Source organism: Amphibalanus amphitrite, unplaced genomic scaffold (genome assembly GCF_019059575.1).
Source record: "Amphibalanus amphitrite isolate SeventyFive unplaced genomic scaffold, NRLGWU_Aamphi_draft 000366F_arrow, whole genome shotgun sequence".
Classification (NCBI taxonomy): Eukaryota; Metazoa; Arthropoda; class Thecostraca; order Balanomorpha; family Balanidae; genus Amphibalanus; species Amphibalanus amphitrite.
Window position 1 is genome coordinate 38999 of NW_024881860.1, and position 70874 is coordinate 109872.

General features: G+C 49.5%; 3 protein-coding genes across 3 annotated transcripts; all 3 read left to right on the forward strand.

The window, feature by feature from the left end:
• Window positions 1-16585: 16585 nt before the first annotated feature.
• On the forward strand, window positions 16586-23570 carry LOC122389632 (carboxypeptidase B-like). The gene is made up of 7 exons (XM_043381834.1): window positions 16586-17168; window positions 19177-19313; window positions 20644-20890; window positions 21130-21291; window positions 21556-21653; window positions 22084-22217; window positions 22507-23570. Exons 1-7 carry the CDS (start codon window positions 16931-16933, stop codon window positions 22853-22855), a joined length of 1365 nt encoding a protein of 454 aa, XP_043237769.1. The 5' UTR covers window positions 16586-16930; the 3' UTR covers window positions 22856-23570.
• Window positions 23571-24317: 747 nt separating this feature from the next.
• LOC122389633 (carboxypeptidase B-like) lies at window positions 24318-34345 on the forward strand. Its single transcript, XM_043381835.1, has 7 exons — window positions 24318-25430; window positions 26977-27113; window positions 27700-27943; window positions 28522-28677; window positions 28919-29022; window positions 29230-29363; window positions 33900-34345. The coding sequence occupies exons 1-7, from the start codon at window positions 25235-25237 to the stop codon at window positions 34228-34230; spliced, it is 1302 nt and encodes a 433-aa protein (XP_043237770.1). The 5' UTR covers window positions 24318-25234; the 3' UTR covers window positions 34231-34345.
• Window positions 34346-38162: 3817 nt separating this feature from the next.
• LOC122389631 (carboxypeptidase B-like) lies at window positions 38163-58731 on the forward strand. The gene is made up of 7 exons (XM_043381833.1): window positions 38163-38522; window positions 48545-48681; window positions 54707-54959; window positions 55243-55398; window positions 55811-55905; window positions 56974-57107; window positions 57617-58731. The coding sequence occupies exons 1-7, from the start codon at window positions 38297-38299 to the stop codon at window positions 58032-58034; spliced, it is 1419 nt and encodes a 472-aa protein (XP_043237768.1). The 5' UTR covers window positions 38163-38296; the 3' UTR covers window positions 58035-58731.
• Window positions 58732-70874: the final 12143 nt, after the last annotated feature.

A 70874-nucleotide genomic window follows, 5' to 3' on the forward strand; every position in this document is an offset into this window, starting at 1 on the left:
ACCCAGTAGAGCTAGAGCGCTAAAAATGGCACCAATCGACTCGCCAGCATCTAATCTTACTTTCCCAACACTCATTTGACCTCTCAAGGTCATGCGATGACCTAAGGTCATTTGTGGGCTATGTCGAAAATACACTTGCACAGCAGTTTTCGAGTAGATGGATTGACCGAATTCCAAATCAAAGCACATCATCGGGTAGCCCATAGGCCGTAGTAACTTTCCTTAAAAACCGCTTTTCGATATGTGACCCCGTTTGACCTTGGCAGGTCAAAATGTGCAAATAAACGACACTCAATACGTCGCAGCCCGGATTCAGCCCAGATTCGGGACACCTCCGATCAAGCTGAAACTCGCACACAATGTAGGCCATGACATGCCCAATTCACAGTCTAAGTCATTCGGTGGCACTCCCAGCCGTTTGACCTACAGAGGTCAGCAAAGGTCACGTGGCCCAAATTTGCACAGCAGATTGTGGCCCACCCAGTAGAGCTAGAGCGCTAAAAATGGCACAAATCGACTCGCCAGCATCTAATCTTACTTTCCCAACACTCATTTGACCTCTCAAGGTCATGCAATGACCTAAGGTCATTTGTGGGCTATGTCGAAAATACACTTGCACAGCAGTTTTCGAGTAGATGGATTGACCGAATTCCAAATCAAAGCACATCATCGGGTAGCCCATAGGCCGTAGTAACTTTCCTTAAAAACCGCTTTTCGATATGTGACCCCGTTTGACCTTGGCAGGTCAAAATGTGCAAATAAACGACAGTCAATACGTCGCAGCCCGGATTCAGCCCAGATTCGGGACACCTCAGATCAGGCTGAAACTCGCACACAATGTAGGCCATGACATGCCCAATTCACAGTCCAAGTCATTCGGTGGCACTCCCAGCCGTTTGACCTACAGAGGTCAGCAAAGGTCACGTGGCCCAAATTTGCACAGCAGATTGTGGCCCACCCAGTAGAGCTAGAGCGCTAAAAATGGCACCAATCGACTCGCCAGCATCTAATCTTACTTTCCCAATACTCATTTGACCTCTCAAGGTCATGCGATGACCTAAGGTCATTTGTGGGCTATGTCGAAAATACACTTGCACAGCAGTTTTCGAGTAGATGGATTGACCGAATTCCAAATCAAAGCACATCATCGGGTATCCCATAGGCCGTAGTAACTTTCCTTAAAAACCGCTTTTCGATATGTGACCCCGTTTGACCTTGGCAGGTCAAAATGTGCAAATAAACGACACTCAATACGTCGCAGCCCGGATTCAGCCCAGATTCGGGACACCTCCGATCAAGCTGAAACTCGCACACAATGTAGGCCATGACATGCCTAATTCACAGTCTAAGTCATTTGGTGGCACTCCCAGCCGTTTGACCTACAGAGGTCAGCAAAGGTCACGTGGCCCAAATTTGCACAGCAGATTGTGGCCCACCAAGTAGAGCTACAGCGCTAAAAATGGCACCAATCGACTCGCCAGCATCTAATCTTACTTTCCCAACACTCATTTGACCTCTCAAGGTCATGCGATGGCCTAAGGTCATTTGTAGGCTATGTCGAAAATACACTTGCACAGCAGTTTTCGAGTAGATGGATTGACCGAATTACAAATCAAAGCACATCATCGGGTAGCCCATAGGCCGTAGTAACTTTCCTTAAAAACCGCTTTTCGATATGTGACCCCGTTTGACCTTGGCAGGTCAAAATGGGCAAATAAACGACACTCAATGCGTCGCAGCCCGGATTCAGCCCAGATTCGGGACACCTCCGATCAAGCTGAAACTCGCACACAATGTAGGCCATGACATGCCCAATTCACAGTCCAAGTCATTCGGTGGCACTCCCAGCCGTTTGACCTACAGAGGTCAGCAAAGGTCACGTGGCCCAAATTTGCACAGCAGATTGTGGCCCACCCAGTAGAGCTAGAGCGCTAAAAATGGCACCAATCGACTCGCCAGCATCTAATCTTACTTTCCCAACACGCATTTGACCTCTCAAGGTCATGCGATGACCTAAGGTCATTTGTGGGCTATGTCGAAAATACACTTGCACAGCAGTTTTCGAGTAGATGGATTGACCGAATTCCAAATCAAAGCACATCATCGGGTAGCCCATAGGCCGTAGTAACTTTCCTTAAGAACCGCTTTTCGATATGTGACCCCGTTTGACCTTGGCAGGTCAAAATGTGCAAATAAACGACAGTCAATACGTCGCAGCCCGGATTCAGCCCAGATTCGGGACACCTCAGATCAGGCTGAAACTCGCACACAATGTAGGCCATGACATGCCTAATTCACAGTCTAAGTCATTCGGTGGCACTCCCAGCCGTTTGACCTACAGAGGTCAGCAAAGGTCACGTGGCCCAAATTTGCACAGCAGATTGTGGCCCACCCAGTAGAGCTAGAGCGCTAAAAATGGCACCAATCGACTCGCCAGCATCTAATCTTACTTTCCCAACACTCATTTGACCTCTCAAGGTCATGCGATGACCTAAGGTCATTTGTGGGCTATGTCGAAAATACACTTGCACAGCAGTTTTCGAGTAGATGGATTGACCGAATTCCAAATCAAAGCACATCATCGGGTAGCCCATAGGCCGTAGTAACTTTCCTTAAGAACCGCTTTTCGATATGTGACCCCGTTTGACCTTGGCAGGTCAAAATGTGCAAATAAACGACACTCAATACGTCGCAGCCCGGATTCAGCCCAGATTCGGGACACCTCCGATCAAGCTGAAACTCGCACACAATGTAGGCCATGACATGCCTACATGCCTAGGCTGAATTAATAAAGTGTTGTCAAAAAAATTTACGAAAAGCAAAGCGACCCTCACGATAATGACGTCAATGGATCTACAGCACAGGGTGATCCGAACTCAAACAAATTCCAAGCGTGGAAAAACACTGAATTCATAAAAGTAAGTACAGGGAAAATAAAATGCTAAAAAAACACGATTTAACCCAAATAGAAACCCCAATAAGATATAAAGGCAACGAAAATCAAGGCTTATTTGGGCCACGTGAACTTTGCTGACCTCTGTAGGTCAAACGGCTGGGAGTGCGACCGAATGACTAGGACTGTGAATTGGGCATGTCATGGCCTACATTGTGTGCGAGTTTCAGCTTGATCGGAGGTGTCCCGAATCTGGGCTGAATCCGGGCTGCGACGTATTGAGTGTCGTTTATTTGCACATTTTGACCTGCCAAGGTCAAACGGGGTCACATATCGAAAAGCGGTTTTACGGAAAGTTACTACGGCCTATGGGCTACCCGATGATGTGCTTTGATTTGGAATTCGGTCAATCCATCTACTCGAAAACTGCTGTGCAAGTGTACTTTCGACATAGCCCACAAATGACCTTAGGTCATCGCATGACCTTGAGAGGTCAAATGAGTCTTGGGAAAGTAAGATTAGATGCTGGTGAGTCGATTGGTGCCATTTTTAGCGCTCTAGCTTTACTGGGTGGGCCACAATCTGCTGTGCAAATTTGGGCAACGTGACCTTTGCTGACCTCTGTAGGTCAAACGGCTGGGAGTGCCACCGAATGACTTGGACTGTGAATTGGGCATGTCATGGCCTACATTGTGTGCGAGTTTCAGCTTGATCGGAGGTGTCCCGAATCTGGGCTGAATCCGGGCTGCGACGTATTGAGTGTCGTTTATTTGCACATTTTGACCTGCGAAGGTCAAACGGGGTCACATATCGAAAAGCGGTTTTTAAGGAAAGTTACTACGGCCTATGGGCTACCCGACGATGTGCTTTGATTTGGAATTCGGTCAATCCATCTACTCGAAAACTGCTGTGCAAGTGTATTTTCGACATAGCTCACAAATGACCTTAGGCCATCGCATGACCTTGAGAGGTCAAATGAGTGCTGGGAAAGTAAGATTAGATGCTGGCGAGTCGATTGGTGCCATTTTTAGCGCTCTAGCTCTACTGGGTGGGCCACAATCTGCTGTGCAAATTTGGGCCACGTGACCTTTGCTGACCTCTGTAGGTCAAACGGCTGGGAGTGCCACCGAATGACTTGGACTGTGAATTGGGCATGTCATGGCCTACATTGTGTGCGAGTTTCAGCTTGATCGGAGGTGTCCCGAATCTGGGCTGAATCCGGGCTGCGAGTTGCGACGTATTGAGTGTCGTTTATTTGCACATTTTGACCTGCCAAGGTCAAACGGGGTCACATATCGAAAAGCAGTTCTTAAGGAAAGTTACTTCGGCCTATGGGCTACCCGATGATGTGCTTTGATTTGGAATTCGGTCAATCCATCTACTCGAAAACTGCTGTGCAAGTGTATTTTCGACATAGCCCACAAATGACCTTAGGTCATCGCATGACCTTGAGAGGTCAAATGAGTGTTGGGAAAGTAAGATTAGATGCTGGCGAGTCGATTGGTGCCATTTTTAGCGCTCTAGCTCTACTGGGTGGGCCACAATCTGCTGTGCAAATTTGGGCCACGTGACCTTTGCTGACCTCTGTAGGTCAAACGGCTGGGAGTGCCACCGAATGACTTGGACTGTGGATTGGGCATGCCATGGCCTACATTGTGTGCGAAATTCAGCTTGAACGGAGGTGTCCCGAATCTGGGCTGAATCCGGGCTGCGATGTATTGAGTGTCGTTTATTTGCACATTTTGACCTGCCAAGGTCAAACGGGGTCACATATCGAAAAGCTGTTTTTAAGGAAAGTTACTTCGGCCTATGGGCTACCCGATGTTGTGCATACCCGATGATGTGCTTTGATTTGGAATTCGGTCAATCCATCTACTCGAAAACTGCTGTGCAAGTGTATTTTCGACATAGCCCACAAATGACCTTAGGTCATCGCATGACCTTGAGAGGTCAAATGCGTGTTGGGAAAGTAAGATTAGATGCCGGCGAGTCGATTGGTGCCATTTTTAGCGCTCTAGCTCTACTGGGTGGGCCACAATCTGCTGTGCAAATTTGGGCCACGTGACCTTTGCTGACCTCTGTAGGTCAAACGGCTGGGAGTGCCACCGAATGACTTGGACTGTGAATTGGGCATGTCATGGCCTACATTGTGTGCGAGTTTCAGCTTGATCGGAGGTGTCCCGAATCTGGGCTGAATCCGGGCTGCGACGTATTGAGTGTCGTTTATTTGCACATTTTGACCTGCCAAGGTCAAACGGGGTCACATATCGAAAAGCGGTTCTTAAGGAAAGTTACTACGGCCTATGGGCTACCCGATGATGTGCTTTGATTTGGAATTCGGTCAATCCATTTACTCGAAAACTGCTGTGCAAGTGTATTTTCGACATAGCCCACAAATGACCTTAGGTCATCGCATGACCTTGAGAGGTCAAATGCGTGTCGGGAAAGTAAGATTAGATGCTGGCGAGTCGATTGGTGCCATTTTTAGCGCTCTAGCTCTACTGGGTGGGCCACAATCTGCTGTGCAAATTTGGGCCACGTGACCTTTGCTGACCTCTGTAGGTCAAACCGCTGGGAGTGCCACCGAATGACTTGGACTGTGAATTGGGCATGTTATGGCCTACATTGTGTGCGAGTTTCAGCTTGATCGGAGGTGTCCCGAATCTGGGCTGAACCGGGCTGCGACGTATTGAGTGTCGTTTATTTGCACATTTTGACCTGCCAAGGTCAAATGGGGTCACATATCGAAAAGCGGTTCTTAAGGAAAGTTACTACGGCCTATGGGCTACCCGATGATGTGCTTTGATTTGGAATTCGGTCAATCCATCTACTCGAAAACTGCTGTGCAAGTGTATTTTCGACATAGCCCACAAATGACCTTAGGTCATCGCATGACCTTGAGAGGTCAAATGCGTGTTGGGAAAGTAAGATTAGATGCTGGCGAGTCGATTGGTGCCATTTTTAGCGCTCTAGCTCTACTGGGTGGGCCACAATCTGCTGTGCAAATTTGGGCCACGTGACCTTTGCTGACCTCTGTAGGTCAAACGGCTGAGAGTGCCACCGAATGACTTGGACTGTGAATTGGGCATGTCATGGCCTACATTGTGTGCGAGTTTCAGCTTGATCGGAGCTGTCCCGAATCTGGGCTGAATCCGGGCTGGGACGTATTGAGTGTCGTTTATTTGCACATTTTGACCTGCCAAGGTCAAACGGGGTCACATATCGAAAAGCGGTTTTTAAGGAAAGTTACTACGGCCTATGGGCTACCCGATGATGTGCTTTGATTTGGAATTCGGTCAATCCATCTACTCGAAAACTGCTGTGCAAGTGTATTTTCGACATAGCCCACAAATGACCTTAGGTCATGGCATGACCTTGAGAGGTCAAATGCGTATGGGAAAGTAAGATTAGATGCCGGCGAGTCGATTGGTGCCATTTTTAGCGCTCTAGCTCTACTGGGTGGGCCACAATCTGCTGTGCAAATTTGGGCCACGTGACCTTTGCTGACCTCTGTAGGTCAAACGGCTGGGAGTGCCACCGAATGACTTGGACTGTGAATTGGGCATGTCATGGCCTACATTGTGTGCGAGTTTCAGCTTGATCGGAGGTGTCCCGAATCTGGGCTGAATCCGGGCTGCGACGTATTGAGTGTCGTTTATTTGCACATTTTGACCTGCCAAGGTCAAACGGGGTCACATATCGAAAAGCGGTTCTTAAGGAAAGTTACTACGGCCTATGGGCTACCCGATGATGTGCTTTGATTTGGAATTCGGTCAATCCATTTACTCGAAAACTGCTGTGAAAGTGTATTTTCGACATAGCCCACAAATGACCTTAGGTCATCGCATGACCTTGAGAGGTCAAATGCGTGTCGGGAAAGTAAGATTAGATGCTGGCGAGTCGATTGGTGCCATTTTTAGCGCTCTAGCTCTACTGGGTGGGCCACAATCTGCTGTGCAAATTTGGGCCACGTGACCTTTGCTGACCTCTGTAGGTCAAACCGCTGGGAGTGCCACCGAATGACTTGGACTGTGAATTGGGCATGTCATGGCCTACATTGTGTGCGAGTTTCAGCTTGATCGGAGGTGTCCCGAATCTGGGCTGAATCCGGGCTGCGACGTATTGAGTGTCGTTTATTTGCACATTTTGACCTGCCAAGGTCAAACGGGGTCACATATCGAAAAGCGGTTCTTAAGGAAAGTTACTACGGCCTATGGGCTACCCGATGATGTGCTTTGATTTGGAATTCGGTCAATCCATCTACTCGAAAACTGCTGTGCAAGTGTATTTTCGACATAGCCCACAAATGACCTTAGGTCATCGCATGACCTTGAGAGGTCAAATGCGTGTTGGGAAAGTAAGATTAGATGCTGGCGAGTCGATTGGTGCCATTTTTAGCGCTCTAGCTCTACTGGGTGGGCCACAATCTGCTGTGCAAATTTGGGCCACGTGACCTTTGCTGACCTCTGTAGGTCAAACGGCTGGGAGTGCCACCGAATGACTTGGACTGTGAATTGGGCATGTCATGGCCTACATTGTGTGCGAGTTTCAGCTTGATCGGAGCTGTCCCGAATCTGGGCTGAATCCGGGCTGGGACGTATTGAGTGTCGTTTATTTGCACATTTTGACCTGCCAAGGTCAAACGGGGTCACATATCGAAAAGCGGTTTTTAAGGAAAGTTACTACGGCCTATGGGCTACCCGATGATGTGCTTTGATTTGGAATTCGGTCAATCCATCTACTCGAAAACTGCTGTGCAAGTGTATTTTCGACATAGCCCACAAATGACCTTAGGTCATCGCATGACCTTGAGAGGTCAAATGCGTGTTGGGAAAGTAAGATTAGATGCTGGCGAGTCGATTGGTGCCATTTTTAGCGCTCTAGCTCTACTGGGTGGGCCACAATCTGCTGTGCAAATTTGGGCCACGTGACCTTTGCTGACCTCTGTAGGTCAAACGGCTGGGAGTGCCACCGAATGACTTGGACTGTGAATTGGGCATGTCATGGCCTACATTGTGTGCGAGTTTCAGCTTGATCGGAGGTGTCCCGAATCTGGGCTGAATCCGGGCTGCGACGCATTGAGTGTCGTTTATTTGCCCATTTTGACCTGCCAAGGTCAAACGGGGTCACATATCGAAAAGCGGTTTTTAAGGAAAGTTACTACGGCCTATGGGCTACCCGATGATGTGCTTTGATTTGTAATTCAGTCAATCCATCTACTCGAAAACTGCTGTGCAAGTGTATTTTCGACATAGCCTACAAATGACCTTAGGCCATCGCATGACCTTGAGAGGTCAAATGAGTGTTGGGAAAGTAAGATTAGATGCTGGCGAGTCGATTGGTGCCATTTTTAGCGCTGTAGCTCTACTGGGTGGGCCACAATCTGCTGTGCAAATTTGGGCCACGTGACCTTTGCTGACCTCTGTAGGTCAAACGGCTGGGAGTGCCACCAAATGACTTAGACTGTGAATTAGGCATGTCATGGCCTACATTGTGTGCGAGTTTCAGCTTGATCGGAGGTGTCCCGAATCTGGGCTGAATCCGGGCTGCGACGTATTGAGTGTCGTTTATTTGCACATTTTGACCTGCCAAGGTCAAACGGGGTCACATATCGAAAAGCGGTTTTTAAGGAAAGTTACTACGGCCTATGGGCTACCCGATGATGTGCTTTGATTTGAAATTCGGTCAATCCATCTACTCGAAAACTGCTGTGCAAGTGTATTTTCGACATAGCCCACAAATGACCTTAGGTCATCGCATGACCTTGAGAGGTCAAATGAGTGTTGGGAAAGTAAGATTAGATGCTGGCGAGTCGATTGGTGCCATTTTTAGCGCTCTAGCTCTACTGGGTGGGCCACAATCTGCTGTGCAAATTTGGGCCACGTGACCTTTGCTGACCTCTGTAGGTCAAACGGCTGGGAGTGCCACCGAATGACTTGGACTGTGAATTGGGCATGTCATGGCCTACATTGTGTGCGTGTTTCAGCTTGATCGGAGGTGTCCCGAGTCTGGGCTGAATCCGGGCTGCGACGTATTGAGTGTCGTTTATTTGCACATTTTGACCTGCCAAGGTCAAACGGGGTCACATATCGAAAAGCGGTTTTTAAGTAAAGTTACTACGGCCTATGGGCTACCCGATGATGTGCTTTGATTTGGAATTCGGTCAATCCATCTACTCGAAAACTGCTGTGCAAGTGTATTTTCGACATAGCCCACAAATGACCTTAGGTCATTGCATGACCTTGAGAGGTCAAATGAGTGTTGGGAAAGTAAGATTAGATGCTGGCGAGTCGATTTGTGCCATTTTTAGCGCTCTAGCTCTACTGGGTGGGCCACAATCTGCTGTGCAAATTTGGGCCACGTGACCTTTGCTGACCTCTGTAGGTCAAACGGCTGGGAGTGCCACCGAATGACTTAGACTGTGAATTGGGCATGTCATGGCCTACATTGTGTGCGAGTTTCAGCTTGATCGGAGGTGTCCCGAATCTGGGCTGAATCCGGGCTGAATCTGGGCTGAATATGGGCTGTCTTGACGGACATTACTCCATTCCCAACTGTCCGACGGTCTCTGTGTATGTATGTTTAGTGTGTTGGCTTCTGTGACCTATGGTCCGCTGTGATGTGTGACCTCTTTGACCTCTGACAGCTGAGTGTTGTCGGCCCCTCAGCCACCACCCGCAGCCGGTCCACCTCCCCTCCCCCTCCCCCCTCCAGAGAGCCGGCCGGCCGGCCGGACAGGGTGCGTTTCCAGTTTCCCCGCCCCTGGCCGCCGCGCCAGGAAGCTGAGCCCCCTGAGGTCAGAATGCGGATGGTGGTGCGTTGACCTATAGCCGATCAGCGGGCGGCCGGACGGGTGGCGTCGGTCGGACCGTGTTGTCCGAGAGAGCTGCTGACAACATCTGGGGGCTGATCACGTGACCGGTTCTACGCTGAGAGGCGGCGGATCAGCGTGACTTTCTGTGGTCAGTACTCAGTACCTACTATTGGTGCCAATCGGAATTTCTTTTCTTGGAATTCCAATTTTTGTCCAATTCCAATTTGGAATTTGGACGGAATTCTTAACATTTTTTGGAAATTAATCGGAACACAAGGCCTTTAAAATTTAAAATTTTAAAACGGAGGCCTTTAAAACGCTTTTAAACACTTTTAAAATTTACGCAAAAAATGCAAAAATCGTTAAAAATTGGAATAGCCCCCGCTTTGGACAAAATTGGAAATTTACTTGGCAATTTCTTGGAATTGGATCGGAATTGGAATTGAAATTTCATGAAATTGGCACCACTAGTACCTACCCGTTTCAAATACGCGCTGGTATAAAAGTAGCAGTCACAGTGGTAACGAGAGCACCGAATTATACCTACGTGCAGTGCTAAGGGTATCAGCGTTTCTCTTAGGTAGCATTGCCAACATCTGCCAACAGAACAGAACCGACAGCATGAACAGTTGTGCAGGAGTACCTACTGTCAGTAACAACAGTCCGACATGGTATCAATAGCGCCGACAGTACCTACCGACAGTACTGTCAGAACTTATTCTAACAGTACCTATACGCATTTCAGCGGTATAAGAACAGCACCAATACTCAGCAATAACAGCAAAGCTGTATCTCAAACTACCTACTGACTGACGCAAGGTTAGAGTCAAGAGATCACAGTATTGCTGATCGGATTACTTTGCTATATTCGGTGGCAGACGAGCAAAGCACACGGGGGCTGAACTGGCTTAGGTGCAAAATGTGTTGCTGCTCTTTTAGGGATGCATTTAAATGTTTTATGATCTGTTGCCTGTAGCAAAAGCTAATTATAAAAACTGGTTGGGCTATTATAGTCGGTGATCAGTCCTGTTATCGTGATTGATAAACAGCCTTTCAGCGACGTCATGACCCTTACTTTGACCCTTACCGCATTAGCGTCGCCACGGGGGGGCAAGCGGGGCAGCTTGCCCCCCCCCCCAACCTCGGACCGGGCACCCCCTGAGATCGATGCAGATCCGATGAGATTTTCGAGTCGGGAAAAAATGGGGGTACCTTTCGGAGAATGTCTGTGAGGTCAGACTCGGTTGGAGCGTGCAGTTCAAACAAGAGTCAGAGTCGCAGTCGCCAAAAATCTTCAAGACTCCGACTCCAGACTCAGAAATGCCAATGCTGTGATTCATTCCATGTTCCTAGTTGGTTCTTAATTACATTTTATAGCTGGTTTTCATAAGTTTTGGAGCCTACTGACACATAATTTTCGTTCAAAGCGTGACACGAAATCTTCGCGGCCTTTCTCAACTCTCGCCAAATGTCTGTGACAGGCTCAACTACCGTTCAAGTGCCGCAGGGCTCATGAGCTTGCTTTTCACACAGACTCCTATAAGGAGCTTCACTGAGCCCTGAAGAAGCTTTCAGAGGGCCCAAACCGGCCTCTGAAAGTCCCACTGGTGTCCATGCTCTCTGAGGGCCCATAACAGGGATATTTGAGGGATCGTTACAGGGATCTTTGAGGACCTTATACATTATGTAGACCTCTGAAGGGACTAGAGATGTCAATCGGATACCAACTTTTTGGTATACCGATACCAAACCGATACCAACTTGGTATTTGGTATTTCAATCCTAATGTACTTGGTATTTTGTTGGTATTATGAGCCCTCACTAATGTATAAGAAAGCTGAGGAATTGGTAAAAAGTCGGTATTTCCCTCATGTTATGAAGTTGGTTCGGTATCGGTATTTCCTTACGGTTTATGTTGGGATTTGGTTTGGTATCGGTATTCAGATGTTCTGTAATTGACATCACTAGAAGGGACACACGAATCTTTGAGGATGCCTTCGAAAACTTCTGAGAACCTTAATTGGCCTTGGATAGTTCAGTCGAACTTTTCAGCGACAGACTTTGGTAACCCCAAGCCGGCATCTGAGGGATCACAACTAACGTGCACCTCTGAGGGCCTCAACACATGTTTCTTATGTCCCTACGTAGGGTCTTAACCCGGCACCGCCTGGGCTATTTCCGTACCCACGACAGCCTAGGGGGGGGGGGTCGGATCCGACCCCCCCCTGTTATCTCGAGAACCAATGGTCGTATCGAGCCCCGCGAGGCGGCGTTCGAAAGGTCTCTACGAGACCTTCCCAAAGCACTCTTAAATTTTAAGATTGAGGTCAACTTTCGGGTCAAGGTTAGGTCAAAGGTCAAATTCTGGGGTTTTGCATGATTAGGCTTACGGACAGCGGAATCGACAGCTGCTGCTCGAAACTCACCAAAAATGACATCAAAGACCTAGTGAAGGTACCATGTGCGTATAGGGGTCATACTAAGTACGGGTCAAGGTCAGGTCAGGTCACGAAAGGTCACGATTTTCACTTTCTGCTACATGGGCGTAAGACACATGTTTTATGGCTTATTTTTCACGCCGAATCCGATGGTAATGGTTATATGTGACCCCAAGTCACTGTGCTTGGTGATAAGCGTGCATTGAAAGCATAAAAAATCGTTTATACCATACATAACTAAGAGAGGGCTAAGAAAAAAGGTCAATTTTTCAACTTTTTATTTTTGACATAAAAATGCACTATTCTAGACGAGCTTTGTCCCAGGAATCTAGTGGTGCCATTTGTTTTCACATGCGATGTTCAGAAGTGCCTCTAATTCACGAAAATGCTTATGACGTTACCATGCCCTATGCATGTTGGAGCTATTTTTTACAATTTGGGGGTCAAAAATCAAGATAGAAAGTTGAAATTTGGGACATCTAATGTTCTAATAGAGCTCTATAACATATATTCCTGTTTTTTGGAAATTCTCAAAATTTTGGATTTTATGAGCTGTTTTCCAAAAAATATAGTTTTTTGAATTTTTAGGGGTGAAAAACGCATTTTATGGAAAATCCGAGATAGACATTTTAAAGAACTCGTAGAGGTGCATCTATTCATGTCCTTAGTTTGCAATTTGCTTTAAACCCTGATTTTTTGCGATTTTTTAAACATTTACCACTTTTTGACTGAAAACGCCATGTAGTTACATCACTAAAATCGATATATCTAAAAAAATTTGGAAATTTTTTCTCAAAAATTGCACAGGAGACGTCAAATTGATGGGGGAGAAGGTATGCCAAGTTTCAAGTCGATAGCGTAAGCGGTTCATAAGTTATTCAAGAAAAACGGAGGGGGGGTCGGATCCGACCCCCCAGGCGGTCGCGGGTTAAGGGATTCGACACAGACCCCGACGGTTCACACTGTTATCCGAGGGCTCCAGGCTTACCCTGGGCCCAGTCTCTTAGCGCCCGCCGACTACACTGGCTTCTGTGAGTCCCACCTTGGGCTCGGAAAGCCCCAAAGCACCACATACACGTAAATATTTGGGATGACCCACGCCGATCTCAGGTGTCCTAAGCAGGCTTCTGAGAGTCCACACTGATCATGAGTGGCCTGAAATGGCTTGGAAGTCCCAAGCCTATCTCTAAGGGATCCCTTGCCGCTATGCCGTGCGTAACGTTTGGTTCCGTTAAACATTTTTTGTTCACGTTTGACTCGAGTGAACAAAACACTTCCTCTCACTGGAGCAAAGATGAATTATTTCCGATTCACACTTCCGAGATTCACTCTCAGTCTCCGGCGAATGCCCAACTTCGCTACAATCGGCGGCTTGGATAAGCCCTATGCATTTCACGTAAAACCTCTGCATGCATGCGTGAATGGAGGTTTTAGCAGGGTGATCGGATTAAATGGAGCGTTTGTCACCTTTTTCTGGGTAATGATCATGAGCGACGAGAGTCTGCACAAGGTCCCTCTGCAGTGCGTCGGCAACGCAGCCACTGTAATTCTACCGGTCGTTTTTGTCCAGAAATTTGAAAATTTCGAATTTCTCTGTAAAAAAGTTGCATGTCATAGCTAGAAGGAAAACTTTGTCACCATGGAATTATTCGCACCATTGCGCGTCGAACGATATGTAAAACGAGTGAGTAACGACTGGGGAAAGGCAAGATTTAACACAAAAGTTGATTTTGCCCCCCCCAACCGAAAATCTCTGGCGACGCCTATGCCTTACCGAACCCATCGGTGTTCTACATACATAGTTACGCCTGATTTGTGGAGCTCGATCTTCGCCGTTTCGCCCCTAATTGAACTAGAGATGGACAAAAAAAATGAGTGGTTGCGCAACTTCGAAACGCTGCGACTAGACCCAATTGCATAGGCCTTGAACCGTTGAACTTTGAGGCCAATTCACTGAAAACTTTTTTACCATTTCCTGGGGAGTAAACCCGCCATAGCATGGTAGCTTGACACACAGACGTTTTTTACCACCTTCCAGATGGTAAATTTTACTCTTTCATGGAGAGTAAACTCGTCAGGGAGGGGTAACGTGACACCCAGACGTTTTTTACCATCTTCTGTATGGTAAACTCTTTTGATTTACTCTCGTCTAGAGGGTAACATTTTCGGAGGTTACGCTCTGTGGAAGGGTATCTCTTTAACTTGACCCTCCTCTAAAGAGTAGCATGCCATCTACTCTGTGATTTACCCTCTTACAGAGAGTATACCCTTCTGGCTTACCCTCAGTCAAATGGTAATGCTTACTCTTCCCCAAAGAGTTTACCCTCCACAGGATGGTAGCTTGACACACAGACGTTTTTTACCACCTTCCAGATGGTAAATTTTACTCTCTCATGGAGAGTAAACTCTCCAGGGAGGGGTAACTTGACACACAGACGTTTTTTACCATCTTCTGTATGGTAAACTCTTGATTTACTCTCGTCTAGAGGGTAACATTTTTCGAAGTTACACGCTGTGGAAGGGCAACTCTTTAACGTGACCCTCCTCTAAAGAGTAGCATGCCATCTACTCTGTGCTTTACCCTCTTACATAGAGTATATCCTTCTGGCTTACCCTTAGACACATGGTAATGTTTACTCTTTCCTTTAGTGTAAATCCCCCAGAGGATGGTAACGGACCCACAGACGCTTTCTTCAGAAGCTTCGCGAAGCTTCTGTTAACCGGAGTTCATCTTTGAGTTCATCTTTGCTCTTTGCTGGCGAATATCTTCAATTGAACCACGTACCGTTACCATGCACATAATGGTAGCAGCGAGGTACCCTTTCAATATACTCTTATCTTGCGGGTTTGGTGAAAATGAATCCTCCAGGAAGTGGTAAAAAAGTTTTGAGTGTTCGAATAGGTATCTCAAGATAGGTGTCCGGTTTAACCCTCGCCGGCGAAGGGGGGAGGGCAGGTGCCCCCCCCCCCGCGATAGATCCAAACGCGCTGGCGATAGAGAGCTGAAACTTAGCATACCCGACCTTTGATTCAAACCGGATCTTTGGACACCAACCGCATTTTCGGGTCAGGTCAGGTCACTGACCTATGACGTCATAAGTGAATCTCTGCACGGTCTTCAGATGTTGCAACTTCGCAACGCCCTCATTGCCAGAGGAGCTTTCACAGGGAAATGAAATTGCAGGAACTAGTATCCAGACATGGGCACGGATCCCAGACAACCAATAACGGAAATCGAGATGACCATTTGATTGACGGTCTTCAAGCATGATATTATGGTGGAAAACATGGCTAATAGAAGCCTCTCAATGAACAAACTATTTTGCTTTCCTTCAGAGTTAACAGTTCTGAGTAAATCCCTCAAGATCCATCTCGGATCCATGATTAGTGAACATGAATCCGAGATGGATCTTGAGGGATATTCTCAAAACTGTTAACTCTGAGGGAATGCAAAATAGTTGGTTCGTTGAGAGGCATCTATTAGCCATGTTTTCCACAACAATTCCACGCGCAAAGACCACTAATCTAGGGGTCATCTTGATTTTCGTGTTTGGTCGTCTGGGATCCGTGCCCATGTCTGCTAGTATCCATTAGGAGTCTCGTAACTTGTATATCTCGGATTTTTCCTAAAGGTCATATGCGGTCAGGTCATTTTCATGCAGACCTCACCATGATAAGTCAATGGGGAAAAATGAAAACTGCTATCCTGGCTACGGGAACGATCTCAAACTATCTCAAGCACACAGAATCGTGATTTCATGCACACCTTGCAAGGCTCGATGCGTCACTTTTGCAATGTTGACCTTCCGTGACGTCATTTATGCCGTCATTAGGATCATATTAGTTTTTCGTCACTAGCTCTCGAAGAAATTGAGCTAGCGAGTCGCGACAGCTACCAATGGACTCAGGAAGACCTGCCGAATCAAATGATATGCAACATGACCTCCTTCAACCAGTTTGGTGACCTGGGGGCGCTGACCTGACCGTGACCCGAGGTCAACACTGTAAGTTGACCTCGACCAAACAAAAAGTATACCATTCGCTGTGCCTGAGCGAGGCAAACACAATGCTGCCCAAAGCACGGCTCTGTGGCCGTTTTTTTGCGAAGTTATTCACCAAAAATGGACGCGTACCTAGGGGTACTTGACCCGTGACCTCAGAGGTCACCGGTTGACCTAGGACCTTAAACTCGGGTATCAATCTCTGCGTTGCAAAACGGCGCACACGCTCGTTTTTTCCTGCGACGCGCTACCCACCATGGGGTGAAACGGCGAGAGGGGGGGTCGTACCCGCCCCCGGCTTCGGCCGGCGCGTACCTATGTAGAAAACCAATAGGTCCGGCGAAGGATAAGGGGAACAGCATTGTTAAAAATGATTTCAGAGCCATACATTTGGAATATTCGTGTTCGTCATGTCCAGGCGCGTCGATTTTCAGGAAGGTCGTGCTGCCTACAGATGAAGGTCAGGTCAAAGCCCTGCTAGTGCTCACGATGTTTGTTGAAGGAGGTCATGTTGCACATCGTTCGACTCTGCAGATATTTTTGAAGTCAGTTGGAAGCTTTCCTGACTCAATCTCGGTTCGATCGGAGCGGCTGTCGGTGCCGCTGTCGATCTCACCCGACCGCCGCTGGAGAGGGTGACACTCCTGGGTCAGCAGCCCGGGCCGGTGAAACGCCGCCGTGCCGGACTGAGCCGTGCGTCCGGCCGACCGGTCGACCCACTGGGGGCGGCAGGTCGGGCGGCCGGGGCGGCTCGCACTGCCGGCCGCTCCGCCGTCCCGACAGCATGGCCCGCTCCCGGCCGCCCCGTTCGCCGCCGCTGGTCCCGGCGCTGGCGCTGGTGCTGGCGCTGACAGCCAGCCCCATCGCGGCGCGTGTGCACGTGCAGAGTCTGCCTGCCGACGCTGGCCGGCCGGCCGGGCAGGGTGTCGGCGGTGAGGACTACCAGGGTCACCAGGTGCTGAAGGTGTTCGTGGCCGACAACGGCACACTGGACCTGCTGCGCAGCTTTGAGGGCAACCCAGGTGAGTGGCGGACGGACACGATGACGGAGTTTGAAAGGAATACGGTGGAAGGATTCGTAGTTTTGGTATGGGACTACATACAATGACCATATTACACGATGATCATGCTCTATCGTAGTTATCGTAGTCCCATGTCAAACTGCGTGCGCACCACACAGTTCGTGGCACTGGCAGGGTTATGAGCGGTCATCATTATACGATAACAGTCTGATTAAATAATGGTACGTTTGCGACGTTAGGTATATGCTACGTACGTGCCATCATTTAACCCGCGCGGGGCTGGGGTCTCCAGCCGAACGCGCGGGGCTGGGGGGGGGGGGTAAATTTTACCCCCCCCTGTTATCTCCCGAACTAATGGTCCGATTTGGAAAATTCAAACGCCAATCGAAAGCTCTCATCACGAACTACTAAAAACATGTACTTAATTTAAAGTTTGAGGTCAAGGTCAAGGTAAGGTCAAGGGTACAAATTACAAGTTTCTACAGTATCGGCCATGCACCGTAGTTGCCGAAGAATGGAGTCATGGACTGAGACTGATCGCCCAAAACGTGTTCTTAGGCTACCAAGACAATATTCGTTGCATACAATATCATTCAGAGGTCAAGGTCAAGGTCAGGTCAGGTCAGGTCAGGTCACCAAAAAACAAAATATAGAAAAGGGCATGTGCGACACATGTTTTATGGGTCATTTTACTCATAGAATTCAATAGGCACACTCAATAAGTGATATGGACCACCTCTGGATGAATTTCAGGTCGAGGTCAGGTCAAGGTCAGGTCAAGTGAGGTCAAATTTTGAAGTTGGTTGTTAAGGCCTAAAAAGGTGTCTATCTGATGCAGTTTGTCACGGCGAATCGAATGGTGCTATTTTTGTTTCCGTACGAGGTCTAGAACTTCTAAAAAAGTCATTTTTCAAAAAAATTGTGTGTCGTGACGTCATAAAATTTTGAATAACTCCCACATTTTTGAACCGATTCTTCTAAAATTTAGTATGTAGGTGCACATAGACCACTTCTCTGATATATATTCCGGTTTTTTCGATAGACTCAAAATTTTGGATTTTATAATGATTTTCCCAAAAAAATCAGTTTTTTTGAAAAAATTTAGGCCAAAATCCAAAATTTTCAAAAAACCGAGATAGCCATTTGATAGACAAAGTAAAATTACGTATAACCTTTTTGTTACGTCTTGATTCCTTTAAAAATGAAGATGTTAGCGGCGTTTGAACTTTTGCCGTTTTTGAGGCGAAAATGGCGAACATGACGTCACTAAAACGTCAATTTCTCAAAAAATTTCCGACGGATTTCGCTCAAATTTTCAGGGAACGTGCCAAATTGATGTAAGAAAAGGTACTGAAAGTTTAGCGGCGCTGCGCGCCGCCGTTTTTGAGATATCGCAAAAATTCGCGAGGGGGGGTAAAATTTACCCCCCCCCCAGCCCCGCGCGGGTTAAAACAATGCCTACACATTTGACATTCGAAATATAACATAAATGTACTTATTGTTCGTTTTGAATGGGTAAATGTATACGATAATTCAATTTCTTATGTTTACATGTATTTATACTGCTTCTCCGAGAATTTATGTACTCAGATATGATTGAAGATTAACGCCTCTTGCATTTTCGCAAAATTTAAGAAAAGATTATTCGATATCGGGGAAAATGTTCAACCACATCTTACCACATGCCTCTAAGCACAAGGCGAAATGGATCTATTTGAAAACCCGTATATCAAATTCCTATTTGCTACGAACTATTGAAACACTCCTAATGAAATCGCATTGACGCCAATAGTAACCGTTAATAAAGTTAACAATCACCGAATTAGGCATCGGTATTTCAAAACATATCAACCGCATCCTATCTCGAGCAGCCCATGAGCGCTGTGTCACTCTGCTCGCAAATCACGTAACCTGTCCCCCATTTCCCCTACCCTGAAGCTTTTATGGGGACATCGGCGGCATCGAATATCGTAATTCGTATGTGACGCATCGGCTCTCTCGCTGTCAGATGTGGACTTTTGGACGCCGGCGAGTGGCCTGAACCCCACCGTAGATGTCCTGGTGGCCCCCGACGTGGGCCGCCGGCTGAAGGAGGAGCTGACCCGATCCGGGGCCTCCTACACCGTCAACATTGAGGACGTGCAGGTGAGCGAGTGTCACGCTGGTGAGACAGCTGAGCACTGGCGCCCCTCGTGCGTGAAAGCAAACAGAGCTGCAGGCGACATTCCGAGCCACCTCACAGTCTCTGCATACCAATCAGCTGTCAAAGCCATCCATCACTGCACCATCGATCCTGTTTTTTGCACGTCTGAAATAGCAGCAGTGCCAAGTTTCCATCATCCTCCGACACTGATCACCGATGGATTTGACAGTGCTTTCTTGCATTTCCATACTGGTCCCTGGACCGGTTTGGGCGGTCTTGTTAGAAGCGCGTTCGTTTGCTGTTTTTCAAAGCCTGGCATTAGCCGCTGACTGCTGATCTCAGAGCACTCACACCGAACATTACACTCACCGCACCGCACAGTGCACTCACCGCACCGTACAGTGCAGTGAGTGCAATCGACCGCTGGTTTGTAATCCGACTTTTAGACGATGCCGACCGCTGACCGCCAGCTAGGTAGGTATCTACCCACCACATACCTTCGACCGACAAGCGCTTACTGCTGAGTACTGACCATTGACCTTACAGAACTCATACCAAAATGAATTACCGATACTGACCACTTACCACTTACCGCGGACTACTGACCAATAACCATTGACCACTGACCACACTGACCACTTACCACCGACCGCTGACCGCCAGTCACCGACTGCTGACCACTGACCACTGACCTCTGGCCACTTGGCAACTGACCAGCCACTGACTACGAACACTGGTCAAACACCACTGACCGAAGACCACTGACCGAAAACCACAGACCACTGACCACAGACCACAGACCACCGGCCTCTGACCTCTTATCAATGACCGCTGACCACTGAACATTAACCGCTGACCTCTAACCACTGACCTGTGGCAACTAACCAGCCACTGACTACTGACTACTGACCGTTCAACTCTGACCACAGACAGATGACCAAAAACCACTGACCACTGACCACGGACCACTGATCACTAACCAGTGACCACTGGCTACTGACCGCTGACAATTGACCACAGAAAACTATCCAAAGATCACTGACCACTGATTGCTGACCACTGATCACTGCCCACTGCCCATTGACCTCTGACCACTAATTTCTGTTTACTGACCAATAAACAATGACCACTGATCGCCGACCACTGATCATTGAGCACTGGTCGTGGACCTATGACCGCTGACCACTGGCCTCTGACCTCTGACCGCTGACCGCTAACCTCAGACCACTGGCCGCTGACCACAGACCTCTGACCTCTGACCTCTGACCACTGACCTCTGACCACTGACCGCTGACCATTGACCACTGACCTCTGACCTCTGACCTCCTACAGGCGGCCGTGGAGGAGGAGAGCCCCGTCATGTCTGACACGGAGCGGGAGCTGCTGGTGGGTCGCAGTGGTCACCCGCTGACCTGGACGGCCTACCACTCGGCGGACGACCACCACCAGTACATGGACTTTATCGAGCAGAACTACAAGGGACTCTGTGAGACGTTCAGTATCGGCACCAGTACCGAGGGCAGAGACCTCAGGGGCGTCAAGTGCGGCCTGGGAAAGCGCGAGGTCTGGATTGACGGAGGTGGGTGAGCCGTGCGGTATAGATGAACAAAAAGAGACGATTTTAACATTAAAATGTGCAGTTAGCCATTGAGGTTCAGATAAAAAAATCACGTTGAAATTTTCTAGCGAGAGTACAAACACTTGCTTCAGATGAAAAGAAATGACAGTACTTTATCGCCAGAGTGGGCATAGCTTTAGCAATTATTGTGCATACCCCTTTCTCCTCCCTAATCCCCTGCCCGTCTCTCCGACCCCCAGGTATCCACGCTCGCGAGTGGGTGTCGCCGGCCGTCGTCTCCTGTCTGATTCGGGAGTACTCCCAGCGCTCCGTTAACCACCAGGACCTGCTGAGGAAGCACACCATCTACATGCTGCCCATTCTCAACCCGGATGGCTACGAGTACACTCGCAGCGGCGGCAGTGCGTATCGTAGACACTTGTTCACGTGGGCTCAAGCACAACCCATGAAAAAGAAATGTTTTCTGTAAAGAGCAATCAATTTTGATATAATGTAAAAACTGCCGATAAGTGAGAGTTCGAGTAATTGAAAAAATATGATCACGAAGTTATACTGCTCTTCAATTTTTGAATTTTATATCATTTAATTTGAATTGCATTCGGTAGTTTTTTTTGTGGCACTATATATAAGCGCTTTTACTTTTATCACTAACCATTCTTTTTCAGGGCGCCGTCGCTTCTGGAGAAAGACGCGGTCTCGTAACCCGGGCAGTAGCTGTATTGGAGCCGACCCTAACCGAAACTTCGACGCCCACTGGGGCGAGGTGAGTTCTCTCAACAGCCGGGACGATTAGCTGCAGATCAACAGGCTTTGGTATTTTGAAGCATAGTTAGACCCAATTTAGACAAATCAGTTGAAATACGAAATATTTTTGCTGTCTGAACTGTAGATCACGCGCCAATGACAAATGGAAAACGAAGTCTGCTGATAAGAAACTGTCGGATAAACCCTTGTCTTAGACGAAGTCCTGGGTCCTGACTTGTTTATGTTTTCATGGTCAACCATTGGAGTGACCCTCCTCCGATTATTTTATTGACCGGAAGGCTATTGTTTTATGCCGAAAGTTTGAGATGGCAGCAATAATCTGCGATACACTGGGCGTCTGATACCGCTAACTGCTGCCCATGCTGATTGCTGGACCGTTTTCTGTAGGGGCAGTGGGATAACGCGCCCTCCCATGGCCTTCGTTCCAGACGGGCAGCTCGATGGACCCGTGCAGCGACATTTACGCCGGCTCACGGCCGTTCTCTGAGCCGGAGACCCGCGCCCTGCGTGACTTCCTGCTGGGACGCGTGCACGCCATGAAGATGTACATTTCCTTCCACAGGTGAGTATCTGGTACAGCTTCACGTGTGTTATACTGGATGCTTTGAGGGTTTGATGAATTTTGCTCGCTCATGTAACCAACGAGCGACTTTGTAAGCTTACGGACCCGCGCCGCGTGCAGATGCACTGCTTCATGAATGAATAATATCGCTGACATGGCCCTTTACTGGGTAAAGACGCTAAGGTGACGGAGAGAATGTGATAAGATACCAGTCCTCGTGATGCATAAGTTACATACACACGTCTTTCGCCCATCATGACGGACACTCCCCTCTGTGCACATGTTCCAGCTACTCGCAGATGCTGTTCGTTCCGTACGCGTTCAGCAAGGAGCGTCCGGCCGACTACAAGGAGCTTCTCCGGGTGGCCAAAGCGGGAGAGAAGGCCATCCGCCGCACCTCCGGCAAAGCCTACCGGGTGGGCCAGGCCTCGCAGCTGCTCTACGAGGCGGCCGGCGGCTCGGACGACTGGGCCAAGTCCAAGGCCGGCATCAAGTACTCGTTCACGTTCGAGCTGCGCGACAAGGGCCGACAGGGCTTCCTGCTGTCCGCTAGCCAGATAGAGGACACGTGCACCGAGATTGTGGCCGCCGTCGATACCATGATCACCACGAGTGCTGAACAGGACGACAAAGCCTAGCACAGGGCCACTCCGAGAGCTCCTCAGAACCGGGCAGGGCTCGATATGGTCGGCCAAAACAATGTTCTAGGAAAACGATATTGTAAATACTGTTCTGAGCTTACCTGGTTGATGTTAGAGGTAAGAACTAAGAAGCTAAACGGAATATTAATAAGATGAGTGAAAGTGAAAGTTAACTGATAATGCTGAGCTTAGCGATAAATTCGCTCAGCTTTTAACGGAATTCCTCTGTTTTTCGTCACTCGCGAAAGCTTTTTTCGTACAGTAGGTAGGTTCTTATTTTCTACTTGAGCTCATTTCATCCAACATCGGGTGAATATAGTTATTATATGACAGCTTGCGGGCGAAACTGAAAGCAAGAAATGTCTGAACGGCTGCTCATGATGGTATGCGCTCATATGCCGTCCATTTGTTGTACTTTGTTGGCTGTTATGTTTATTTGCCCTTGCGAACAATTGGATAATTTTTGCGTGTTATGTGACCCACCATTGAAGTGTAAGATCGAATTTCATAAGAATGTGTTTTGAAAGACTGGTCTGTTGTGCTTATTTAGCATACCTACTTATTGGTGTTTGAAGAATATGCATTTTATACAGCGTGCACCGTAAATGGTCACATCTGTGACAGAGCTGTTATATGCATAGTTTTACGCTGATTTTGTCTACTACGGGGCTCTGAACACGAGGGTGGTAAATAAACAAGCAATAAACACTGATCATGTTCGTCTTGAATGGTTCAGGGGTGCACGTCATGGCTTTTACGGAAAGGCAACAACGCATGCCTACGAGTTAACAACAAAAAATTGTAATAGTAACGAGACTGAACGTTCGACATGAGCCCCAGCCGGCAATGGCCATGAAGTGAATTTGATCGAATATGACGCATTTTCACGATTACCCAAAATAAATTACATTCTGGTGTTAGACACGCTGCAGTCGCCTTCTCTGCATCGCGGCCTCGTGAAAGGTGACTTCATTGATGAATAGAAACGCATCATAGGCCCTATGAGGAGTCTGGAATTCCAGGGTATCGAAAATAAAGCGCCTTTAAATTGGTAATTCATCTCCAATATCATCCCAGCCTTAGCAACAATTAAAGAAATAATAACTATTGCAAAACAACAATCAACACAATTGGCACTAACCTTTGCCTGGAACTTCTTTCTTTTATGGATAGGTTTAGCAGTACGTTTGAGACAAATGTGTAAATCAGAGGAATGTAGCCAGCCGAGACATGTGGCACATCGCCCGAGCGACTCCATTTACACTACAGATTATGATTTAATTACTTTTGGTACAACATTGTGCTCCTTTTCAGGTCATGAGGCTCAAAGGTCAAGCCAATTGCCAGCAATGAGACACGAGATTCAAGCACAAAAAACGAACAAATTTACTCCAGGCCATGCTTTGTGCCAGAAAGCCTAGCCACTTCTTCAAGATAATATAAAAAGGTGGTGCATTGCATCCGCCCCTTCAGCGCGGGCGAAGGCTAGATATAACTCAATGGATCTATTGAGTTTTGATAAAACATCTTATTTTGTCACATCTTGAGCTGCTGATTGCATCTTATGTTGTAAATGTAACAGGTAACTGTCTTTTTTATACCACTAAAGCACTATCGAGTATCAACACAACCGTTACGCGGACTCACCATCTGTTTAGCATCGCATGCTGTGGCGATGACTAATGCCATGAGAGACAAAGAGATGACCTTCAAAACCACTAACCCCGTGTGACCGAATGCTGAGAAGTGATGCAAAATCATAGCCGATTGATCTGGCGCATGGTCTCGACTTAGGTGCGGCAGCGATAGTGGGCGGGCATGAGTTTAAATTTAGGTTCCTGTCGAAATTATTCAATCCTAGCCAGAACTCAGCTGTGTTTTGAGAAGTTCATCGCATTTCTTTTGTGGTCTGTGATGCCAACACAAAATTACCCGCTGATTTAAAAGCTTTGTTCGTCCGTTACTTGATTGGCCTTAGATATCCGTTTTAAGCCAGACAGCCAGGAGTTCTGATAACAAAAGAAACTGACGTGGCATGGAACACTGTCTAGACGCACGATCGCCTCCTCTATGTCAACCGCAAATCCGTGAAAAGCCTGTGAACAGCGCATACCAGTCTCCAGGACCGGGCTTACACGGTCGAACCTGAATCTGTCGCCTGTCTGTGCCGGTGGCAGGAGGGGCAGCCGGCAGAGCCAGTGGCCGCTGGACGGCGGACGGTGGATGGCGGACGGTGGACGGTGGTCAGTGGACCGTGGACGATGTTGTGATCTTCGAAAGGAGAGTGCCGTCGAAGAAGAGGTCTGAAAAGGCCTGATTGGCTGACTTAGCCTTTTTCAGCTGAGATACCACATCAGCTACCGCAGATAAAGAGTTATGGGCTGGCCCCGAATCTCTACAGCACGGCCGAGGCTTCTTCTGCTGCTAATAGCACTGTCGCTGATGACAATGACAACTGAGTTATCAGACACTAATGGGGAGGAGGGTGACTTCAGTGGGTACCAGGTGCTTCGGGTGCTGGTCATCCGGAGGGATACCGTTGAAATCTTACGGAGCTACCAGGACCGGCCAGGTGAGAGAAGACGAGCGAACAGTGGGAGGATGTAAGTGACCAGGTGCAGGCCGAGCTGGGGTGAGACGATTTGACCTGTAGACCGGGTCGGTGTAACAACTGTTTCAGTTAAATATTTATTCTCCAAATAGCAGTCTTTTCAAACTAAATCAAATTACCGCTTAAAATAGGAAGAAGTTAAATTAAGTTGTATCTGTTTTAGTGCTTGTTGGAGGATCATTATTAATGTAAAAATCAAGTATTTCTTTATTATCATGACCTTTCCTCCTTTTCAAAATTATGCTGAGCCAAAATTATATTGTTTTAGCGTTTTCAAATATATCGGACACAGGCCTTCATCAGTGAAATATAAAAAAAAAAATATTTTTTGGTCGGTGCGTTCGTTTTTCTTAAGTTTGCCCCTCACTGTAAACGTCTTTTTGAACACAGCACGAGAATTGCTAGCTGAATTACTGAGAAAACTGGTTGGCGCACATTGATTTGACCAGATTTCACAGACGATCAATTTCATCAAATTTATTTACTATTTCACAGACTCGTAGCTCGTATTTGCCAATACCTACAGCCCCACAGCGATAGACGACTTCTCAGGAATTATGTCTGAACTAATAAATAAATTACACGGCGCTTTACATAACGTTAAATCTTCGGTGTTCAAAACTTATTTTGAAAATATTATTCATATCTACAATACAATGTGCGCTAAACAGTTTTCTCAGTAATTCAGCTAGCAATTCTCGTGCTGTGTTCAAAGAGAGGTTTACAGTGAGGGGCAAACTTAAGAAAAACGAACTATACCAATATAATTTTGGCTCCGCATATTTTTGAAAAGGAGGAAAGGTCATGATAATAAAGAAATACTTGAAGTTAAATTAACTGCAAATTGGTGGCTTAAATCCAAATGAAGCACCGTCTTCACCTTCTTGGCGACTTGCGAGAAAGCTGGTGAAATTATGGAATTGTTGACCTTTTTTTAATTTTGGATTGCCTTCTAATTGGGCATTGCCATCAGGTAAAATTTAGATTGTGCTAGGATGCGGTATTTAAAAAAGCGCATTGAAGGTTTGCTCATACGATACCAAACCCATATAGAGCTATGAACTAGTGACCGGCAGGGTCTGCCTGCAGTTGTCGTGCATATGTGAGCTCCGCAGCTGTGGATACCTTGCAATGACATCAGTGCCGTTATTGCATGGTGCAGTCTGATGACACTTGTGCTGAGACATTCATCACAAATCCGCCCACACAAATAACACGGATGTAAAATAGCGAACCTTGGTCAGACGGACTCCGTCACATTCTCACGATTAGGGGTACCAACCCAGAAATGCATCACTATGTGTGCATTGGGATTTGGGTGGATTACGGAAGCGAAATGACTGAACGCGTCTGGATTCCAGCGCCCTTCCCCCTCCCCGATGGAGAAGCCCCTGTTCGGGAGGATTCATGATCAATCTCCGTGAGATTAAGCATGTTTCCGTCTTCTTCCTTTCCCTTTCTTGTATGCCCCTTCTGGCTCGCTCACGGCCGATTACCGTGCTGTCAGGTGTTGACTTTTGGACGGAGCTCAGCGACCGGGCCGGGCCCGTGGACGTCATGGTCTCCCCCGATGTGGGCCGCCAGCTGAAGGAGGAGCTGACCCGCTCCCGGTCGTCATACGTCGTCAACATTGAGGACGTGCAGGTGAGAGAAGTCGCGGTGGAAACGGTGAAAATGTACATACGTCCCTGAGAGCTACTTGGAGTGAAGTGCGCTGTCGGTAGGAAGCTGATGTGCCTCCATTGCAGATGGAAACGCTTCCATTTAATTGTGTAACTGCAAGAATATTGAGGTGGTTCTTATTTAAAACGCCAATCGTCGAAGTTTCCTTGTGTGCAAAATAGTTGTCTGAAGTGACTTTCTTCAGAAAGCAATCTTTTTCCTTTTTTCGTGGTACGTAAAATAATTTATTTATGAAACCTGGCACTAAAGGTGCACCTATTTGGCTGGGATGTCACCACATAGGTACTAGAAATCGAGAATGCCAGGTAGCATGAATCATGACTCGTCAGGCGAGATTTTCTCCTAGACAGGTGGACCACTAATTATGTAAAGATCCCGTTATACAGACGAGTATTTTATCCCACGTCACCAGTTCCCGAAAATCCACGACATCTGTGTTACCATGTCACGACCAGGGTAATGAAGTCACGACCACATCAGCGAGGGATCGCATCGTTCGGAGCCCGGGGAGCACTATCACCACCCTGCAACGTTGACCTGTCCACAGGAGGTGGTGAACGCCGAGCACCCGACGGCCCCGCACGCCGACATCGGGCTGACGGCTCGCAGCGCGTTCTCTCTGACCTGGAGGAAGTACCACCGGCTGGCCGACCACCACCAGTACCTGGACTTTGTGGCCGACAGCTACAGCCGGCTCTGCCAGACCTTCAGCATCGGCCGCAGCTCCGAGGGACGAGATATCAAGGGAATCAAGTGCGGAAAAGGAAAACGGGAGATCTGGATCGACGGCGGTGGGTGTCCGGCTTTGGGAGTCACACGGGTCGGGTGGTGTTGGCTACTGATGAGGCTGAACGGCATGGGAATTGACAGTGATGGTCCAGAAGGCTTTGGAAGCTCCCTTACAACGTTGAGAAACTGTTTACATCAACAGTTTGGAAATGAAAGCGGCATAGCGGCATAACTATCGTCGAGTTATGAATGTAATATGGTTTGTTTTGTTTTGGTGGGTTAGGCCCTTTTGGTCCAGTAAAACCATTTCAGAGCCGGGAGGATGAAAGGATATAGGGGGGTGGGGGACATTGGTCTGGGCAGGCACCCTAGTGAGTCGCCGGGGCTGAACCCGTCCAGAGGACAGGCCACCCAGCCCCAAGGCATTCACTGCACCCGGCTACGGGGTGCGCTCCCTCGGGAGCAGCGGTGCCGCTCCAAGGGAGCAGCCCGCATGAGATGAAGTTGCCTGTCCAGCCCGGAGGGGGGTTGCGGCGTGGAGAAGAAGGATTTCAGCATCCTGAGGATAGAAGCACGGAACGGTGCTAATATGGTTGTGTATTACGGAACGACAGTTCTAATTAGGTGCACCATTTTGCAGGCATCCACGGTCGGGAGTGGATCTCGCCGGCCGTGGTGTCCTACCTGATCCGCGAGTTCTCCGAGCGGGCGCACCTGCACGAGCACATCTTGGGTAACTTCACAATCTACAGCGTGCCCGTCCTCAACCCCGACGGATACGAGTTTACCTACACGGGTGAGCTGCACTTGCGATAGTAAAACTAGAGGTCCGCCAGGCACAGCGAGGGGTGAACACTTTGTAGGAACCTGCATACATAATCAATCAGAGATCCTCGCCCAAAAAAAAAACGTTTTATTCGCTTTTGCTGTGCTGTTTCCATATCCGGTAGACATATCTTCGAAGTGGCATTAGCGGAGTGTTTGAATTTGAAGTGCAAATGCAAATTTTGATATATGTATTATGCTTTATTTTGCAGGGGGCAAGAAAAACCGTTTCTGGAGAAAAACTCGCTCAAAGAACCGCAACTCAAAGTGCATCGGTGTGGACGCAAACCGCAACTTCGACATCTACTGGGGAAAGGTAATTTCTCTCAAGAGCAAAGTGACATGCTTTAGAGGAAAGGTGGCAGGTAAAGGGCGAAAGACAACGCAACAATACTTACATCAACATCTACTACGCATATGCATAATATAGACGATGGTATTCATGGTTTTCTGCTTTCCCTCCACTGACGCTATATCAGCGCCGAGTCTACAGCAGCGCGCGTGTCCCGTCCCTCGCCCACAGGTGGGCGTTTCGAGAGACCCGTGCAGCGACATCTACGCCGGACCGAGACCTTTCTCCGAGCCGGAGACCCGAGCCGTCAGACGGTTCATTCTCAGCCACGCCGGCAAACTGGAAATGTTCCTCACCTTTCACAGGTAATGGTGTGTGCCCAGTAGGCAAACAAACGGTGGGCACTGGGCATGAAATATGAATGCATGATTGAAAGGGTATGTTTGTGAAAAGGAATCGAGAAATCCGTTCTATTAATTGCCTTTGCAGACTCTGAAGCGAGCTTTCGAAGTGTAAAGTAGTTCCTATAAGTAGATGTCACTGCTACCAAACGAGGAAGGTGCTCACTTGGTTGTACAATTACATTGCAATTTTCTTACTATGTTATGTGCAATATGCATACATTGCATTTGATCGTAAGCAGAGCGCATGTTATGGTATAGCATTGCCTCGTATCGTGATTATATCGTATACCTCCGTCAGTCCAGGAACAGATGAATAGGTTATAGGTACTCGTATTTCATATTCGTACAAAAAAGGGGAAATAGTACGAGTAGTCTGTCACACAGGGTCATTGGATATCTGATCACGCTTCTCATTCCGTTAACTATGTAGTAGGTAGGTACGCCAGTTCATTTTTTGCACCTCATTGATTTTAACATCGGGGAGGCCTATCGCTGTCAAACAGCAGTAACACACAGGTCACAGATGCACGGTGTTTCTCATCGATCGGTGTGGTCTGACGTGGGCCACTTGTCGAGGAGTTGGGCTGGGCAATAAAATGGCCGGTCCTCTGGCGCACAACGGGGCAGCCTACGCCCATTAATTGTACGAGGCTCATTTCGTATACGACAGAGACATTGAAAGTGCACCATTCAGATCGAAAGCAGATTGAGAGTTGAAATTAATGGATTCGGTATGTGGAACTGATCATTATTCGCGTGAAGCCATGAAGGTGAATTATGAGGAAAGAAATGCAGCACAGATCTTTCGTAAATCGTTTCTCTAGAGTCGTCATAAAATCGTAAATCGTAGATCGTTAGTCCTTAATTCGTTAATAAATTAGAATTATGTAGATGCATCAGTTGCCCGACGTTTCACTTTATGCGCTTCCACGAGAGCTGGTAAAGGCTGGTAATCAAATATTATCCTTTAGGAAGCCCTTTAAGAGGCGAATTAAGCAAAACGGTGGCAAATTTATGCATCTAATTGTAACTCATCAACGATTTAACGAATGACGATATACAACTGACGATTTCATGACGACTCAAGAGTACCGATTTACGAAAGGTCTCCCCTGCATTAGCCCGCGCCCCAGTGGCGGTCTCAGCCAACTTCGCCCTAGTGAGGGGGGGCATATGTTACCACCCACCTCTAACTCAAAAACTAAGAGGGCTAGAAAGACGCGGTAAAAAGCAGTCGATAGCTCTCAATGCGTATGTTTGAAAGTATGCCGGTCATTTTCGCCTTAGAGCAATATTGGGGTCACCACAGGTCATCAAAGGTCAAGATTTGCCAATTGTCATGATATTTTTCAGAAAACAAGCCGCTATCTCAGGAACTATGGTAGCTAGAAAAACGCATGGAAGTGCAATCGATAGCTTTTTAACTCTTCTTTTGAAAAGGTCATTATCAATATTGACCTCAGGTCAACGGTTTAGCCTCCAGAGGGCAAAAACTCCAAAAATAGCTGTTTTTACGAAAAGTGTTTTTCGACAATAACTTTCGACTACAAAAAGCCACGACATTTCTATTGCCAGAATCGTGTTCCCCTCGCCGAGACGCGTCGAATGAACTATAATTTGACCTTGAAAGGTCAAATTGAAAATTTGACCTCAGGTCAAGGTCATGACCTTACCGGAAAAGGTCATGTTGCATATCAGTCGATGCGTCTCAACAAGACAAACACAATGAGACCATCCCCAGCGTTCTATCTCTTTCCAATCGCGAGTTATTGGCAAAAAACTGTTTGTAGCCTCAAGTGACCTCGGATGACCTCTCTAGAGGCTATCAGCAAAAATGACACCTAGGTCATCACGAGTGGACTAAATCATTGTGATTCTAAAATATTTGGACTGTTCCGATGCGTACACAAGGATCTAGAGGCATTTTCATTTTTCTCCATTGACTTGTAATGGAAAGGTCACGCCACTGACCTGACCTTAGGTCACGGATATAAAAAATCCGAGATATACAAATTGTAGGCGACCATAACAGCATGCAATCCACCAAGTTTCAAACCTTTCCGACAAACACTGCAGGCTGGACATGATTGCAAACTTTTTTTAGGCTTGGTCAGTTAACTTGACCTGGTGACCTGACCTGACATGACCTGGGGTCAAAAATTTCACACATTGTCCAAAATTGATGTACCAAAAGCTACCCCAAGCGGCGCGGCGCTACGCGCCGCGGTTTTTTATTCACACGCAAAAAACGCGACAGGGTGGTAACATATGCCCCCCCCCCCACTGGGGCGAAGGTTAGCTTTCCCATCCTGTCTAATTTTATGAGCGTAAATTATACAACTGAAGTCAGCTGACTGTTCCATGTATGTCCGTGGGCGTGCTGTCGTCGACTCACGACTTACAGACGCGCAATTCACAGCTGCTGCCGCCGCTGCTGTAGCTGAGGTTGCTGCTGCCTGCTGCTTCCTAGCCGCTGACTGAGCTAACCATATCTGTCTTTGTCCCAGCTATCCGCAGCTGCTGATTGCTCTGTTGGTCGTGTCTGTCTGTCCCAGCTACTCGAAGCTGCTGACTGATCTGTGCGTGTCTGTCTGTCCATGTCTGTCTGTATGTCTGTCTGTCTGTCTGTCTGTCTGTCTCTGTCTGTCCGTGGCTGTCTGTCCATGTCTGTCTGTCTGTCTGTCTGTCTGTCTGTCTGTCTGTCTGTCTGTCTGTCTGTCTGTCTGTCTGTCTGTCTGTCTGTCTGTCTGTCTGTCTGTCTGTCTGTCTGTCTGTCTGTCTGTCTGTCTGTCTGTCTGTCTGTCTGTCTGTCTGTCTGTCTGTCTGTCTGTCTGTCTGTCTGTCTGTCTGTCTGTCTGTCTGTCTGTCTGTCTGTCTGTCTGTCTGTCTGTCTGTCTGTCTGTCTGTCTGTCTGTCTGTCTGTCTGTCTGTCTGTCTGTCTGTCTGTCTGTCTGTCTGTCTGTCTGTCTGTCTGTCTGTCTGTCTGTCTGTCTGTCTGTCTGTCTGTCTGTCTGTCTGTCTGTCTGTCTGTCTGTCTGTCTGTCTGTCTGTCTGTCTGTCTGTCTGTCTGTCTGTCTGTCTGTCTGTCTGTCTGTCTGTCTGTCTGTCTGTCTGTCTGTCTGTCTGTCTGTCTGTCTGTCTGTCTGTCTGTCTGTCTGTCTGTCTGTCTGTCTGTCTGTCTGTCTGTCTGTCTGTCTGTCTGTCTGTCTGTCTGTCTGTCTGTCTGTCTGTCTGTCTGTCTGTCTGTCTGTCTGTCTGTCTGTCTGTCTGTCTGTCTGTCTGTCTGTCTGTCTGTCTGTCTGTCTGTCTGTCTGTCTGTCTGTCTGTCTGTCTGTCTGTCTGTCTGTCTGTCTGTCTGTCTGTCTGTCTGTCTGTCTGTCTGTCTGTCTGTCTGTCTGTCTGTCTGTCTGTCTGTCTGTCTGTCTGTCTGTCTGTCTGTCTGTCTGTCTGTCTGTCTGTCTGTCTGTCTGTCTGTCTGTCTGTCTGTCTGTCTGTCTGTCTGTCTGTCTGTCTGTCTGTCTGTCTGTCTGTCTGTCTGTCTGTCTGTCTGTCTGTCTGTCTGTCTGTCTGTCTGTCTGTCTGTCTGTCTGTCTGTCTGTCTGTCTGTCTGTCTGTCTGTCTGTCTGTCTGTCTGTCTGTCTGTCTGTCTGTCTGTCTGTCTGTCTGTCTGTCTGTCTGTCTGTCTGTCTGTCTGTCTGTCTGTCTGTCTGTCTGTCTGTCTGTCTGTCTGTCTGTCTGTCTGTCTGTCTGTCTGTCTGTCTGTCTGTCTGTCTGTCTGTCTGTCTGTCTGTCTGTCTGTCTGTCTGTCTGTCTGTCTGTCTGTCTGTCTGTCTGTCTGTCTGTCTGTCTGTCTGTCTGTCTGTCTGTCTGTCTGTCTGTCTGTCTGTCTGTCTGTCTGTCTGTCTGTCTGTCTGTCTGTCTGTCTGTCTGTCTGTCTGTCTGTCTGTCTGTCTGTCTGTCTGTCTGTCTGTCTGTCTGTCTGTCTGTCTGTCTGTCTGTCTGTCTGTCTGTCTGTCTGTCTGTCTGTCTGTCTGTCTGTCTGTCTGTCTGTCTGTCTGTCTGTCTGTCTGTCTGTCTGTCTGTCTGTCTGTCTGTCTGTCTGTCTGTCTGTCTGTCTGTCTGTCTGTCTGTCTGTCTGTCTGTCTGTCTGTCTGTCTGTCTGTCTGTCTGTCTGTCTGTCTGTCTGTCTGTCTGTCTGTCTGTCTGTCTGTCTGTCTGTCTGTCTGTCTGTCTGTCTGTCTGTCTGTCTGTCTGTCTGTCTGTCTGTCTGTCTGTTCTAGCTACTCTCAGCTACTGAAGGTCTGTCCTGATCTGTGACTGATCTGTCCATGCCTGTATGCTGTATGCTGTCCTGTCTGTATGCCTATCTGTCGCAGCTACTCGCAGCTGTTGCTGCTGCCGTTCGGCTACAGCGAGGAGCGGCCACCAGACGACTCGCAGCTACTGAGTAGTCGGGCTCCATGTCTGTATGCCTGTATGTCTGTCTGTCTGTCGCAGCTACTCGCAGCTGTTGCTGCTGCCGTTCGGCTACAGCGAGGAGCGGCCACCCGACTACTCACAGCTGCTGCGGGTGGCCAAGTTGGGTCGGCAGCGCATCTTCAGCGCCTCCGGCACGTGGTTCAAGATCGGCCAGCCGTCCCAGCGGCTGTATCCAGTGTCGGGTATCTCGCAGGACTGGGCCAAGGCCCGCGCCGGCGTCCAGTACTCGTACTCGCTGGAACTGCGCGACCGCGGCAAGTATGGCCTGCTGCTGCCCGCCAGCCAGATCGAGCCCAGCGGAAAGGAGATGGTCGAGGGCGTCACGGCCATGATCGAGGAGATCCTCTGACTCTGACGTTACGAACTGGCGTGGCGGAACAGCTCGTGCACCTTTGCTGAGTGCTTTTAGTGGTGGATAAATATAGCTGTCTGGTCTTTTTTTTGCAAATATGACTATGCTTCGTTTGTGATCTTTTTCCCAAGCTTCTTTTACAGACATGTCAACATCCATAGTCAAGTGCATGCACAAGTTAGTTGGAAGGGCCCTCTCGCCCTTCCGCACGTAAAGGGCTCACTCTCTCGCTCGCTCGTTCCTCGCCCTAAAGGCGTTTTACTGGTGTAATATCTGGACCACTTTTCAGTACAATACCTTACAAGGATTGCCGTCTTGCAAAGGGAAATAAATAGAGCTTTAGGTACATAGGTAATTAGGTAAGCAACTTGAATACATCCATGACCAAACTCAAAGACAGGACTTGGACCTGCCAGACCTCAACGGGGCGCGGGTTTATTTTGCTGTTTGGTGTTTTCGTAAACACGATGCCTGTTAGAAAAGACAAAAATGTGTAAAACAGAACAGCTGCACACGCAACATTTATTTCCTACGTCGATCTTATATCCCGCGAGTTGCTGGGGGGGGGGCGTTAAACGCCCCCACTTTTTTCGCCGGGCCATAGGATAAAAACGGCGCGCCGCAGGCGCGCCAAATTTTGGGTACCTGTAGGGAATTGATTGAACTTTATTGTGACAAAGTTTCAAAAAAATCGGTCGGAAAATTTTTGAGATATCGAGGTTTTAGTGACGTCATGATTTCTGAGTTTTCGACCAAAAAACGGCATATGTTCAAAAAATCATATAAAATCACAGAATAGACATATAGACATGCCGTAAACGCCATTAGACTGCCAATACCATGATCAATCAAATGGCTATCTCCGATTATTGATTATTGTTCCGCATTTTCCAAAATCTTGAACTGAATCTTGGCAATTTCTCGTGACTACTTCACGACCATGATACATGAATTTCTTAAATTGAACTGTTTGAGCCAACCACGTACACATATGATAAAATGAATGTCACCATCGTGTTCTACGCTCCAAATTACCCATAATACATGTGTCACAGGCTGCGAATATCAGTTTTGATTTTCGGGGATATGTGCCTACCCGGTTGACCTGACCTTGACCCTGACCTATGCTTGACTGACCCCTACATGGAGCTGACACTCTTGTAGGCCTTACATGATGGATTGTGAACCGTTTTGACAGAGTTTTTAACGAGAGGCGCCCATTGCGAAGCCCTGAAGTCCATGCTACTGAAAGCCCGATTTCAGATGTTTGACCTGACCTTGACCCGACCTGTGACCTCAAAATTCAACTTAAAAGTACTCATCTGAAGCGTCTCGTCGCGTTCTTTCGTTTGCCGCCTCGTGCGTTTCGCTGCGCCTATTGGTTCTCGAGTTATCGGCTGGGGGCGTTTAACGCCCCCCCCCCCCCCAGCAAACGGTGGGTGGCGAAATACCCCAGCAACTGCCGGGATATAGTACGGTCTGTCGTGACATGAGACATTGGGTTTATTGAGCACCGACGATAACATGATACATGAACGGAATCAATCGCTGTTTTCAGCACACTGCACTCAATGAGTCCTCGTTTCTGACGTCCTAGCTTCATTCTGGTGTTGAAATATTTCCAGGGAACATTGGTTTACATACTAGGTGCGTTCAATAAGTATGTTCCGGAGAGCAATTACATAAAATTCACGCGGTCTACGCACGTGAATTTTTCAGGGATTAGAATTCAGACCTTTATGTCGAAGTGACCGCATTTTCAGTTTCTTATTCCATTTCTGTGACGATATGGAGCAGATCAAATAACACCATTTTTTTTAGACTGCTTTAGAAATGGCATCGGCCACCCAAGAGGATCAACGTTCATTGGTACGATTCCTAGCTATCCAGGGCTAGCCGGCGGCTAACATCCACACCAACTTCATGAATGTGTACGGGAGCCATGCTCTTAGTGATTCCGCAGTTCGGAAGCGGAAGAAAAAGTTTGGGGAGGGGAGGGAGAGCGTGCGCGACCTGGCACGTGCTGACAGGCTGAGGATGATGGTCACAGCCACTGACGTCGCCAAAGTGGAGGAGATGGTGATGGCCAACATAAATATTACTGTCCAGGCGATAACAGAAAGCCTAAATATAAGCCTACGCCAGGATCATTAGAGACCATCTCCTGCCAGTAATCGCCAGTTGCCGCCCCGAGAAGGCCCGTGGTCCGTTCATCCTCCACTAGGATAACGCGCCTCCTCACCGTGCCCTCGTGGCGAGGGATGCCCTGCAGGCAGAGGGCATCGAGGTGCTCTAACACCATCCCTACTCTCCAGACGTTGCACGCAGTGACTATTGGCTGTTCGCAGACATGAATAAAAATCTCCGGGGCCGGAGGTTCGTCTCACGGTCTGCACTCGGGTCTGCTATTTACCAGTATGGCGAAAAGACCCCACTCAAAGCTTCCGTGCGGCCATCCGGGACCTGGCCAAGCGATGGGAACGATGCGTTCGCCTGCAGGGCGAGTTCGTCGAGCCGTGAGCCATGTTTGGTTGAGATGTGCCAAAAAAATAAACGAGTTATATCAAAACGGAACTTACTTATTGAACATACTGGTATATGATACGATATGTGCAGGTGCGCCTACCTTGAAAACACATTGAAGAACAACTCTACAGTGTTTAGAATTTGATCCACTCGAAAAAAAAAACAGATGGGGAGGCCTCCGCCCATACGTATCCGAGACGGCCTTGTTTGTGAATTGATCAGTTGATCATAATTGATCGAGAAATGGGCTGTAAATGTGGGCATTCAGGATAGTCGGGAGCTGGCGAAAGATTTCGGCAGTCATACAATGGCGGTGCATATCATAGATAAACTGTTCTACGATGATAGAGAGCTACCAAAGGCCAGCTCTTTACCTTTCTAAGCCGATTCCGGCTATTACTTATCTAACAAACACGTCTACCTGATCGCCTAGCGGATGCTGTGGAGCGGTAAGCCGTACACGCGCTGTGGCCTAAAATCGATCAAAGGCCGCTAAAAAACAACGCCAAGCGTTAGTCGTATGTCACTTCAGTTTTATACCTAAGGCTTATGAAGCGTCAGGAGCCCTTGCCTATGGCTGGTCAAAAGTCTCATTGACTCGGCCGGGCCCGGGGGGAGAGGAGGAGCGGGGGGTATCCCAACCACCACAGTCCGGGGGGGGGGCGTTTTTCGCCTCCTATCTAAATCCGTAAATAAGGGAGCTACGAAACCAATGCGTTATACCAAACAAAACGTCTTTGCGAGACGATTCTGAACCACCTAACAATTTTGAATTCAGATAGATTTTCAAGGTCAGAGGTCAAAGTCAAAGGCAAAAACCGGTAGGTACCTACCTACATATGTAGTGATCCCAAAATAGGTGTTCTAAAAGTCCGCAGGATGTATACCTAAAACTGACTAAAATCGCCTCTTTTGAACGAATGTCGTTCTGAGCATGCTCTCCACTATCGTTTTTATGTAACCATGACGCGCTGAATCGGAAAATTGCACCCCCTGACCCCTCTGTGTGCCCCTGAGGTCATCTGAAGTCACGAAGTTCGCAATCAGTTTTTTCACTATAACTTTTGATAGAGACGTGCTAGATCGGTGAAAACACGTCAGATGTGTTCAGCGCGACGATATGGATCGATCACCTCTCACTGTGCATATGACGTCACCCTGTACTGTCCATATGACGTCACTATGTCATATGGACATATGCCACTATGTCATATGCTGTATGCTGTCCATGTATGTCCACAGCGTCCATATGAAGTCACTCTGTGCTGTCCACATGACATCACATCGTGCTGCCCATATAACGTCACTCTGTGCTATCCATATGACGTCACTCTGTGCTGTCCCTATGACGTCACTCGTGCTGTCGGTGACGTAGCGGTGTGCGCCTGCGGCCGCGGGTTATTGGTGGCCGGGCCGGTTTCCGTCTGAGGAGGACCGGTCCCTCCTCGGTCGGTCGTGGGGGTAGGGGCGGCGCGGGGCGGCGGAGGGGAGGTGTCTACAGGTGCCGCACTACTGCCCGTGCCGCCGCACCGTCAACATGGGCTGCCGGCGCGGAGAGCTGCCGGTGCTGGGAGCGGTGCTGGCGCTGGCGCTGCTGGTCGGACCGCGGGTGCTGGCCCAGAGAGCTGACATCGAGCTGGTGCCGGCGCTGAGCGGCGGAGATGGCCCCGGCCCGGTGACCTACTCGGGCTACCAGGTGCTGCGCGTGCAGGTGACCGGCACCGACACCGCCGAGCTGCTCAGGAGCTATGAGAACAACCCCGGTGAGTAGCCGATTCACGGCGCGGCGGGGCCGATAGGCGACGGTGTGGCTCCGAGGGCTGTCAGCGTGACGCCCACTTCTTCAGTTGACCGGGCTGTCTTCAGTTGACAGGGATGCGCGCATATGGCATTTAGACCGTATGCCATTGATAGCTTTAGACAAATGCCATAGACCATAGGTCAGCCATATGCGTATGGCAATTAAGAATTTCAATGTGATACACAGACTATGTTAACCCTCGCCCGCACATGCCATTTTCCCATCCTAGAACGCACATGGGGGGGGGGTGGTTGCCACCCCCCCCGCGCCATTTCGTTCCTGTTGGAGATAGAGCTTAGCAGTAAAGACCAAAAAGATTCTTTGGGAAGAGACGAATCCAATGATACCCAGTTTTACCTTCTCAGGTCAGTCATTGACCTTCCAGGTCAGGTCAAACTAAAAAATGTTGCTGTTTTGGGTCACCGTTGGATATCAAGTGCGCTGCTTATCAAATACCGATGACGATGCTGTTTTCTGGTGCCAAGCCAGCTAGAACCTCTTTGTCACACTATCCGACCAGAATTTTGCTGCTGAGGTCATTTCAGGTCAAGTTAGGTCAAGGTCAATTATATGTGTTTGTATGTCTGTGTGTGTCTGTGTGTATACTGATGTGTGCACCGATTGTTTTTGGGTCCATATCACATGAAATCATGATCTGAGAAGCTTTTACCAAAAATGCAGTCAAAAAACTTCACAAAAAGTAAATTCAGCTTGCCTAAAACGCAATTATCTTAGATGACCTAGGTTGACCTTGACCCTGACCTTGACCCCTGTACATCGTCGAACAACATGTTCCATGATAGGTGGGAGGTAAGACTGGCAAAAAAGGCCGAAATCAGGGTGTCAAAAGCTCACAAGGCCCATGGCAAACGCAAGATGTTGAGAATTGGCCATTTGGGTCATGACATGACCTGAAAAACAAGGTCATATCTCCGAAACCAAAAATCACAGAAACTTGAAATTTGCAGTGGACATCAAGAAAGGATAGACGAGCAGCTATACGAAAAATCAGCCTTCTAGCTCTAAAAATGTTGAGTGCAGAGCAGAAAGACTGCCTGGGGGGGGTGGCAACCACCCCCCCCCATGTGCGGGCGAGGGTTAATTGTAAAGGTTATTCCCGGACTCTATCCTGCCTCAGGGATGGGGAGGGCATTGGGGCGTATGAACGCCCTTTTTCGATTTGCCGAATTGGGCGTGATTTGTATTGCATGCTTAGAGGTCACTATTGCCTGATCATCTCTCCTGATCACAATTAGGGGAAAGTGGGGTATGACGGGCATGTTAGTTTTGCGGGTCTGTACCTCTGAAGTCTTTTCTTCGATTGCTTCACCAATTTAGCACAACCATCTTCAGGCATTTTTCTTTCAGTGCCCCTTTGACACCTAAGGTCTAAATCCAATACTTTTCAATTGAGAGTGTTTTTAGCAAGACCCTGCAAAAACCCGTCTTACCCCACCGGGGAGGGTAAGACGGGCACTGATGTTGGGGCAAGACGGGCACAACGTTAGTTTGAACTTCTTTACATATTTACTGCCGAATAATTATGCTAATACATCTTACACATCTGGCTTTTGATCTTACAGTCAATATTGTAAGGTTCGTAGCATCGCACGGCTACTTATAGGCGTAATGGTATTGATCGATGTAATGAAAAAATTAAACAAATTCAAAGCTGTCTATTTAAATAATTTCGATGGAAATGCGTTGCAAATGATGTAGAACAGCGTAAGTTAGCTTAAAATAACAATATCAGATGGTTTGCATTCCTTTCATCATTGTTGCCCGTCTTACCCCATTCGGCTGCCAATAAGGATATCACACCGCCTCCGGGCACCAAATTAAAGGATTCATTCGCCAGCATACACATTTGGATGACACCCTAAGACGAAACTCTCATCAAATTTCCAAAACAAAATATGAAACAGCGAGGTCAGAAAACACTACGAAACACGATAGTTCTGCTTAGAGTGCAAGGCACGTTTTTAGCTTTTCCACAATTTTTCAAAAACTATTTAAGATGCGTACCTCTGCCTTCACCTCACAGCAAAGAACCACACGGCCGATTACCAACCACAACAAGAGGTTGCTAGCGCCAACGGTTTGGGCTAGAGGGCCGGTGCCCGTCTTTCCTACCCCGCCCGTCTTACCCCACTTTCCCCTAACTCCTTTGCAGTCGGTAGTTGCAGCTCGTTTGGCAGTCTGCACGCACATTGCACACTGAGGGATCAAAGTGGACATTTGGGGCATCATCAGGGGTGGATTTTTATATTAAGTTGGGGTTGCACGTGCAACCCCAACTTTGAATTGTGCAACCCCAACATCGGTTTGTGCAACCCCAACTTTACAACTGAAATAGATCGGCGGGCGACTCGAATGGTGCCGCCCCCATAACCCTGAGCCATCCCAAAACTCTATGCCACCCGTTGACTTGGCACCATCTTTCAAAAGAGCCCTACCGATCATGTAGGCAATAGTCACCCCTCAACTATCTAGTGTAGTTGCCGCCTCCTCAGACCTCAAATGTAGGTGCCGCTCCCTCGAATGTAGGTGCCGCCCCCTCGAATGTAAGTGCCGCCCCTCGAATGTAGGTGCCGCCCCCTCGAATGTAGGTGCCGCCCCCTCAAATATAAGTGCCGCCCCCTCGAATGTAGGTGCCGCCCCTCGAATGTAGGCGCCGCCCATTAAATGTAGGCGCCATCCCCTCGAATGTAGGTGCCACCCCCTCGAATGTTGGTGCCACCCCTCAAATGTACCTAAATGCCGCCCCTCGAATGTAGGTGCCGCCCCCTCGAATGTAAGTGCCGCCCCCTCAAATGTTAGTGCCGCTCCCTCCCTCGAATGTAGATGCCGGCCCTCCTCGAATGTAAGTGCCGCCCCCTCGAATGTAGGTGCCGCCCCCTCGAATGTTAGTGTCGCACCCTCGAATGTAGGTGCCGTCCCCTCAAATGTAAATGTCGCCCCTCGAATGTAGGCGCTGTCTCCTCGAATGTAGGTGCCGCCCCCTCAAATGTAGGTGCCGGCCCTCCTCGAATGCAGGTGCCGCCCCCTCAAATGTTAGTGCCGCCCCCTCGAATGTAGATGCCGGCCCTCCTCGAATGTAGGTGCCGCCCCCTCAAATGTTAGTGCCGCCCCCTCGAATGTAGGTGCCGGCCCTCCTCGAATGCAGGTGCCGCAACCTCAAATGTTAGTGCCGCCCCCTCGAATGTAGATGCCGGCCCTCCTCGAATGTTGGTGCCGCCCCCTCAAATGTACCTAAACGCCGCCCCTCGAATGTAGGTGCCGCCCCCTCAAATGTTAGTGCCGCCCCCTCGAATGTAGATGCCGGCCCTCCTCGAATGTAGGTGCCGCCCCCTCAAATGTTAGTGCCGCCCCCTCGAATGTAGATGCCAGCCCTCCTCGAATGTAGGTGCCGCCCCCTCAAATGTTAGTGCCGCCCCGTCGACTGTAGGTGCCGGCCCTCCTCGAATGTAGGTGCCGCCCCCTCAAATGTTAGTGCCGCCCCCTCGAATGTAGGTGCCGGCCCTCCTCGAATGCAGGTGCCGCCCCCTCGAATGAAGGTGCCGCGCCGCCCCCTCAAATGTTGGCCCCGGCCACTTATGCATAGGTGTCATCGGTCATCCCATAAAATGTAGCTGCCGTCCCTTCGAATGTAGATGGCACCCCCTAGGGTGTAGTTGCCGCCCCCTAAGGCCTAGTTGCAGTGCAGCCCCCTCAAATGTAGGAGCCACCCCCTAAGTGTAGGTGCCACCCCTTGAAATGAAGGTGCCTTTCCCTCACATGTAGATAGATGCCGCCCCCCCCCCCCCATGCGTGGGTGCCGCCCCTCAAGTTAGGGTGCTGCCCATAAAATGTAGGTGCCGCCCCCTCTGTAGTGTAGGCGCTGCCGCCTCAAGAGCAAATGTCATCGCCGCCCCCTCTAATGTAGGTACTACCCTCCTCTCAAGAGCTTGAGCTGTCACAAGGCCGTATAGAGCTGTCGGACATGCAAAAATGACCAGTTAAAAAAACCGTGGATTTCGATTCCTGGTGCGCCGCTCACCGCTCAGTGGGGGGTGGGGGTGGTGCCCACTCAGTGGAGGTCGCAGGGGGGCATCAGGGCCATGGACCCCCAAAGACAAATCAGGGGCCATCATATAATTTGCCCCCTTAAACAACCGATGGGTCCCGATGGGCGTAGGGGCCCTGGCTCTTACCCGATTGTCACGAGGCTCAAGAAACAAACGCCAGGTATTATGTAACAGCCCCCATACCGGTCTTTGAGTATCCTGACTTCTGAGGGCGCTTCAGTGGCCTTCAAGGGCCCACCTTGACCGATGAGGGCCCACATCAACCTCTCAGGGCCCTCCACTGGCCCTTGAGGGCCCTAAAGCGGCATCAGGAGTCCCCAACCGGCCTTTGAGGGCCCCACACTGATCTCTTGATGGCCTCATTTCTGTCTCTGGGGTTCAGGACTGACCTTTGGGTGCCGGTCACTAAGAGCCCGCATCGACCTCTGAGGGCTTCAAACTGGCCTTTGAGGACCCTGTACTGGTCTCGAGGGCTCCCAAGCTGGTCTCTAGGGGTCCACGCCTCTAATGGCCTCATTTCTTTTTCTGGGGGCCCAAGACTGGCCTTTGGGTGTCCCCGAGGGCCCGTACTGACTTCTTAAGGCCCGATGCCGGTCTCTAAGGGTCCACATCGGTCTCTGAGGGCCATATGCTGACCTCTGGGGTCCAACACCGACCCATGCTGGTCTTTTAGGGCCCCACACTGACCTCTGAGGGCTCCACGCTGCCCTGTAAGATACCACACCGGCATGTGAGGGCCCACGTCGGCCTCTGATGGTTCCAAACTGCCCTTTGAAGCCTCTGTACTGGTCTCTGAGGGCCTCACACTGCCGGTACAAACCCACGCTGGTCTTTTGAGGGTCCAAACTGGTCTCTGACGGCCCGAACTGGCCTCCTAGGGCCCAACACCGTGGCTTCGGATGGCCCAATTTCTGTCTCTGGCGGACAAAGACTAACCCTTGGGCACTTCTGAGGGCCCGTACTGGCTTCTGAAGGCCCGATGCCGGTCTCTTAGGGCCAACATTGGCCTCTGAGGGCCCATCCTGGCTTTTGACTTTTAGGGCCCCATACTGACCTCTGAGGGCTCCACGTTGGCCTGTAAAAATCACACTGGCCTCTGAGGACCCACGTCGGCCTCTGATGGTTCCAAACTGACCTTTGAAGGCCCTGTACTGGTCTCAGAGCCCAGAGGGCCCTAAACTGGCTTCTGAGGGTCCCAAACTGGCCTCTGAGGCCCCCAAACCGGCCTCTAAATGTCTCACACCGGCTGTTGATAACCCCATTTCTGTCACTGACACCCAAGGCTGGCCCTTGTCCCTTGGGTGCCTCCGAGGGCCCCGTACTGGCTTCTGAAGGCTCTATGCCGGCCTCTGAGGACCCATGACGGTCTTTAGGGGCCCTGTGGTAGTGTGTTCCTCGATTGTCTCCCTGGAGCCGCCTCTGCGATGACTTGCCAGCCGGCGCATGGGCCGACGGCTGGGGTCAGCGGGCGCGGTTGGAATGTGGACCAGTCTTGTTCGAGACACCATGCAAGCGGGAGCCCTACTGTCGCTTATAACAGGCCCCACACTGGACTCTGAGGGCCCCAAACTGGCCTCAAGGGGCCCCAGCCGGTCTATGGGGTCTCTACACCGCCACTGATGGCCCTATTATGGTCTCTGGGGTGCCAGGTTAGTCTGGTCCCTGAGGGCCCACATCGGCCTCTGAGCCTGGGGGCTCCATACAGGCCTTTGAGGGCCCTACACCGACCTCTGAGGGCCCCGAATCGGGCTCCTCTGAGGGACCCACACTAGCCTCTGATGAACCCACTCCGGCCGCTGGGGGCTCAAGATTGAACTTTGGGTGCCTCGCACTGGGCTCTGAGGGCCCACATTGACCTCCGAGAGCTCCACACTGGCCTGTAAGGGATCATATTGGGCTGGCCTCTGATGACCAACTGGTTTTGGAGGGCCAGTACTGGCCAGTGGCCACTCAGGGTCCCAAACCGGCATCTGATGGACCGAACCGGACCCTGGTGGCCCAAAACAGGCCTCAGAGCCCAGAGGGCCCGCACCAGACTCTGAGAGTCCCATCTTTAGTCTCTGGGGTCCAAGGAAGAACTTTTGGCGTTTCATGCCGTCCTCCAAGGTTCCCTGTCAGTCTCTGTTGGTCCCCATGTCGGAATTTCGGAATTTGAGGGCCGTTATCTCGTCGCAGCGGGCCGGCATTAAGGTCTATTACCATATCGGGATCACATCGGTTTCTGAGGGCCCATGTCTGCTGCCAAGGGTCCCTGGTCTCTGATAGTTCTATTTAGGTCTTTGAGAGCCCGGGCCTGCCCATCATAGGCGCCTCATGCTATCTTCTTATTCTCTGCCGATCTCGGAGGGCCCCTGTCGATCTGTTTGGCCCGTACAGGTTTTTAAGGGCCGCTGCTAGTCCCTGAGAGCCCCATGTCGTTAGTTGTGTCTATTTTGGGTCGCATTGGCACCACACATGTCTCTTAGGGCCCATACCAGTCAAGGGGTCCCACATTGACCTCTCAAGGACCAACGCTGGCCTCAAGGGCTCACACTTCCTCAGAGGTTCCGAACTGGCCTTTGACGACCCCGCACTGGCCTCTGATGACCCCGGGCCCGCACAGGCCTCTCATGGCTCAGGCAGGTCTCGGAAGACCCACGTTGGAGTTCAAAGACCCATACTGCTGTGCGAGGTCTCACCCGGTTTATGAGGGTCAATCTCAATACTGGCCTTAAATGATCTTACGCCGGGCTTATATAAGGGTCTCATACTGGTTTCAGAAGTTTTCCGCTACTTACGAAGCACTTCAGGGGGAGGGGGCAGATATTCGCCCCCTTCCGCGGTACGCGGGTTAAGCTAACACACCGCCCCCCAGCGAGGGTCTACACTCTACAGGGGCCCCTTTGCCAATTCGCCCCCCCCCCCCCCAAACGCCAAGTTTACGACCGTACCTGGTGGCGCCCACTTCCGGACTATTGCGCCCCTCGGAACCGCTTTGGGCGCCCTTTCAGGGCTGTGCAACCCCAATAAAAAACAAAAAAATCCACCCCTGGGCATCATCCTCTATTGACCATATGTATTGCGATATGGCGATATAGGTATGATCGCTTCTCTCCATAAGCATAAGAACTAAAACAGTATTTAGGCATCGGAAAAAAATCTGAGTAAGCAAAAGCCGAGGAACTTTAGGAAAATGTGTTAGTATTTGTGGCGCATGTGTCCCCAGCAGCGGAAGGCCTCCATTCCGCATCTGCCAGTGGCATGCACCTGACAGTTGCAGTTCGAACCTGCAGTGTCACTGCTCTGACTCCGGTGACGCAGGCTGCACAGCTGGCACAGCTGTGCAGCCTGTGCAGCCGTTTATCATCGTTTCGTGTCATGCAGCAGCACCCTGACTTCACGTCATCCTCAGACTGAGAAACGTTAGAGCAGAGGAAAATGACGAGCTCCTTAAAACGACCGTCTCGGTGTGTGCTAATTCAGTTTTATGTCAATGTCACTGGCGCTTTATTTTACGAAGCCTTCTAAATTCAGCATTTTCGACATATTTATATAGAAACCTGAGCCCTGAACAATGAACATGTGTAAAAACTCTCACTTGCCTGGCTGGATCTAAACGGAGCGTAGGTAGGTATTTGTTAATATCGGTTATGAATTCTATTGGCTATCACGCGCGGCTTAAAATTTGCTGTAGGTGAGTACAACTGAAGTCGCAGCACATAATGTGCTGTGGGTAATATCAGACGAAAGAAGGAAAATGAATAGCCCTCCCCTCCGCCCAAAACAAAAGAGTATGGAATGCCGGGTTCACACCGGATTCCGGACCGGCAAAATTCCGTCTGCCGGGCCGGAAAAATGGCCAATTCCGTGCCGGAAAATTGAAAACTGGTGTGAACCGGCAAATCTGGCAACTTCTTTTGACCGGTCCGGCAGGCCGGAGAGCCAGATTTTCCGGTCCGGCAAAAAGTTGAAATCATCTCAACTTTTGCCTTGCCGGATAGCCACCGTTTGTGATATGAAATTAAGGCACGAGGGAAATAATGTTATGTTTCAGCGCTACAGGACCAATTTAACCAACGGTGCCCTAATAGTCTCGCGATTTTTTACGAGAATATAAAATTCAAGCGTAAATTTGACGGCGTTTCATTTTTGTTTCAAAACATTTGCAACTCAAACGGAGTGATAGCTACATTTCTGTTTTTGTATTTCACATGACTCATGGCCTTTTCAAATTATAAATTAATTTCATTGGTTGGAAAATATCCATGACTTTATAATAAAAAAAAATATTATAAGGAAGCGGTGAAAAGGGCGAATTTGTGGAACAACATTGCGGACGCGCTAGTTGTAGAAGGAGCGGAGCCAGTATCTGCAGAAGAGATTATCAAGCGCTGGAGCCGGCCGCAGGACAGGTAGCACAATATACGTATTGATAACTTCCGTCGTCTACGAAGTGGAGCCAGCCAAGCATATTCTGAAATCTACATTCTACAAGACGCGCTGACAACACTTCTTTGTCCTCGATGCCCTTTTCACAAGCACATAGCAGCTCGGGAGGGTGGAGGCAGTTTTGCCATTCAATCGCAAGTAGAAGATTCAGGAAATACGATGGTACTGAATGCCAAGGATATTATCCCGCGCCCTGCTGGGGGTGGGGGGGGGGGGGATATTTGAACCCTCCCTGCGGTTTTTCGCGAACATCTCAAAAACGGCGGCTGTTTTTGGCACACCTTATCATGCATCTTTTCTGCACATGTAAAAATTGTAGACCAAGGTCACTTAAGGTCAGGTCACCAGGTCACTTCAAGTGACCTCCACCTCATACAAAGTTTCAACGTCTTACATATGCTACATCGAGCGACCGACCTCTTTGAAACTCTCAGCGATTGATAAGGGCAACAATATGTACACAATTTAAATAAATAATTATCTCGGAATTTTGATATCGGTGACCTAAGGTCAGGTCAATTTTGTGACCCCCCCCCCCATTATAAGTCGCTGGGAGAAAACTGATGCCAAGTTATGCGTTGGCTTGTTGTAAATCGTCGACATTCTACCTGAAAATCGGTGAAATTCGGCTTTTCATTACCTCTGGTGACCTGACCTTTGATTTGACCAAAAAAAAGTGACCGAATTAATTTCGTCATTAATTTTGACACTCTTTCGAACGCCGCCTTCCCCGTATCGCTACGTGGCCCAGGAGCCGAGTTAAAAGGGGGGATGTTAAACACCCCCACCAGCAAGGCGTGGAAATTTAGGACCCCCAGCGGGGCGCGGGTTATGGCAGTAGAGTTCAGTGAGAGTCAGATGACCGATTTTGAGACCCAGCCATCTACATCAGCAAGCGTAATATCAAGCTCGCCGTCTCTAATGCGCCCTGCCCAGCCCTCAATTCCTCTTTGTTCGCAAGTGTTTTTAAACCAACAACAGCCAAAGCGCGATTGAAATTTATTAGTGTCTTTTTGTCGATACCCAGCCCGCATGCTGTAAATGTTAAATTGTATTAATCTTGCTAATATACCTACCAGTGAAGTATGGATGATTTTCGGTTGGGTGGAACTGCATCAGGGACTTGTAAAGCCGTCACACAAGTATGTTCGATTTCAAAATAATTCGCGAGATTGCTTGGTACCTACTTATCGTACTTGATGGTTGATGATTATGACATTTCCGGCTCGACTTTCCGGTTTTCCGGTTCTAGCGACTTTTTTGACATCTAGCGACAATTTCAACATTTTGGTGCCGGCCCGGCAGACGGAATATTTCCGGACCGGAAAACCGGTGTGAACCCGGCTGAAGACAAAGAGGTTTGGAGAAGGTAGAGAGGCAGAAAGGGAGGTTGAAGCGAGAGCAAGTAAGAGGGTACGCAGGCAACGTATGAACGAGTAACAGAAAACATTCCACCGGCTCCCAACTGTGACAGCGTTTGGACCCTCAGGCGCTCACTTTTGGTCGGAGTCGGCGGTGCAGGAGGGGCCCGTGGACGTCATGGTCTCCCCCGACGTGGGTCGGCGGCTGAAGGAAGAGCTGACCCGCTCCGGGGCCTCCTACACCGTCAACATTGAGGACGTGCAGGTGAGCGGGGGTCGCGCAGATCGCATCCTACGACAGTGATCCACATATGTAGTTCTGCAATCAAAGAGGACGGAAAGCAGAAGACAGAAACAATTCAATTGAACTAGTGATCAATCGTTTTGTTTATCATGCAAACTCTCTCGTTTTATTTCTATTTATTTAGATTTCGTCTTGTGTTCTGAGTACGTCGGGCCTGGCTGGAGCAGCCCGAATGGAGTCTCCCCGGGGTGACCGTTAGCGCGGCTGCTTTATGTGTGTTCCGCTGTAGGGGCTGAGCCACGACAACGCATCTACTATGGTGACAATCGCATGACTGAAGTTCAATGATGTCTTGTCATATCATCGCCCATGACTCTTATATAGCCTCTTCATCACCTGTCCCCGTAGTGGTCTTATTGAGGCAGGCAGCCTCTGTGGGGTGCGGGCCAGATGTAACCTGCAGGAAGGTATCTGTAAGGCGGACGACTTATGTCAATTGTCATAAAAATTACAAGTTACCATATACAGCAATCTAATGCTATTATTGGGTAATATTGACATATTGACAATTGACGACGTTATGCCCAAATGAATTGGAAGTTGCATGTATTGTAGAGTCTACATGCGCCGTATCCGTCTACATTGGAGACGGATACGATAGCCAGCAGCTAGAAGAGAGATTCAAATATTTAGTATCCGCGGACATGAGAATAGCGGGTCTTATCGGAATTATGAATCGCGGGCCAGAGGCTGCCGATTCCCGGCTCTTGTCAGATCTAAAGGGACCGGTCCAGCAAAAGAAACGAGATGACATAGGTAACTCTACAGTTACCTATGTCGTGTACCACGTGTAGTGTCTATAACGTTTATAAACGTTATGTTACAAGAAACATTGACGAGCTTCGCCACTACCGCAGCTTGGTGACGGACCTCACAGTTCACACTAACGAACCTTGTTCGCTCCGCACTTGCCAAGCAGCAGGCGGACAAAGGTTAATTCAGTTCACTCGTCTTCACATATCGCACACAAACGGGTTTCAGTTGACAGTGGTTCTGGCTGGGAAACCCAACGCACCTCCAGCCGTCAGTGTAGTTACTCGGTGTCCGCGGCTGCTCGACTGCTATTGTTCCGGATTTACCACTCGATTCACAGGGAATACCTACGCAGCACTGCCGCTATTAGGCACAGGATGTCCGAGGCTAGCAAAGGCTAACAGTGCTACACAAGCTCATTGGTACAGTGCTTTTTTATTATTTTGGATGCGTGCTGTATGAAAGTTAACGGTTCATAACTCTCCTCAGTTCATGTGCTCTCAAATAGTTATTGAATGTATGTATGCATGTAGGCATACAACACATTTTTTATTTCTGTAATAGCATATAAATTGATTTGATTGATTTGATATACCTAAATTGATTGAGCATATAAATTGATTAAGCTGATTCATTCATTCAACCATTCAATTATGTGTCAATTGATTTCGAACGATAAAAAAAAATATTTGAAATCAGTCTCGTACGTGGGACCCATTTTTGATCCGCGCACACGCGTCGTTCCACTCTATTCTTGCGCTAATTGATACCTTCCAAAAACATTTGTCAGGAGCTCATGAGCTGACTCATAACGCTAAAACCGGAACAGCCACGGAGGCCGATGTGTAAACATGCGACTCCGGTGGCCACTGAATGGATGACATACTTGTTTACTGCTAAAAGTGCCCGGCCGCAACACGAACATGCCTGGCAATTGTGGCAGCTTCCTCGATTCCTTGCCCGAATGCGAATGTTTCCGTGTCTGGCCAAGCATAGGCGATCGTTTTGTAAGTACCTCTAGCCGGATGCTGTCACCGGTGTGGGCTGAAAAACTGAGCTGCTGGACCGTTGGCCGTCGGCGGCTCTGCACCGTCGCGTACCCGGCGGGCTGGCGGCCACCTGGGGAGCGTAAATCCCGGCCCGTCGGCCCGCCGCAGTCAGGCCGACAAACAGCCACTGACGGGCTCAGTGTCACAGGCGCCGGCAAAAGTTCCCGGCGCCTCACCGGATTTGCCGACTGTTTTTACCCGCGCTGGGTATCTCCGTAACTCACTTTCAGTGATATTACACATTTTAGCAGACTGCTTCGTTCTTTTGGTGCGTTGTAGCTCTCGCCGAACCTAACGGCTTGCTATATACCGAGAGGACACGACCCCCTCCTGCCGTTTTGTCCCTAAATGACTAGACCTTCGCAAAGAAAAACATGTGAGCTGTTGCGAGACGCAGCGATTGGTACCTAATCTTCAGGTCCAGGTCAACCGGTGACCTCTGAGATTGGGTCAATGATTCGAAAGTCGGGGTCCGTTTTTGATAAATAACTTCGCCAATTATAGGCTCCGATTCACAATTTTTGCACTTTATATCGTGCTGCTCTCCCGCGTCGAATGAAGTGCTTGATGTCGATGAAAGGTCAAACTTGGTGATGACATCAGGCACAGACTTCTCTATATATGGACTGTGCGCTGATTTGGGAAATCAGCATTGGAGGCCCAAATTTCTGAAGCCGTAATATGAACCCATATGTTGTAAGTTGTAACACAATACCCTTTTATTGTTTCCTGTCGACAGGCTGAATTTTATGTAATATATTTTGTTTTTGTACTATCTATTGCTCGTAGCTCAGAATAAGAAAGGCTTCTGGTCGATATGAATCTGTATTGGAACATCATTTCACGTTCATCGACACCCATTGATGTCCTCATGTCAAGTTCATCTCACATTGCACCAGTGGGCTTGAAAAATGGCGTTAGTCCATTTTCACCGCGGGATCCAGCGAGAAAGGGTGGCTATCATCCCTTTCTTCTTCCCCCGTGTGCTGGATTGTTCACATCTCTGACATGGCTGGCTACAAACTCGCGCGACAGTGCACCGACAGCGCTGGTGGTAAAGGTTGGCGGTAATGCCGATGAAAATGTGTGTCTGCTGCAACGGTGTCTTCACTGTTCTTCTCTGCTACCCACTTTTTCGCACCACGCATCTACACATAGTCGCACTTTCACACATTCGCACATGCGCATCACCAATTGCAACGTATCCCTCCGTCTGCTCGTTTTCCACTCGCTGCTGACTGATAAGGCGATAGCTCTTGTGACGGTCGTTCCCATCACGTTGTCATGCTGTAGCTATTGTTGCTTTTATTGTGTCCCTTCGTCCCATGGAGACGTAGCCGAGCAGCTCTGAAGGGACCTGTGGGCGACCCCCAGGGCCACCACGATGCTGCCGCTCCGCACCTCCTCCATGTTGGGGTTGATGGTCGCCATCAGGCGATGTCGGGTGCCCATCAGAGCCGGGCACCGCAGGAGGACATGCTTGGACTGTCCGCCTCCTCTCAGCAGACGGGTAGAGTGCGGCTCTGCATTGTCGGTCGTCGCACTGGTTGCACCCCGACAGCCAGGAGGGCGCCAACCCGACTCTGTGGCGCCATTGGGAGGAGCTTGTCCAGTGGCCGGCGCGGAGCTGGTGGATGTCCACCGCCGCTGGCCGGTCGCCGCCGGCAACGGTAGGCGGGAGTCGATCCCCGTCAGCTGGTGGAACCAGCCGGCTGGCCAGGCCCCGACGGTGCGAGCCCTCGCCACTCTGGCGGCGGCCCAGTGGGCCTTCTGGACGTCTATAAGGATTTGTTTTTAGTCGAGTATGTTTGCCTTCTTGGCGATGGTGTCGGCCCTCTCATTGCCCTGCAACCTGCATTGTGAGGGCACCCACTGTAGGTAGACCGACAGGCCTCCAGCTGTCAGTCCCCAGAGGGCTCTCCAGATGTCCACTCCGAGCGAGGAGTGCTGGGCGGCCCAGCCACCTCGGATGGCGGCGAGGGCGGACTGCGAGTCGGTGCAGGCTACGATGGTGTCTTCGGCGTGCGGCGGGTTCTCCAGCAGCTAGGAGAGAGCAGCTCGGAGGGCGACCACCTCAGCTCGGAAGCTGGAGCACAGGTAACCTGCCGGGGCGCGGATCGAGTGCTCTTCCCCGTTCGGCCAAACGATTAGTGCCCCCGGCGCCTCCGTCATATTCTGTAGCTCGTTAGTTACAGTATGCTCTTCGCCCTTGGCACATTTCTTGGCTTCTCCATCAAAAATGTCCACAGCTGGCCTAGAAATGGTGACCTGCCAGTTTCCTGAGATATCCAAAGTAGAAGTTCCTGTAATAACAGGCCACCACCGGCACAGATGTTTGTCCCAGCTACTTATACTCCAATCAGTCCTATGCATCTTGTTTCTGCTCCACCGCTATTTTTCCGTCCGTTCTTCGCAGACTGGCGTATTCTTGAGCTTCCCGATCCCGATGCAAGTTTTACGGTAACATTTAAGAGCGGCAACCTTCATCGTTTAACATTGATGCGAAGGGTACGAATTCCATCATTTCATCGAGCATTCTTCCGAGATGATTTGATCCAGACCATAATGAACTACAACCCCATACGACACACTGGATAAACTTCATTGTTTGATTGAATAAGCTTACTTCTTTTGGATGTAGTGGCGTATCACTGCCATGGGTATGGCATTATTTAGCGCGGCGTAGCTTCGAACTGCGATGGCGAGTTGTTCTTTTCACATTAACTGCTGGTCAAGTTAAGTCTTTGTAGCTCCTTTCAGTGAGTCTTTTTTTCTCCAGAATAAATTAAGGCACTAGGCATTATAGGAAGTATGCTGAGACTGGCGCCGTCGATAGTGTCCTGTTTTTCTTCTTGCTGTGTGAGTCTCACAGGAGTCAGTGTTTGCAAAAGTAAACTTGCAAATCTGATTGTCCTCAGCGTTATCTCTTATCTCGATTGATGGTTTCGTCTGTGAACATTTTTTCCTTTTAGTTATACGGGAGGCTAAAAAGTTGCCTTTTTGCTAGAAATTATGTTTCGTAATCGTTTCACATTTTTCTTGCCCTGACTCTGGCTTGATACCCGGAATGACATCTTCGCACCACACGTTTTCTGATCCGGTCGTGATGAGGTAGTGATCGATAATATTCTTTCCTTTTTTGACCATTTTTTCGAGCTATTTCTTACTTATTTTTACTGCTTCTTGTGGCCCTATATAATGTATCGTTATTTCTCAAAACCCTTTTCAAAACCAACGTAAATGACTATAGTTCGTTTTTCTTAAGTTTGCCCCTCACTGTAAACGTCTTTTTGAACACAGCACGAGAATTGCTAGCTGAATTACTGAGAAAACTGGTTGGCGCACATTGATTTCACCAGATTTCACAGACGATCAATTTCATCAAATTTATTTACTTTTTCACAGACTCGTAGCTCGCATTTGCCAATACCTACAGCCCCACAGGGATAGACGACTTCTCATCAATTATGTCTGAACTAATAAATAAATTGCACGGCGCTTAACATAACGTTAAATCGTCGGTGTTCAAAACTTATTTTGATAATATTATTCATATCTACAATACAATGTGCGCTAACCAGTTTTCTCAGTAATTCAGCTAGCAATTCTCGTGCTGTGTTCAAAAAGACGTTTACAGTGAGGGGCAAACTTAAGAAAAACGAACTATAGTTCCGACAAATTAGCAACGACAACCAACAATGCAACCAACATTCAAAAGCAAGAAAATGCGCGCAAAGTACGGCTGCATTTGTGAAGTATATACCTCCAGCGTGAACAAATGGCTAACTGAACGAGAAAACATGTTCTCATTTATATACATTTATTTCTTATTTATTTTGAATTCAACAAAAAAATGTACTCCGACAGGTAGATAAAAGTATGGGCTATCCTATATCCAAATTTATAAATATTCTGACACCCTTTTCATTGTAAAAAGATGGATAAAAGTGCACTTATTTTTGGGCCTCCAATGCTGATTTCCTCGGATCAGCGCACAGTCCATATATAGAGAAGTCTGTGCATCAGGTCAAGGTCAGGGCATAGGCGTTCTGGTCAAGGAGCTGGTGGAGCTAATCAGTAATCACTTTGGGATATATGCTGCTGTCTCCGAAGTCACGCATGCTTATGCCTTCAATGAAGCCTTTATCCTCACACTGACATCCCCGTCCGTGCTGCACCCACAGGAGGCGATAAAGCGGGAGAACCCGTCCGATCTCCTTCAGCCGCGGCTGCAGGTGCGGCAGAGCCTCCAGCAGGGTCACCCGCTGACCTGGAGGAAGTACCACCGGCTGGCTGACCACCACCAGTACCTGGACTTTGTCGCGCTCCGGTATGGCGACCTCTGCGAGACGTTCAGCATCGGCACCAGCACCGAGGGACGAGACATCAGGGGCGTCAAGTGCGGCCGAGGAAAGCGGGAAATCTGGATCGATGGAGGTAGGCCAAGGGTAGTCTCGGGGCGGCTGGATGACGGCGGGGCTAATTTTCTGAAAGTCTAAGCCATTTTCATGGCCATTTCGGGTTGTGATTGCGCCCATAATTACTAACACATCACTGTTATTGCGAACAAAAAAGAAAAAAAACTAAAAAAAGCACACAGTTTATTTTGTGACTTCTCTGGCCGTTCCAGAAAACAGACGGAACCAGAGGATTCACATGATAATATATTTTATAATATACCTAGTAACTTATGACCACGTTCTCCTCCGTCCCGTTTCAGGTATCCACGCGCGGGAGTGGATCTCGCCGGCGGTCGTGTCGTACTTGATCCGCGAGTTCTCCGAGCGGTCGACCACCTCTAACGACATCCTGTCCAACTTCACGCTCTACATCATCCCGGTGCTCAACCCCGACGGCTACGAGTACAGTCACACCCGTGAGTAAGGCGACGGGAAGGCGAGCCAGTATAAGACGCGGCTCGGTAGTTGCACTTTGCATTTTAGATAGGCCGCACCGAAAGGCTAATACATTTAAATGAAATTAAAAAGACCGCACCTGTGTGTTAAAATCAACTTTATAGTTTGTGCAAACATATGAATGAATGCAAACAATGCTTTGAAGTTTTTGCGGTCGCACCCATTTCTATGGTGACTAACAAACAGTAGTACCTACAGGTGGCGGCTATAGGTAGGTACTCACAGGTGACGGCTGTGTTGTCAATTGTCATGTGGTGTGCCAATGGTCAACGCCTATTTTAGCTTTACGGCCATATCTTGCGAAGGAGGGAAGTGCTGCAGAATAGGGCGATGTGCACATATTGACAAACTCATTTTTATCGGTATCGGCAGATGACCGTATGTGGCGTAAGACGCGCTCGAAAAACGCCGATTCTACCTGCATCGGCGTCGATGCCAATAGGAATTTCGACATTAGCTGGGGAAAGGTAAGCCGTATACCGCTATCTGCGGGTAGCAAACCACCGGTGACTATACTATACATACAAGTAAGCTGTTCTGAAACAGCCGAACGTAACTTATGGACATTCGTTAGGCGTTATCTGTGTTATGTTACTGTGCATGGTATTTGGCCAGAAACTAAAACATTCCTTGGTCGATAAAAACTTTTGACCAGTCGAGTTCTAGTTCATTTGTCGCATACACTCAACTATAGCAAACTTGTTGGCGGTTTTGCTGAACTATGAACCCAATGTGAAGTGCTCTTCAAAGGAAACTCGGAGCGATAGCTGCTACGAGAAGAGACTCATGTCATCCTCTATAATACGATCGCGTAGATTGGTAACACTGTTACTCATGATAAGGTATAGTGCAAGGCTATTCTTCGTCTGAGTAGGCTAATATTCGTGAAGTTAGGAGAGCTTTATTTGTTTCTGATAGGTATTCTTTATTTATTCACCGGCATCTGTATCTTTTCGGAGTGTGTTCCCGTTTCGCTAGGCGTTATCATTATGTAACGGTACTACGAGTATCTACCGCTCACTTAGCCCGATATTCTCCTCGAGCGTCAAAACTATGTATTTATCCCATGCTGAATTGATCAATAATTATGCTGGTATCGATTTATAAGGATTTCCTTTTTTCTAAATTCACAGTATTGACCTTTTCTCTTGGCGATGCCTCTAAGGTCTGACTTTTGCTCTCCGTTTGTCCTCAGTGTGAGACCTTTAGCAATGTTTTTGTATGTCCTCAGAGCAGACATTCTTCTTATCAAGGCATGGCCTCTATATCTGACCTTTGACCACCATTTGCTCTCAGAATAAAATTTGTTACCTCCAGCACATCTAACCTGCTAGAGCGGGACCGCTGATCTCTGACTTCGGAGCGAGACCTCTGACCTCTGTATGCCCTCAGAACGGTACCTCTGACCTATGATATCTGTAATTTGTTAAACTGTATGCGCTCAAAGCGACATCCCTGACCGCTGACCCAAGAGCGGACTTCGGTCATCAAACTAAGTGACCTATCTTTGACATCTGCCCCCTCTCTGCCCTCAGAGTGGCACCTCCCAGGAGCCGTGCGCGGTCACTTACGGAGGGCCGCACCCGTTCTCTGAGCCGGAGACGCGGGCCATCCGCGACTTTGTGCTGGCACACAAGGATAAACTGGAGATGTTTATCACTCTCCACAGGTGGGGCGAGGGTGGGCGGATACAGTCAGCGATCTCATCAGGAAACGATTAGTAGCCGGCATCATAATTAGTTATCTACACAGTTCATCGCTGTGTGCAGTAACTTCAGCAAACATGATTGATGACACTTCTTTGCTAATTGAGGCTTGAACGCTGACTTGTTCTTTAGCTTGATGAGTGCAAAATATCATGGTAGTTACAACCCTATGAATAAAACACACCACATATAAAACCGTCCTCTCGACCCAATAACATGCAGAACCAAAAAAGGATATCATTTCTGGTAACACATAGCCAGTATTATTCAACTGTTCACGTGCGTCCAGCTTATTTTCCGTTGTTTTTTTTTATATAACATTTCCGATGCATCTAATTTTTTAGGAACACTGCTAAGTGCTATTTAGCAGATCTTAATACATTATCCGTCACTGGTCAGTCTGACCTTGGGCAACACTAAGAGCATATATCCCCACTGATCTGAGCTCTCCCCTCTCCTCACTGGCCGGCAGCTACTCGGAGCTGCTGTTTGTGCCGTACGCCTTCACGATACAGAAGCCGGACGACTATGACGAGGTGCGGGCGGTGGCCGAGCGCGGGGTGGCCGCCCTGCGCGCAGCCTCCGGACGCGAGTTCAGCATCCCGCGCACCACCCCGTACAACCAGCTGTCCGGCGTGTCCGACGACTGGGCCAAGGCGGTGGCCGGCGTGCGCTTCACCTACACGTTCGAGCTGCGCGACAAGGGCGCGCACGGCTTCCTGCTGCCGGCCGAGCAGATCGAGCCCAGCGGCCGCGAGATCGCCGCCGCCATCAAGGCCATGATCCGTGCGCTGCCGGCGCCACAGCGCCAGTCCGGGGATGTGGCAGAGCACCGGGAGGCCGCCGCGCCGGCCGCCGGGAAACGGGCTGCCGGCAGGCGGTTCTACTGACAACTAAAGAGGGAGGGGGGCTTTCTGCTGGGCCGGGAGAGAGGCTTCCGACTGGGCCGGCGGAGAGGCGGTGTCTGGGTCAGGAGGACGACGTTCTACTGGGCGGGGAGGTAGGCATTCTACTGAGCCGAGAGAGAGTCATTCCACTGAGCCGGGAGGGAGCCGGGAGGGAGTCAGGAGGTAGGCGGCGGGTCGGGCCGGGAGGGAGGCGGTGGCTGAAACCGGCCGGAGAACCGTGAACCGGCCGGGGAACCGTGTTACGCGCGATGATAGGATCGGCGGCAGTGTAGCTCCGGCCGATAACCGAGCCGATAACCGGCCGATAACCGAGCCGAGAAATGGGTCACAAATGCGAGTGGGTCTTCAGGTCACCGGTCCTACATGGAGTGACGGGTCCATTGTTGATCTGTCCAGCCTACATACCGGGCTGCTGTAAATGCACGCATGTTGCGTGCATTCATGCAGACACGATATGCATTTTAGATTAGCTGAACGTTTTGAATCGCTTGTTTTTGTGATCCTACAGCTACAATTATTGCATGTGTATGGGATGCATTCATTAGACGCTAGCGTAACTACAGGTAGAATTGCCTGAATCGTATGGTGACATCACCAATCGCTGGTGAATGGCATTGTAACAGTGTATTAACTTTACTTCCAGCACAGTCGAGGGTGCAAATAAACAATTTGAGTTGAGTGTATGTAATAGTTTATCTGATTAGGTTTGAAGCTAATCATGCTATTTTAGGCGTTTTGAGCGTGATAACTGTAACTGCGAAAGGGTTCCTACCCAGCCAAATTAAACACAGTACTTAACAAATAAACGGTCGAGTACAAAACTGAAATTTGTTTCGTATGCATAAAAATCTGCGTAATGCTGCTCAAGCGAGGCCTTACAAAGTGCATCACAGCCTGGACTACGATGTGTCTGCTTTGTTGTGTTGGGTTAGGCTCTTTTGGTCTGACAAGACCATTTCAGAGCCGGAAGGATGCTAGGAATTTGGGGGAGACATTGGTCTGGGCAAACACCCTAGAGAGTCGCCGGGGCTGAGCCCGTCCGAATGGACAGGCCGACCAGCCCCCCAAGCACTCTGCACCCGACTACGGAGTGCGCTCCCTCGGGAGCAGCGTTGCCGCTCCAAAGGAGCAGCCCGCATGAGATGAAGGTGCCTGTCCAGCCCGGAGCGGGGTTGCGGAGTGGAGGAGTTTAGTATCCTGAGGATAGAAATGACGGAACGGAGAGATGTGTCTGCTTTACGGGTGCCTATTTGGAGACCTAGATATCCATTCTCAGCCCCGTAACTATAGGACAGTTGCACCCACGAATCAACCACTTACCATACCTTAAAGTTATGTACTTACATACCAACAGTGGCGGGGCACACTTAAAACGGTCGAAAACTCGAAACCAGAGACCACAGGGCCTCGGCTAACATGTTAACTAGTGGGCCAAATGCCCCACCAGTGACCCGAAATGGCCCACCAGCCTCAAAGATTTGGCCCACCAGTAATTTTCCGAAAAATCGAAGTTTTCACATTTTCACTTTTCAAATTGAAATAGCAGATCTTATCGTACATTTTCAGGCTGTAAAGTACCCATCGGTGAAACATATTCTTGTGAAAAAACTTCAATCTATTGTTTGCAATATCCTCTTGAGTGGACTATAGTACCCACAACTTTAAAAAAAAAAATCCACCACCTACGTCTTTGCTGTATGATTTTTACTTCGATTTCCATGTGACGTCACAGTACTTCCATGTCCAGTGGTGTCCGGTGTGCTCAACCGGACACCACCGGATATGGAACGGATATTAACGGATGACAAACGGACGTCCAACGGAAACAAACGGACATCCAGGGGTGGATTTTTTTGTTTTTTATTGGGGTTGCACAGCCCTGAAAGGGCGCCCAAAGCGGTTCCGAGGGGCGCAATAGTCCGAAAGTGGGCGCCACCAGGTACGGTCGTAAACTTGGCGTTGGGGGGGGGCGAATTGGCAAAGGGGCCCCTGTAGACCCTCGCTGGGGGGCGGTGTGTTAGCTTAACCAGCGTACCGCGGAGGGGGGGGGGCGAATATCCGCCCCCCTCCCCCTGAAGTTTTTCGTAAGTAGCGGAAAACTTCTGAAACCAGTATGAGACCCTTATATAAGCCCGGCGTAAGATCATTTAAGGCCAGTATTGAGGTTGACCCTCATAAACCGGGTGAGACCTCGCACAGCAGTATGGGTCTTTGAACTCCAAAGTGGGTCTTACGAGACCTGCCTGAGCCATCAGAGGCCAGTGCGGGCCCGGGGTCATCGAAGGCCAGTGCGGGGTTGTCAAAGGCCAGTTCGGAACCTCTGAGGTGGTGTGAGCCCTTGAGGCCAGCGTTGGTCCTTGAGAGGTCAATGTGGGACCCCTTGACTGGTATGGGCCCTAAGAGACATGTGTGGTGCCAATGCGACCCAAAATACACAGACAGGCACAACTAACGACATGGGGGCTCTCAGAGACTAGCAGCGGCCCTTAAAAACCTGCACGGGCCAAACAGATCGACAGGGGCCCTCCGAGATCCGCAGAGAATAAGAAGATAGCATGAGGCGCCTATGATGGACACTGGGCAGGCCCGGGGTCTCAAAGACCTAAATGGAACTATCAGAGACCAGGGACCCTTGGCAGCAGACATGGGCCCTCAGAAACCGATGTGACCCCGATATGGTAATAGACTTTAATGCCGGCCCGCTGCGACGAGATAACGCCCTCAAATTCCGAAATTCCGACATGGGGACCAACAGAGACTGACAGGGAACCTTGGAGGACGGCATGAAACGCCAAAAGTTCTTCCTTGGACCCCAGAGACTAAAGATGGGACTCTCAGAGTCTGGTGCGGGGCCCTCTGAGGCCTGTTTTGGGACACCAGGGTCCGGTTCGGTCCATCAGATGCCGGTTATGGCTCTCAAAAGCCGGTTTGGGACCCTGAGTGGCCACTGGCCAGTACTGGCCCTCCAAAACCAGTTGGTCATCAGAGGCCAGCCCAATATGATCCCTTACAGGCCAGTGTGGAGCACTCGGAGGTCAATGTGGGCCCTCAGAGCCCAGTGCGAGGCACCCAAAGTTCAATCTTGAGCCCCCAGCGACCGGAGTGGGTTCATCAGAGGCTAGTGTGGGTCCCTCAGAGGAGCCCGATTCGGGGCCCTCAGAGGTCGGTGTAGGGCCCTCAAAGGCCAGTATTGGCCCTCAAAGGCCTGTATGGGCCCCCAGGCTCAGAGGCCGATGTGGGTCCTCAGGGACCAGACTAACCTGGCACGCCAGAGACCATAATAGGGCCATCAGTGGCGGTGTAGAGACCCCATAGACCGGCTGGGGCCCATTGAGGCCAGTTTGGGGCCCTCAAAGTCCAGTGTGGGGCCTGTGATAAGCGACAGTAGGGCTCCCGCTTGCATTGTGTCTCGAACAAGACTGGTCCACATTCCAACCGCGCCCGCTGACCCCAGCCGTCGGCCCATGCGCCGGCGGGCAAGTCATCGCAGAGGCGGCTCCAGGGAAATCGAGGAGCACACTACCACCGGGCCCCTAAAGACCGTCATGGGTCCTCAGAGGCCAGCATAGAGCCTTCAGAAGCCAGTACGGGGCCCTCAGAGGCACCCAAGGGACAAGGGCCAGCCTTGGGTGTCAGTGACAGAAATGGGGCTATCAGCAGCCGGCGTGAGACATTTAGAGGCCGGTTTGGGGCCCTCAGAGGCCAGTTTGGGACCCTTAAAAGCCAGTTTAGGGCCCTCTGGGCTCTGAGACCAGTACAGGGCCTTCAAATGTCAGTTTGGAACCATTAGAGGCCGACGTGGGTCCTCAGAGGCCAGTGTGATTTCTACAGCCCAACATGGAGCCCTCAGAGGTCAGTATGGGGCCCTAAAAGACCGGACAGAGCGCCCTCAAAAGCCAGGATGGGCCCTCAGAGGCCAATGTTGGTCCTAAGAGACCGGCATCGGGCCTTCAGAAGCCAGTACGGGCCCTCAGAAGTGCCCAAGGGTTAGTGTTTGTCCGCCAGAGACAGAAATTGGGCCATCCGAAGCCACGGTGTTGGGCCCTAGGAGGCCAGTTTGGGCCGTCAGAGACCAGTTTGGACCCTCAAAAGACCAGCGTGGGTCCGTACCGGCAGTGTGAGGCCCTCAGAGACCAGTACAGAGCCTTCAAAGGGCAGTTTGGAACCATCAGAGGCCGACGTGGGCCCTCACATGCCGGTGTGGTATCTTACAGGCCAGCGTGGAGCCCTCAGAGGTCAGTGTGGGGCCCTAAAAGACCAGCATGGGTCGGTGTTGGACCCCAGAGGTCAGCATAGGGCCCTCAAAGGCCGATGTGGACCCTTAGAGACCGACATCGGGCCTTCAGAAGTCAGTACGGGCCCTCGGGGACACCCAAAGGCCAGTCTTGGGGGCTCCCCCAAAAAATGAGGCCATTAGAGGCGTGGACCCCCAGAGACCAGTTTGGGAGCCCTCGAGACCAGTACAGAGTCCTCATAGGCCGGTTGGGGGACTCCTGATGCCGCTTTAGGGCCCTCAAGGGCCAGTGGAGGGCCCTGGGAGGTCGATGTGGGCCCTCATCGGTCGATGTGGGCCCTCATCGGTCGATGTGGGCCCTCATCGGTCAAGGTGGGTCCTTGAAGGCCACTGAAGCGCCCTCAGAAGTCAGGATACTCAAAGACCGGTATGAGGGCTGTTACATGATACCTGGCGTTGGTTTCTTGAGCCTCGTGACAATCGGGTAAGAGCCAGGGCCCCTACGCCCATCGGGGCCATCGGTTGTTTAAGGGGGCAAATTATATGATGGCCCCTGATTTGTCTTTGGGGGGCCATGGCCCTGATGCCCCCTGCGACCTCCACTGGGCACCATCCCCACCCCCCACTGAGCGGTGAGCGGCGCACCAGGAATCGAAATCCACGATTTTTTTAACTGGTCATTTTTGCATGTCCGACAGCTCTATACGGCCTTGTGACAGCTCAAGCTCTTGAGAGGAGGGTAGTACCTACATTAGAGGGGGCGGCGATGGCATTTGCACTTGAGGCGGCAGCGCCTACACTTAGAGGGGGCGGCACCTACATTTTATGGGCAGCACCCTAACTTCCGGGGCGGCACCCACGCATGGGGGGGGGGGCGGCATCTATCTACATGTGAGGGAAAGGCACCTTCATTTCAAGGGGTGGCACCTAGACTTAGGGGGTGGCACCTACATTTGAGGGGGCTGCACTGCAACTAGGCCTTAGGGGGCGGCAACTACACCCTAGGGGGTGCCATCTACATTCGAAGGGACGGCACCTACATTTTATGAAATGACCGATGACACCTATGCATAACGTGGCCGGGGCCAACATTTGAGGGGGCGGCGCGGCACCTTCATTCGAGGGGGCGGCACCTGCATTCGAGGAGGGCCGGCACCTACATTCGAGGGGGCAGCACTAACATTTGAGGGGGCGGCACTTGCATTCGAGGAGGGCCGGCACCTACATTCGAGGGGGCGGCACTAACATTTGAGGGGGCGGAACCTACATTCGAGGAGGGCCGGCATCTACATTCGAGGGGGCGGCACTAACATTTGAGGGGGCGGCACCTACATTCGAGGAGGGCCGGCATCTATATTCGAGGGGGCGGCACTATTTGAGGGGGTGGCACCTACATTCGAGGGGCGGCATTTAGGTACATTTGAGGGGGGCGGCATCAACATTCGAGGAGGGCCGGCATCTACATTCGAGGGGGCGGCACTAACATTTGAGGGGGCGGCACCTGCATTCGAGGAGGGCCGGCACCTACATTCGAGGGGGCGGCACTAACATTTGAGAGGGAGGCACCTACATTCGAGGAGGGCCGGCATCTACATTCGAGGGGGCGGCACTAACATTTGAGGGGGCGGCACTTACATTCGAGGGGGCGGCACCTACATTCGAGGGGGCGGCACCAACATTCGAGGAGGGCCGGCATCTACATTCGAGGGGGCGGCACTAACATTTGAGGGGGCGGCACCTACATTCGAGGAGGGCCGGCACCTACATTCGAGGGGGCGGCACTAACATTTGAGGGGGCGGCACCTACATTCGAGGAGACAGCGCCTACATTCGAGGGGCGACATTTACATTTGAGGGGGCGGCACCTACATTCGAGGGGCGACACCAACATTCGAGGGGGCGACACCAACATTCGAGGGGGCGGCACCTACATTCAAGGGGGCGGCACTTACATTCGAGGAGGGCCGGCATCTACATTCGAGGGAGGGGGCGGCACTAACATTTGAGGGGGCGGCACTTACCTTCGAGGGGGCGGCACCTACATTCTAGGGGCGGCATTTAGGTACATTTGAGGGGCGGCACCAACATTCGAGGGGATGGCGCCTACATTTAATGGGCGGCGCCTACATTCGAGGGGGCGGCACCTACATTCGAGGGGGCGGCACTTACATTTGAGGGGGCGGCACCTACATTTGAGGGGGCGGCACCTACATTCGAGGGGCGGCACTTACATTCGAGGGGGCGGCACCTACATTCGAGGGAGCGGCACCTACATTTGAGGTCTGAGGAGGCGGCAACTACACTAGATAGTTGAGGGGTGACTATTGCCTACATGATGGGTAGGGCTCTTCTGAAAGATGGTGCCAAGTCAACGGGTGGCATAGTTTTGGGATGGCTCAGGGTTATGGGGGCGGCACCATTCGAGTCGCCCGCCGATTTATTTCAGTTGTAAAGTTGGGGTTGCACAAACCGATGTTGGGGTTGCACAATTCAAAGTTGGGGTTGCACGTGCAACCCCAACTTAATATAAAAATCCACCCCTGCGGACATCACCGGTAGCTGACAGTTCTCGTCCGTTTCTCGTCCGTTGGTCCAATTCGGTGAAGTGTGACCGAGGCTTTAAATTTTATGCAATAATCGTGAAAGACGTCTGCCTCTGTCAATTACAAATAGTGTCGGCGGCTTCCAGCCGATCGAGGTCTGCGAAAGTTCTTGCAAGCTTTCCGATCGATCGAGTGGTTGCAGTCACATAAGCATCTGTCGCAGACCAGTCGGTTACAAGAAAAACTACGAACCAGTAAAACGCCTTTTGGGCGAAGAACGAGCGAGCGAGATAGTGAGCCCTGCACGTGCGGAAGGGCGAGAGGGTACTTCCAACGGGCTTGCGCAAAGCACCCTTCTAACCGGTCGCTAGCGGTTTACCAAATTTGAACGCAACTCGGCCCAGCCGTTCCTGAGATCTAGAAGCGGCATTCTGCACGTGCGCACGTGCAAACGGGGTCCAAACTGAATTTTGCACGGCACCCTACTAACTGGTCCCCAACCGTGTGTCAAATTTGAGCGCAATCGGCCCAGCCGTTCTTGAGATCTGGAAGCGCCCCCTGCACGTGCGCACGTGCAGTAGCACCTTAACCGCAACACATGGGAATGCATTGTCTGGTGGGTGCCTAACTGTATGCCAAGTTTCAGCGAAATCGCCCCAGTAATAACCGAGTTATTAACCCTCGCCCATGTAGGGGGGGGGTTGGTGCAACCCCCCCTGAGGTTTTTCGGAAATAGTGAAAAAACGGCGGCGCGCAGCGCCGCCAAATTTTGGGTACCTTATGGGGCAAACCTTGCGCATCTTTTGATAAAAAAAAATTGACCGGGTCATGTCAGGTCACGGAGTTATGACGTCACAAAGGGAACAGCCTCCGGCCGGATTTTCACAAACTGAGTGCCAACGCCCGAGGTTTCCTGCCGGTGGTACGGACATCGGTTGATGGATCGTGATGAAACTTCCCATGCATGTTGGGGCAAGTATTGGCTATCATATGGTATAAGAAACTTGACCGGGTCAGGTCAGGTCACGGAGCTATGACGTCACAAGAGGAACAGCGCCCGGTACTATTTTTGAAAAGCGCCCGAACCACTATTTTGCTAATTCTTGTCACCTCAATGGGAATATGCAGGAATATTAGCTTCTATAGGGAGCAAATGGACCTCTCAAATCCAAAAATACAATCAGATTTCAAAAATTTAAATTTTGATTTTTCGAATTTCTGCCGCCGACTGTGACCTTGCCGACTTCCGGCGCTCCCAACGCGCCATTTTTAGAGCTAGGGAAACGAAATACATACCAAACGATAGAGAATTGATCAAGGAACACGATAGTGAAGGTTTCAAGTCGATATCTCACACCGTTTTGCCGCAATCGCCGCGGAAAGTTGAAAAAGTATATTTTTTCCGAAAATTTGACCTTTGACCGGTCAAAAGTAGGTCAAATGTTGACCTAGGACCAAAAAATATACCACCAATCGCGAGATCTCGGCGAGAGCAATCCGTTGGTCTTTTCCGCTAAGCTCTACGACGCTCCGTTTTCAAACGCCAAGGGGGGGGGGTCGCACCAACCCCCCCCCCTGCATGGGCGAAGGTGGCAGATCGCTGTTTACGGGCGAGGGTTAAAATGGGAACAAATTTGACACCTCTTATTGTTGTATTTTGCACGTGCACTGGGGGTGACCCACATGCATCGAGAGTATCCTATTTTTGGTAGAAGGGATGCTGCTACCCTACAAAAATTACCGCAAGCCAATCGTCCAAGCGGCTGCTGAGATATGAGCCTCTCAAAATCACTACTTTTGCAAAACAGCTTGAACACCCTTCACATTTCACGTGGCACGTGCCACGACGGTCACTGAGATGTATCAAAAGTAGTCAATTACGAGGTAGAAGGGATGGGGCTACCCAACAAAAAAGACCGCAGGCCAATCGGTCCAGCGGTTGCTGAGATATAAGCCTCTCAAAAGCGTTACAGGCCGGGCCGGGCCGGGCCGCTCATACTTAGATTTTTCCGTTATATTGAAGACTACTTCGCTCGCTGCGCTCGCTCGCTCGTAATAAAGAACAGGCCAGTTCAGACGGTCGGGTATAAGCCTGCGAGCGAGCTCAGACGGCTCGTCGATATACACGATATAAGCCAGAGTCAAACTAGAGGTAGTGTCGGCGACTTCCAGCAGATTGAAGTCTGCAAGCGATATTATGCGTCTTCACGACCGGTATGATGCTTGCAGTCACACATCTGACCAGTCGGACGAATTCCGAACCGTTCACAGTCAGCGTTCCAAAAATTTCTCATTTGGGCTGAAGATGACACTCAAGAATAGCGTGGTTCACACCGGATCCGTAATGACGCCGTAACCGTTACGGCCGTAATGAGCAAGACATTTCTCAAGATTCCCCAAGCATTGCGACTTTTCTAGACGAAGTTGAAATTTGGCAACCAGCCGCCGTAAACTGGCATCGTCCACCGTACTCGTTACGGAACGTAACAGAAGTTAGGAAAATTGAACTTTTCGACCCGACCGGCCGCCGTAATGACTTTTGTTGACATGTATCTCCAAAACGGTTTGACTGTTTGATGAGCGGTCTTCTTTGGAGAGGGGATGTATCTTTTCTTCATGGAACTGTGCTATCCATAAAAGTCATGAGTGCCTGTTACAGCGCGTGCCACGTGCGACGTGAGAGGTTCCAGAGGAGCTCGTCATTTCATAACTCGGGAACGGCTGAAGCGATACAGCTCAAAATTTGTTTGTTGTTTTGTCTGGGTGCACACTACACATCCGGTGACCTTTGAACGATTTTGAATCTCTTCAGCGCGTGCGCACGTGCACACCCCTTTTTAATATCTCGGGATCTGCTGGGCCGATAGCGCTCATATTTTGTATGCTAGAGGACACCATGTAAATATGAATATTGCACAGGTTGGCAAAGACCTGTGCATGCACGTGCGCACGTGCGTACCCCTTTTTAGTATGTGGGGATCGGATGGTCCGATAGCGCTCATATTAAGTATGGTGAAAAACACTATGTTTTTGAGCATATTGCACGGGCTGGCAAAGACATTGATTTGCACGTGCGTACCCCTTTTTCATATCTGTGGATCGACTGGGCCGATAGCGCTCATATTTTGTATGCTGAATAACACCATGCTTATAAGCAGATTGCACGGGTTGGCAAAGACATTGATTTGCACGTGCGCACGTGCGTACCCCTTCTCCATATCTCGGGATCCGCTGGGCCGATAACGCTCATATTAAGCATGCCGAATGACACCATGCTGACCTGCAGCTTGTACTGGTCAGCGAGGGTATAGGCTAGCACGTGCGCACGTGCGCACCCTTTTTCCATAACCGCAGATCGGCTGGGCCGATAGAGCTTATATTAAGTATGCTGAATAACACCATGCAAATTAGAAGACTCCACAGGTCAGCGAGCGTATTGGTCAGCACACGTGCGCGTGCTTACCCTTTTTAATGGCATGTTCCGATTGCTTGGGATTGCATCTTTGGTAGGTTAAGCCAAGGTATCGCCGAGCGATTGTGAAGCTTCCAAATGTTGACGAGGGCTGCAGCGGTCTGCTCGTGCGCACGTGCAGACCCTTTGGCCTTTTACCTTAGCTCGAATCAACCTGCCAATAATTATTATTTCTTGTGAGCATGCCCTCAGCGTGTAACGTTCACGGCTTACTTTGTATCTTGTTTGTGGAGTTCTGAGTTCTGAGTTTCATGGAGTTCTGAGTAAACATCACCGGCCATATTGCCTCTGCTACTTGCTAAATTTGATACTTGGACTTGTAGATATTGGCAGACGTTTGAATCCACATTGACTCTTGGCAAGCCAATCGAGCAAATGGTATACAATCCAGATTCTGGCGTCCGTTGGTATTCCCATCACCCACGAATAGCAAAGAATGTAAGAAATAAACTTCAGCGTTGACGGGCATAGACATGCCCTCTTGTAATGCAAGAAATAATGCAAGAGTCTCCGACCAGTGTTCTGCCCATCGGCGTTTAATTAACAATGATATGACTCGATACAATTGCAGACCGCTATGTCAGAGCAAAATTAACAAATTAAAAGGAAGAGAGTAAAACAAGTCTACATTCTGGCGCTCCAGTATTAAAAACAGCTCTTGGCTTTAGTCCATTTTCCGCTTGCCTATAAACAAAATAGAGTTTTGGCGCACTTGCTTCGAACGGTGACGCTCAGCGATGGCAATTCCCGGTGCACACCGAATCCGTAACCATTACGGCGTTACGGCTTCAAAAAATCGAACTACGCATGCGCGTTGCATTGTGCCCTCCACTTTCGAGATATTTTTTAATCGCCACCGTATTCATTACGGAACGTAACGGTCATTACGGATCCGGTGTGAACCACGCATAAGAATGGATAATTATCCACTCTCACATTTTGGGTGGCTAGAATTTTCCACTCAGACACCAAAGAGAAATCCGAAGTTTGGGACACTGTTCACCAAAAGCGTACATAACTTAGTTTTTTAGAAAAATATTAGGGTTGCACAGTGCGCTTGGGCTTTTGAGTCAATTCTTTTCCATGCGACACCAATATGCTTAATGATCATTTTCAGAGATGTTGGGGCTGCTGCTACAACCCCCTTTTGGGGTTCCTGCTACAACTCACTTTACTAAAGTTGCACTTGTGCTGTTCACAATTCCTCCCGATCCACCCGACAACGCCCGATCCCGTCCGACCGCTTCCGAATCTCCGACTACAACTCCGAAAAGAGTTGTAGTCGGCGAGCGATCCACTCAGGGCTCGCTGATTTTTAACATCCGACCGGTCGTAAGTTATCGTCCAAAGTTTTATCTACGACAATATTTTGTGCTTACTTATGCGATTTTATGTGCACCGCCGGAGTATCACCACTGAGAGGGTTGTGGGTCCCTACTCTCTACTCTCTCTGAAGAGTCGGGGGGAGGGGTCGAGGCCCGTTTTTTACATTTTTAATGCCATCCTGACGTTTTTTTTTTTTTTGCAGAATAAAGTGGCCGAAATCTGGTGAGAAATCAAAAATTTGGGGGGGGGGCTATGGCTACGAAGGTCAGTCCATGTCGCTGCCCAAGTGGCCCACTAGTCAAAATTCCTTAGCCGAGGCCCTGAGAGACCACTTATGATTATCTGCATGTCGGCTTGGAAGGCCACTCAAAAGGAAAAAGATAACATGCGTAACGTGTCACGAGGCGTTTTAAAGATTGTACCTACCTACTTACCTAGGAGATTGTAGATACCTTGGGTAAATACGGCGTAAGAGAATTGAAGCGTTCTTTACAAATAAACTGTGACTAACTATATGGAAAAAAGAACCAGGTTGAACGTTATTGCATCTATCCTGCTTGTATGTGTAGCGAAAGGTGTCAAATGAAATAAAACTAGCATACCTAAGCAAATTGTGAGGGTGGTAAAACGCATTTGGGTTCAACGCGTACCTATAATATTTTTCGCAACAAATATCCTATAGGTATAACGTTTATGAGTAAATAGTATGCAGTGCTCTAGCGAGAAACATCTTGACATATGTAGTTTGGTTTTCAAATGACCTTTTCCTCGATAATTAATTGAAAATGCGATAAAAAGCAGATCTTATATCGTTCGGCAAATTTTCGAACAGCAGTTCATTCTCAAGCCATATGAAACAATATCGAGGAAAAGGTCATTTGAAAACCAAACTACAGGTATAACGTTTACGTTAAATTACGTATATCTAACTATTCTTTTATATCCCGGCACTGTCCAGTGTCCGGATCGATGATGATTACAACGCTAAGCTTGCATATACCTATATATGTAGGTAGTTGTCGACTTTCGGCGTATACCTAATGGTGAAACAGGAATCATACGCTTTTGCATCAAAGAAGTAAATGGATGATAACTTATTGGCACACACGTCGGTTTAGGTGCACTTACCAGGTGCCTGAAAGTGTATGCACAGAACAACTAACAAGCGTGCCCGCTGTAAGTTAGCGAGACTGGATGGGTCGTGAGTCTCGTAATAAGACGATGGAGCTGGCAGGGTGCATCATATC

Excerpts from the sequence above, each read along its gene's own strand:
- LOC122389632 (XM_043381834.1), top strand. The coding sequence starts at position 16,931 with ATGGCCCGCTCCCGGCCGCCCCGTTCGCCGCCGCTGGTCCCGGCGCTG. Across the intron at positions 20,891-21,129 it reads CGAGGTCTGGATTGACGGAG|GTATCCACGCTCGCGAGTGG; the intron begins GTGGGTGAGCCG and ends TCCGACCCCCAG. Across the intron at positions 21,654-22,083 it reads TCGACGCCCACTGGGGCGAG|ACGGGCAGCTCGATGGACCC; the intron begins GTGAGTTCTCTC and ends CCTTCGTTCCAG.
- LOC122389633 (XM_043381835.1), top strand. The coding sequence starts at position 25,235 with ATGGGCTGGCCCCGAATCTCTACAGCACGGCCGAGGCTTCTTCTGCTG. Across the intron at positions 25,431-26,976 it reads GAGCTACCAGGACCGGCCAG|GTGTTGACTTTTGGACGGAG; the intron begins GTGAGAGAAGAC and ends CCGTGCTGTCAG. Across the intron at positions 27,944-28,521 it reads GGAGATCTGGATCGACGGCG|GCATCCACGGTCGGGAGTGG; the intron begins GTGGGTGTCCGG and ends ACCATTTTGCAG.
- LOC122389631 (XM_043381833.1), top strand. The coding sequence starts at position 38,297 with ATGGGCTGCCGGCGCGGAGAGCTGCCGGTGCTGGGAGCGGTGCTGGCG. Across the intron at positions 48,682-54,706 it reads TCAACATTGAGGACGTGCAG|GAGGCGATAAAGCGGGAGAA; the intron begins GTGAGCGGGGGT and ends CTGCACCCACAG. Across the intron at positions 55,906-56,973 it reads TCGACATTAGCTGGGGAAAG|AGTGGCACCTCCCAGGAGCC; the intron begins GTAAGCCGTATA and ends CTCTGCCCTCAG.